A 68,608-nucleotide genomic window follows, 5' to 3' on the forward strand; every position below is an offset into this window, starting at 1 on the left:
ACAGAGCAGCCAGCTTGTTTATTCTAAGGCTTATAATACCCTCCTTGACACACATGGCCTCAGATCTCATGACCAGTGTTTTCCCTTCCTTGCTCCTCACTCTTCTCTGACTACACAGACTTCTGCACTCTTACTCAGACAAGAAAACTACAACCTCGGGCTTTGCACCTGATGATCCCTCGGTCTGGAATGTTTTCCCCCATGTGACACAAGGCCTGCTTCCTCACTTTTCACATGCCACTTCCTCAGAGAGGCGGTCCCTGACCACTTTACATGGAGTTTCAGGGGAGGTCTCTCTGAGGGTGGCAGAAGATAAATAGGAAGGAAAAGATCTGATTGAAGAGTGTTCTCGACTGTTGCAAGGGTAATCTCCTTCATATGTTTTTTTTTTAAGATTTTTATTTATTTATTCATGAGAGACACCAGAGAGAGAGAGCGCGCGCGCGCGAGAGAGCGCCACAGGCAGAGAGCCACAGGCAGAGGGAGAAGCAGGATCCATGCAGGGAGCCTGATGTGGGACTCGATCCCAGGACTCCAGGATCACGCCCTGGGCCTAAGGCAGGCACAAAACCACTGAGCCACCCAGGGATCCCCTCCTTCATGTTTTTTGCTACATTCCCAGTGTTCTGCACTTAGTAGGCATGCAAGAAATCTTTTTCAAATGAATAAATTTGGAGGTTATTGACAGGATATGAGATGCAGAATTTGGGATAGGATGATAAAGATATTTTCTGTTAAACACCTTTGCTCAAACATCACCTTCTCAGCAAGGCTTTCTTTGACCATACTAAAAATACAGACTTAACCCCCAGATTTCCCCTGATCTTGTTCTATTTCTCTCCATAGCACTTGGCAGTTGTCACATACATATATACAACACGTATTTACATGTGTACTTAATTATATCGCATATGAATATAGAATACACACAATGTATACAAGACATTTATCACATACAGAGGTAAATTATTTACATATTGACACTATCATGTTATGTCAATAAGTAGTATTTATATGCATATTTTATTACATATAATTTATACTATACAGTCACATATATCTATTATAATAAGTATTTATATGCGAAACTGCTAAGTTTTACTTATTTGCCATATTTCTGGTCTCTCTCGCTAGAACATCAGCTCCGTGAGGGCAGGGAAAGAATCCCTAGCACCTCGCCCACAGCTTGAACTCCATAAATGTCAAGTGAATGAACTCCTTGGCTACCTGAGCCTCAGTCTTCCCATCCATAGGATGGGTGTGCCTTTACATCTGGAGGTACCCCATGTTCCACATCCTTTTTCCATCCCCCAGAGCGCAGCTCCGGGAATCCCACAGTCAGGGTTTACATTCTCCCATACTCTGGGCGCTGTAGCCCACCACGTGCACGAGGCACGGGCCAGACAGGACTACCACCCCCAGCATGCCTCGCGCGTTAGGGACGTACCACAGCCCGTAGGGGTGTCTGGGTCTGACACGGGCGCCGACGGCACGGGAGCAGAGGCGGGCGCCCCTCTAGCTAAGCATCTGTGGTACGTCCCAAACTGGGGGCCCTTCAAGGCCCCGCGCTTCCGAGCTCCGCGCAAACTCTGGCTCTTGTACGACGGAGGTGGTTTGCTCTTCCGTTGCCCCGTGGCTTCGGTTCATCTCCAGCAGGAAGGCGAGGCTTCCGCCCGGCGCAGGGGGTGAGCTGGAGCACGGTGCCCCCAAATCCTAGACAGCATTTGGGGGAGGGGACTCAATTTGGGGGATCCCCTGATGGGCACATTTGGAGGCTCTGGGCCCGGGGTGGCGTTTAGGGGTGGTTGTGTTCGAGGGGTCCCTTAGGAAGTGGCATTTGGGGACCCCAGGATGGTACTTTGAGTCTGTTTTAAGGAGTATCACTGGGAGGGAGGCAGGATTTATATACCCCTCGGAGGCAGGCGTTAGGGGGATGTTTGAGGAGACCCTTAAGGTCCGTGTATGAGTTCTCTGTCCATGAGGCAGGATATGGAGGTGCTCTCCAAAGGGAGAAGCGAAGTTTGAGGTTCCCGAAGTCCAGGCGGAATTTTGGGAGAGCTTGTTTCAAGCAAGGTCCTATGACAGAGGAAACGTTCGGGACCGACGTGGCATTGTGGATGTATCTATGGCCTTTGTGACCTCTAGTTTTATGATGAGGTCCCCCCGCGCTTAGGTACTCGCGGCGAGGCGACCGGACACGTCGGGGCCCACACGTTTTTAGGGAGAGGGACCCACCCCCCCCAGCCCAGCCTGTGGAAGGGACGCTGGAACCCAGTGTGCTGGGCTCTTCCCGAGGGGACGGCGTGCTACCGGGCCTCCGTTGGTCGCGGCTTTTTTCATTATTCATGAGGAGGTGGGGCTGCTAAGGAAGCCCATTTTTGCCGCTTTCACACCTGGTCCGCTGGAAGTATCGGCTTGTGAATTATTCACGAGGGGGCGGATCAGCGTGCTGGAAGGATGTGCTGAACGGGCATTCTGCAGTCTCCCGGGCAAACTAGAACTCGTTGATTAATCGTAAAGGTGAGTAGCGCCCCGAGTTTTCTGTGGCTTTTGTAGGGGCATTGTGCATAATTCATGACGGGCGTAGCTTTTGCAGTTTCACCTGCATGACCCGCTGTTAGCTTTCCCTTACAGGTTCCAAGATTTAAGCCTTAAGTCAACCAAAGGGATGAGGCCTCCTACATTGTTCATTCCTTATGGCCCAGTAATTCCAGATTATCCACAAAGGCTCTAGATTCAAATCCCATCGATCCTTGCCAAACCCTGTGATCTTTGGCAGATCTTTCTGTGAGCCTGAAAATGTGTATGGGCACAATAATGATCAGATGAGTTTACACTCATTTCACACTTTATTAGTCCATTTAATCCCCACCACAATCCTAGGAGATAGGTTATTATTATCCCATTTTATAGATGAGGAAACTGGGACACTGGGAGGCTAAGTAATTTGCCTAAACTTACTTAGAGTCAGTGAGTGGCTGGGCCAGGATTCAAACCCCATCAGTCAATCTAGTTCCAGAGTCTGTAGTCTTAATCAAATGCCGTAATGTACCCTCCACCACCACTTTAAGGGCATACTACTGATGTTAGTCATATAGCACTTGTGCATGGCACTGTTCAAAGCCTTTTCTGCCTATTTACTCAAACTCCCATCACACAAGGTAGGTTACTATTGTTCTCATTTTATGACTGGAGAAACAGTGGCCCAGAAAAGCAAAATGTCTAGCCCCTGGTCACACAGCCAGTTGTAGGTGGGTGGAAATGACTTTTGTGAGGGTTCAAGAACTCTCTAAGGAGGTCACCTTTGAGCTAAGACCTGAAGGCCAGGAAGGAACCAATTTCCTGCTCTGCATTCCTGAGAACAGTGGCACAATGCATGGGAAGAACACATCACCATAATACGTGATCTGTTAAATATGATCTATTATTATTTGAGAGAAGTGTATTGGGTGTTTATTGTGTACCTGAGGCTTTGCTATAGAGTTGTATCTCTCGTGACCTGGTCCTCTATCCATCTTACCTATTCAGTAGACATTGGAGGCTTTAGCATTCTGTTTTCCATTGTCCTTCTGTGGTTGGTTGACTCAAGGCATTGTTTTCTTTTTCTTTTATTTTTTTAAAGACTTTATTTATTCATAGAGAGAGAGAGAGAGAGAGAGAGAGAGAGAGGCAGAGGGAGAAGCAGGCTCCACACAGGGAGCCTGATGTGGGACTCGATCCCGGGACTCCAGGATCACACCCTGGGCCGAAGGCAGGCACTAAACCACTGAGCCACCCAAGCATCCCTCTTTTTTTTTTTTTAAAAAAAAGATTTTATTTATTTATTCATGAGAGACACACACACAGAGAGAGAGAGAGAGAGAGAGAGAGAGAGACAGGCAGAGGGAGAAGCAGGCTCCATGCAGGGAGCCCGATGTGGGACTCAATCCTGGGACTCCAGGACCACGCCCTGGGCCAAAGGCAGGCGCTAAACCGCTGAGCCACTCAGGGATCCCCTCTCTTTTTCTTTTTAATGCTGAATGATATTTCATTGTCTGGTTAAGACATTGTTTTTTAAATAATGCTCCCAGTTGGGGGTTTCTCTGGTGGCTGAGTATACTCTCACCCCTAACCAGTTTTATATTAATATAAACATATATTTACATAGTTCTTTTATGTTAATATATAATACTTTAATTTAACAGCGCCCTGTGTCAGCATTGCCAGCTCACTCCCTAATCCACATTCTCTGATTTTCATAATAGCACATTTTGCCTTTATGAGGTAAATGGGTTCTATTTCCAGCCCCATTTTACAGTTTTGGAAACTGAAGCACCTGCCAAAGTCATATTAGTGAGTCTGGATTCCGTTGGACCAAGGCAGCCCTGGTTCCTGTGCAGTTAGTCAGGGGTGGGGAGAAGGCATCTACATTTCCCCTGGGTTTCCCCTGTGGCTCTGCAGCATCGGTTTTCATTATTCATGAATAGGAAGGCGTGGCTGTGTTGCCTTGGCTGGAGTACTATAATCTCCAGTAGCTAGGGCTGTCTTGAGTGTTTCTGTCCATCCAGCCTCGTACATAATTCATAAGTAACTAGGTGGGACCTTTCTTGACCTCTCTGAGTTTCCAGGTTGAGCCGCTACAGCAGCAGCATTATTCATTATTTATGAGCCAAGGGAGTGTGTTTTCCCTGTGGTAGCCCTTTTTCCCTGCTTACAGGGTATTAGATGCAGCAATAGGAGGACCTGAATCTTTTGTTCCAGCCCACCGGGCCTCATGCATTATTCATGAAAAGATGTGGCCTTAATCTCCTTGGCTTCCGGGCTGCTGTGAAGTTATTAATTATTCATGAGCAATGGGGCGTGGCTTCCGTGTTTTAACATTGGCTTTCAGGTTGCAGGGAGTTAGTCCAACCACCCGGCCTCGTGCATAATTCATGATCAGGAAGTGTGGCCTTGAGGTCCTTTCTTCGCTTCCTTGGCAGCCTGGATACAACAATGTATTCATTATTCACGTTCCATGTGGCGTGGCCTCTGCGTTTTTTGGTGGTTTTTTTTTTTTTACCTGTTTTCCTAGTTACTGCCACCTTTGCCACCAGGTGGAGCTCTTCCTCTTCGAATGAGTCACAGACGGGCAGGGACTTTTTACATGATTCATGAATAGGCGCGGCCTGCTTGCATCCGGGTTCCTGGGGGGTGGGGCTCAAGGTTTTGTTCCGGCCCCGGGCTCAGCGGCCGCCATCTTGTGTCGGCGGCGGAGGTGAAGGAGGTGGCAGGGACGAGCACAAGTACTACCGCCGGGGGAGGAGAAGGCGGCCCAGGCGGCGGCGATTCTACGCGGCCCAGGCGGCGGGGAGGAGGAGGAGGAGGAGAAGGAGGGTGGCGGCCGGGCTTGGCTTCGGCTCCTAGAGGAGTTGGCGGCGGCGCGACCCGGGGAACCGGCATTGGTAACAAACGGCCTTTCTCAGCGCCTTGGCCGGGGCAAGGGTTCCGGGAAGCATTGGAGGAGCCTGGGTCGGTGCTGGGCTAGGCTGATCCCGGGATGGGCGGGGGTGACTCGGATGCTAGGGATCCGTGGGTAGGGGGGTAGATTTTGGGGCGGGGTCGACATTTCCCATCCTGGACCAGCCCTCAACCTCCGAAATCTGACCTTGGGGTCAGACCCCCTGAGATCTGGGTTTAGAGACTCAGGCCTAGTATCCCTAGTCAGGGACCGGAACCCTATCCAGAACCTTGTATCGCAGGTCAGAACGCCCCTCAATCGCCTGTAGAGACTTAAGGGATTGGCATTTTTGTTAGAAGCCCCCAACCAATGTATGCTTAAAGCCCTACCCCAGAATCTTCTTTCAGGCCCTCCTAGTTCCTCAGTGATGCTCACTTCCAAGAGGGGTTAGACCCCGGGGAGGGCCTTCATTTCTGTAAGTCTTCTCTAGTATATTCCTTCAGACCGCTCCCCCAACTCACAGGCATTCTCTGCCCTCAGAACTTCCAAGGAAACTAGACTTTGAAAGACGATTTGGGCCTGGCTTCCGTGTCAGAGGTTCCTTCACATCTATAACCCCAACCTGGCCCTAGCATCTTCCATCACAAAGCCCTCTGGGTCTGGCCTTTCTAGTCAGAGGTTCTCCTTTGCAACTACCTTTAAGATTTTCTTTAATTCTTAGTATTTGCTTTTACAGACTTTCTACTCTAAGGGAATGCCTCGTTTCATGGTCTCCGTATTCTTTTCAGAGACTACCTTTTGTGGGCCTTGGCATCTTCCTGATTACACACTCCTCTAACTCCCGGGATGCTCCCTCAGAGCCTCCCAGAGGACTAGATACCAGGGCAGAACTGTTTGGATACATAATTCTCCCATTACCAATCAGTCTGCCAGCAGCTGCCCTTGCAGACCCTGTTGCCTTCTAGCTCTATCAAACTCACCTCAAACCCCACCCTTCACTCAGCCTCTGCCTTCAAAAGCCAACCAGGATTGCAGCTTCTCACACAGATCTATTAACCTCACATAAGGCCCCAGAATCTGCCCTCGGAGTCTTTCAAGGTCCCAGCATCAGTTAGAGGCTTTTAGGTTTGTAGGATCTCAGCATCATTGTCAGATGTAGATGTCCCTTCCCCCAACAGGCCCAGTTGTCCTCAGTCAGAGTAGACAATCCCCTTCTCAGCATCTACTCTCAGAGCCTCCATAGGATTCCACAGAATTGGTCAGAGAAACCCAACCCTACTTGGAGACCTAGCCTGTATCTGCTTACTGAACTTTTTAGGGCCAGAACCGTCTGGGCTCAGCCTTCCCATTCCACCTGTCAAGCAGCTGGTATACCTAGCATGTACCAGTCAGAGATATCAACACAAGGCCTTTGTGCTCCATTAGAAATCCCTCCCAAACTCTACCCTAGGACTCCACGTTTGCCTTCATAGCCTTCTGCGACTCTGACATTGATGTCATAGGCTCTTCTCTTCCTACGTGTCCCTGTTATTTTTGGTCAGAGGTTTTTCTGTGCCGACAGCATCCGTTTCCAGAGACCCCCTAGGGCCCTAGCATCCTCCTGATGGAGAGCACCTCTCCCTGCAGGCCCTAGCATTTTCCTGTGGCCTTCTTGGGCCCCAGAATCCCCCACCCATCCCCTGTGTAGCTTCCATGGGGCTCAGCTACTGCCCTCCTACCTCCCTGCAGCCTCAGGGGGCCTCTAGTGCAATTTCCTGGCCTTCCCCTAAAAGATTCTTTCCAAAGAGCCAGATAGGGGTCTTAACAACCTGGCCTGGCTCTGTCCTGCCTGCCCCCCATGACTTCTAACCCCCTTTTCCGTCTCCCTCTGAGCCTCCATGGGCTCAAACAACTACCTCCTGACTTCTTTCTTTTATGTTACCAGGGACTTCTCAGTTAATCCCTCCCAGGAGGCTTGACAGGCCCCAGCATCCTGTTCCCTAACTTCTCTATCCTGATAACCTGACCCTGTGCCCGCCCCCTCTCAAACCTGCTCCAGGACTCCTCCCTCAAACCTTCTCTGATTTGGGTGGTAGAGAATGTTCAGGCTTCAGAATCACCAGTTTGGAGACCTCAGGCAAGTTCTGAAACTCACTAAGCCCAGTTCAGCTTTGTTGAACAATGGATAGTACGTGCATCCTACTGGGGCCTGAGCATATGTTGAGGGAGAAATGGGGGATCTTTAGCTCCTTTCTGGGGTTTCTGTCCCAGAATCCTCTTGCTTGCCTTGAGACTGGGCTGTTCCGAATCTCTGCAATTGAAATCTCTGCAATTGAAATCTCTGCAACAGTCACCCAAATCCTGCTTAGACCCTTTGCTGGCAGCAACAAGAATCCTGAGGTAAAAAATGCAGATATTAAAGATCTCTCTGGCCCTGGATCATCTCTGACCTAGGAAGCAAGGGAGATGGTATGTCCTAGATGAGCAAACCAGTGACAAGACAAGGAGATAACTGAGTAACAGAGGCCACTGCAGGTATCCAGGGAGGATCTTACTTAGGTCTTCAAGTTGCTGAGTTTTGACCACAGAAGTAGACTTTTTTTTTTTTTTTTTTTTTTTTTTTTTTACCCTTCCCAGCAGCCCCTTGAGGATAGTTCTGTTCATTCCTGCTTTTGGAGAAAGTAGGGCTCCGAGTAAATGAGATCCCTTCCCCAGGTCAGGGAGTCAGTGAATGGAAAAATCATGATTTGTTTTTGTCTCCATACTAATTCACCAACTTTTTCTTGTCTAGGTTGGTGCTTTGCATTCCCAATAATTAGGTTGATTGGCTCCAGGGTCCTAGCCAGCCTCCTGCCTTTTGGGTCCCTCCTTCCTCACACCTCATCCCTTAGCTCTGTGGGCTGGGCCCTGAGCTTGGTCCTGACTCTCTTCTCCCCGGAGGCATTTGGCAAAAAGGCCCACACCAGCTGCATGACTGTGGGCAAGTGATTGAGTTCTCTGAGCCTTTGTTTTCTTACTTGTGATGTGGGCATGAGGTTATCTCGTTCGTGGGCATTGTTGGGATTAGACAAAGCCCTTTACCCTGTGATTGACGGGCAGTAAGCTCTTGGTAGATGATAGGGAGCTTCTGTTCTCCTGGTTAGTGTGAGAGTGTGACAGGTGCCAAGATGGAATCTTGGGTACCGTGGGGGTGTTCGGTACGTTTGGGGGTCAGGAAAGTCTCAGCGTAGGTGGCTTACAGTGGGGAGAGCATCGGTGGCGAGGGGAAATGATTGAGGGTCCTGTTGTCTCTGGCATGGGGATCTGGTCATACACAGATCTCACTCCCACAGCAGACTCCATTGTTCTGTCTCTGGGACCCAGTGTGTGATGCCTGGCAGGTTAGCTCAACCTCACGAGCTCAGGTTTTCTCATTTGTCTGGCAAAGGTGCTCAGCCCTGCCTTGCAGGGCCGGGACCATCGAGGGGATGAAATGTGATAACCTCAGGCAACAGCCTAGGCTTCAGGGTCAGCAGATCCTGTCTTGGGCTCTGCTTGGCCACTGTGTTTATGGGAACCTTGGTCGAGTCACCAAATGTCCCCGAGTGAATTTTTTTCCTCAACTGTGAGTTGGGGGATGTTATTGATGGTAGTCCAGATCTCACGGAGATGCCTTAAGGACAAAGTGAAGCAAGGCTTAGCGTGACATCTGGCACTGGGAGGATTCCTAATAAATATTCATCTGCCATTATTGTTAACCTGTTTAAGGGACTCCACAGGCAAAAGTGTGTATTTTTTCTTCCCGTGACCTTTTTTATTGGCTTGGGCCTTTCCCCTGGGGAGGGGGGCTTTGGAAAACCCTCTTCCCCAAGCCCCTCCGGGTACTGGGTCTCCGGCAAGGTGTCTCCTGCCATCTTGCTACCCTGATGGAAGTCTAAGCCACGTTTCCCTCCTGCACCCCTGTCACGGGGGTTAAGGGGGAGGAGAACGGCTGCTTGTTGTTGCCTGCCTGCTCTGTGCCAGGCTCTGTGGTCTGAGCTCTCTTTCATCACTTCGGCAACTCCGTGGGGTAGGTAAGTGGCACTGTTAGCCCTTTGCACAGGTGAGGCAATTGAGCCAATGGGGCTTGAATGAGGTCTGTCAAAGAGTGGCAGGGTCTGACCTGAGCTGACACCCTCCTCTGACTTTGCCACAAGGACATTCTTCTTGTCACTCCTCTCACCCCGCAGGACTGGAGTCTCTCCCTCATGCTGGGCTGGGGAGAAAGGCGAATGGCCTAGTGGTCAGCAGCATGGATTGCAAGCCAGACCACCTGGGTTCAGATCTTAGCTCTGACAGCTGTGTGACCCTGGGCAAGTCACCTCACCTCTCTGCACCTGCCTCCTCTTCTGTAAAATGGAGATACCAGCCCTTAAGTCTTCCCTTCCCCTACAGTCACCACTAACCAACTGTAACACCTACATGCCCTAGGCTCACCTCTGATACTCCTTTTCCCTTCCAGATGTCCAGCTCGCCGCTGTCCAAGAAACGTCGCGTGTCCGGGCCTGATCCAAAGCCGGGTTCTAACTGTTCCCCTGCCCACTCCGTGTTGTCTGAAGTGCCCTCGGTGCCAACCAACGTAAGTGTCTCCTTCCTGGACCCTGGCAGGTTAGGGTAGTGAGAGTGGTGGGTGGGAGAGCCTTCGGTATCACCATGCATCTGTCCACACCCTCCTCTGTTTCTAACCAAACCTGTTCTTCTCCTCTGTCTCTAGGGAATGGCGAAGAACGGCAGTGAAGCAGACATAGATGAGGGCCTTTACTCTCGGCAGCTGTAAGTGGGGCCTCAGTTGGGCTAAGCACGGGGAAGGGCACTGGGAGGATTGGGTCTGGAGGACCAGACCTTCACCTGGAACACCCCCCAACTCCTCAGGTATGTGTTGGGCCATGAGGCAATGAAGAGGCTCCAGACATCAAGTGTACTGGTGTCAGGCCTGCGGGGCCTGGGCGTGGAGATTGCCAAGAACATCATCCTTGGCGGGGTCAAGGCTGTCACCCTACATGACCAGGGCACTGCCCAGTGGGCTGACCTCTCCTCCCAGGTACCTCTTGCTAGCCCTTCTCCCTTGCTGAGGTGCTGGTCCCCCACCCCCGGACTCGACTGCCACTCCCTTCTTCCCTGGTTCCCCTTTGCAGTTCTACCTGCGGGAGGAGGACATCGGTAAAAATCGGGCTGAGGTCTCACAGCCCCGCCTCGCTGAGCTCAACAGCTATGTGCCTGTCAGTGCCTACACTGGGCCTCTGGTCGAGGACTTCCTTAGTGGCTTTCAGGTACCTTGGTGGGCGCAGTGGGGGGTTGCACACCACCCAGCCTCCTGCCCAGTTTTCTCCAAACCCACTTTTCTTTGATCATTAGTTCTCCATTAAATGGGCCAGCCTGTGTGCCAGGTTTCACACTGGAGATGCAGGTGGGTTTTAGACCCTGGACCTGCTTTTTCGGGGGGCAGGGGTGTGAATGGGCAGGCCATAGAGCGTAGTGATTAAGAGCGCAGGCCAGAGCCAGACTGCCCTTGAGTGGGTCTCCAGTTCTATTAGTATGATCTCAGGCAGGTCACTTGATCTCTTCTGCTTTGTTTTCTTTTCCTTGTTTGTGGACTTGGGACCGGTAGTAGTACCTACTTTGTAGAGTTTCTGTGACGGCTAAGTGCTTAGAATAGCAGCTGGTGCATGATAAGGGCCATCTGGTTATTTGTTAAATAAAAACTCTGAGCCTGAAAGAGGAGCTATGGGAGCTGAGCTTGTGCCCTGGGGCATCCCAGTGGCCGGACCCTGCTGCTGAACCTGAAGTAGTTAGTTGTAGGAGCTCACCCTGGTGGGCAAGGGTGAGCATTCGGGTAGAAAGAAAAATCCCAAGGTACCTGGTTCAGCAGGCATTGTCTGGAGAATTGGAAGCAAATGGGTGTGGTAGGAGTGAGCTCAGACTTTGGCTGTGAAGGGAGGTTTACTTCTGTGTCTCCCAGGGCAAGGCAGGCCTATAGGCGGGCAGCAGTGGGTGTTGATGCGTAAATGAGTCAGCTCCTCTCTACACTCTCCCCTCCTGGCTCATTACCTTGTCTGCTACCTTGCCCGCCCTGGTGTAGGGATTCGCATTTCTTTTTGCTGGGTTTCACCCTGGCTGAATGTGATACGTAGTAGATGCTTTGGGAGACAGTATCCACTGAACCGTAGTAGATAACTCTGTGAAAGCTTTAAGGACTCTTCTGAGTCCCCCCTGGTTTCGGCCTTCCTGCATTATTCTCTCCCTCTTGTCCCAGTGCTGGGCCCTTGTCCTGAGCCTCCACCTCTCCACAGGTGGTGGTCCTCACCAACACCCCCCTGGAGGACCAGCTGCGGGTCGGTGAGTTCTGTCACAGCCGTGGTATCAAGCTGGTGGTGGCAGACACACGGGGCCTGTTTGGGTGAGTGCCCCTATCCTCATCCCCGGACCCTTGCCAGGCCTGCGCCAAGACCCCTAAGCTCTCACCGCCTTGCCCCTTGGCCACCCGGGTTTCAGATTCTGTGTGTCCACCCCTCCCCACGTGACATGAGTGCTGTGTGATTCCCAGCAGTGATGGGCTGAATTTGCTCAGCAAGTATTCGTTCTATCTCAAGGGATATGTCCGGTCCCCATGAGCATGGGACTCTGGGGCTTCAGCCCTGTTGCCTCCCTTTACAGGCAGCTCTTCTGTGACTTTGGAGAGGAAATGATCCTCACAGATTCCAATGGGGAGCAGCCACTCAGTGCTATGGTTTCTATGGTCACCAAGGTAAGGAGATGAGCCTCAGGGGTCCTAGAATGCCGATGGGCAGCAGCAGGCCTTCTGTCTGCTCCTGGTACCCTGAGCCTGCCTCTGAGGCTCACTCCTCCTTTAATCAGGATAGCCCCGGTGTGGTCACCTGCCTGGATGAGGCCCGACATGGGTTTGAGAGTGGCGACTATGTCTCCTTTTCAGAAGTACAGGGCATGGTTGAACTCAACGGAAGTCAGCCCATGGAGATCAAAGTCTTGGGTGAGCTAAGGCCATGGAGGAATCAGGGGTGGTAGGAGGTATGTCCCTGGGCTCTGAGCGAGGGGAGAAAGACACATGCTGGGTGTCTGAGATGAACCAGGACAGAGTCCCCTGGGTCCAACCAGAGCTGGTGGGCATGGGGTAGAGGTACTGTCTGGTGTTTGAGCTATTCCTAGGATAATAGGTCCCTGGCATCTGTGCTAAGTGGGGGAAAGGTCTTTGGTGTTTAAACAGAGCAGATCAGAGACGATCTACTTCCTGTCTAAGCTGATGTAGACAGGGGCAGAGAATGTCTTCTAGTATAGACTTGGGTCCAAGGGCCCAGGGTCTTGTGGGTTGCAAGCCTGTGTCTTGGGCAGAGGGGACATGGTTTCTGATGTCCCAGCAGGACCTGGGGTGGAGAGTTGGCTCCTGATGACTGAGCTGGGTCACGGATGGAGTTTGCCTTATCTTGGGGGTATTGTGGGTTTTAGGGGAGGGCCGGTAGCCTGACAGTTTCCTCCTTTACCTAGGTCCTTACACCTTTAGCATCTGTGACACCTCCAACTTCTCCGATTATATCCGTGGAGGCATTGTCAGTCAGGTCAAAGTACCTAAGAAGATCAGCTTTGTGAGTGTGGTGGGTAGTGGGGGCGGGGAGGGGTTGGTCCTGGGCATTTCTAGGCTCTGATGTCCCATCCCCCACAGAAATCCTTGCTGGCCTCACTGGCAGAGCCTGACTTTGTGATGACAGACTTTGCCAAGTACTCCCGCCCTGCCCAGCTGCACCTTGGATTCCAGGCCTTACACCAGTTCTGTGCTCAGCATGGCCGGCCCCCTCGGCCCCGCAATGAGGTGGGTGAGTGGGTGGGCCAGCCAGGCCAGGTGACCTATGCCTCTACCTGTCTGCTCTCCCTTCCTTTTGCATCCCCCCCCCCCCCAATCCCTCTTCCCACAGTGGCCTGACTGAGGTCTTCTTGGTCTTTCCTGCCCCACCAGGAAGATGCAACAGAGCTGGTGACCTTGGCACGGGCCGTGAATGCTCGAGCCCTGCGAGCAGTGCAGCAGGACAGCCTGGATGAGGACCTCATCCGAAAGCTGTCCTATGTGGCTGCTGGTGATCTAGCCCCTATAAACGCTTTCATTGGGGGCCTGGCTGCCCAGGAGGTCATGAAGGTCAGCACAGTGGGGAAGGGCAGGACCAACAGTGGCCCAGGCCTGTCCCTGATTCCATCACTTACTGTCCATCTGCCTCAATTAACCACTGACCGCTTCCTCCTCCCCACCCCGCAGGCCTGCTCTGGGAAGTTTATGCCCATCATGCAGTGGCTGTACTTTGATGCCCTGGAGTGTCTCCCTGAGGACAAAGAGGCCCTCACAGAAGACAAGTGCCACCCGGTATGGGAGTGGGGCCCATGGGGAAGATGTCATTGGGGGCATTTCTGGCGAGGCTCCCCCCGCACTCTGACCCTCCTCCCTTTGCATTCCTCAGCGCCAGAACCGTTATGATGGGCAGGTGGCCGTGTTTGGCTCAGACCTGCAAGAGAAGTTGGGCAAACAGAAGTACTTCCTAGTGAGTGTGACCCCCTTAGACACCCACTGCCTTCATCTCCCTGGGCCTCTGGCCCCCTCTTCTGGAGTCTCCTGCGTCCCAAGGGAGGGTCTTTTGGTTCTCGTAACTCTGTTGCGTGCCTTTTGCCACTTATTTTTTTATCTCAAGAGAAAGCCTGGTTTGTCCTTCTGTTTCCTCCTCTGGCGCTGCCTTCCCTCAGATGGCTCTGGGTTATTTCTGATAGCCCTGGGACTTGAGGATGTGGCACTAGCCCCACTCCACCTCTCCTGTTGTCTTCTGTCATGGGTAGGGGGTGGGGAGTGTGGAGTGATGCATACTGTCACATTCCCCTGTGTTACCCCAACCAGCCTCTATCTGTCTTCTTGGCTGCCTTCTAGGTGGGTGCAGGTGCCATTGGCTGTGAGCTGCTCAAGAACTTCGCCATGATTGGGCTGGGCTGTGGGGAGGGTGGAGAAATTGTTGTCACAGACATGGACACTATTGAGAAGTCAAATCTGAACCGGCAGTTTCTTTTCCGGCCGTGGGATGTCACGGTGAGTGGAATGGGGAGAAGGGAGTGGGATTTTATCCTCTCCCTTTCCTCCTGTCTTTTGTTTCCATTCTTTCTGGAAAGGAGGGAGGCCTCTCCATCTTTTTCCTTCAGCTCTTTCAGTTTCTCTGTGACACTCCTTTAGCAAACGTTTCTTGAGCATCCTTGCATTGAATCTACCACTTTTTCATCTTTTTTTCTTTTTGACCTGTTATCAGTGCTGGTTGAGCCAGTGTGTTGGGGGGTCCCCCAAACCACCCCCAAGTCTGATGATTGACTAGGAGGACTCACAGGACCCAGCTTATAGCCCTATTCACAGTTATGATTTCTTCTAGCAAAATGATGCAGAGCAAAATCAAAGGAAAAAGGCATCTGGGGGAGACCAGACACAAGCTTCCGAGACTCCTCTCCCAGTGGAGTCGCACAGGACACACTTAACTCCCCCAGTAGCGAGTTGTGACAACACGTGTGAAATGTTGCCAACCAGGGAAGCTCGTTAGAGACTCAGTACTCAGGGTTTGTACTATGGGCTGGTCACGTAGGCACCCTCCACTGGGCACATACCCAAATTCCAGCCTCCCAGAAGGAAAGCAGGAGTTCAACAGAAACCACACTGCATAAGGAGTCTAGGTACAGTGAGCTGCCCTTAGCAGGTAAGGCCTGGTGAGAACCCTCTGGAAATCCAGGTTCCCAGATGCCGACCAAGGGCTGATCTTGCCAGTAGGCCTTCCCTAGGAGAATGTTTGTGTTAGGGTCACTCTTCTCTGCCAGATGGAGTCTAGGTCATTCAGGGGCTCGAGCTGGGAAGCCTTCCATGGGGGACAGTGCCCTGTTTGCCTGCCTGGGATCTGTTCCCCTTTCTTTTTTCTTTTTTCTTTTTTTTTTTTTTTTTAAGATTTTGTTTATTCATGAGAGACACACAGAGAGAGAGGCAGAGACACAGGCAGAGGGAGAAGCAGGCTCCATGCAGGGAACCTGACGTGGGACTCTATCCCGGGTCTCCAGGATCAGGCCCTGGGCCGAAGATGGCACTAAACTGCTGAGCCACCCGGGCTGCCTTTTTTTTTTTTTTTTTTTTTTTTTTTTTTAAATATGTTCTCCTTTCCATTCAGTGATGGCCTAGGCACCGCTTTCGGCACTTGGGATACAGCAAGGAAACACAGGTTTTAAGGAGGGAGGACAGACCATAAGCAAGCAATACAGTATAATAGATTTGTAGTTAATGTTGATGAGTGCTGTGCAAAGGAAACAACAAAAGCAAGGCAAGGGAAGTTGGGCCTGTCTGGAAGACAGGTTGGCAGTGGTTAGGAAAGGGCTCAGTCCTGCACACCTGGAGGGTAGAAGGGAGAAGAGACCCCTTTTCTGGGTTCAGAGCACCCTAGGCCAGGATCCTGTTGGCGGGGTGGGATGTAGGAGATGAGCTAGAGAAGTGGGGGCTAACTCATTTTCTCCTCTGTGGAGGGGGAAGCCAGAGGAGGGTTTTGAGCAGAGGAGGGACGTGACTGACCTAGGCTTTGGAAAGATCCTGTTTTGTTTGAGAGGATGGACCCCAGGCCTGGGTGCTGTTACTGGAAAGAACAATAGATGTTGGGTAGTCATAGAAACAGATGGTGGCCTCTTGCCTCTCGTCTACATTTGTTCATTGCTTCGCTTTCCACTGAGCCCCTGCCACTACTGTCACAGCCCTAGCCGTGTGGTACTGTCACAGACTGTCTCCTGCTAAATCAGGTAGCCTTCTGAACTCAGAGCCTGGTTCTTCCTAGGCATTAAGTAAACCCATTTTTAGGAGGATGGCCCTGTAGAGGTTTGTTGGGTGAATGCATGAATAACTGAGTTCTGTGTTTCCCTGTCCCACCCATATCCCCCTTAGAAGTTAAAGTCTGACACAGCCGCTGCAGCTGTGCGCCAGATGAATCCGCACATCCGGGTGACAAGCCACCAGAACCGTGTGGGCCCTGACACAGAACGCATCTATGATGATGATTTCTTCCAAAACCTGGATGGTGTGGCCAATGCCCTTGACAACGTGGATGCCCGTGAGTTTGGAGGAGGGTGAGGAGGTAGGCGGGGGAGGTGGTGTGCATGTGTGCCATCAGGGATGCCTGTCTTTCCATCCTCTGTTGACATTCCTGTCCTGACACATGTGCCCCCCCACACACACACCCTATCCCCCTTAGGCATGTACATGGACCGCCGTTGTGTGTACTACCGCAAGCCGCTACTGGAGTCTGGCACACTGGGTACCAAGGGCAACGTGCAGGTGGTGATCCCCTTCCTGACAGAGTCCTACAGCTCTAGCCAGGATCCGCCTGAGAAGTCCATCCCCATCTGCACCCTGAAGAACTTCCCCAACGCCATCGAGCACACTCTGCAGGTGATCCGCTTTGTGGGGGGGGGAAGGGGCAGGGAGGGGAGGGAGCAGGCACCTTCATGGCAACTAGGCCCCCTCCCCCTACGGTGTCACCAGCCAAAGCTCAAGATGTGCTTTCTCTCCAAACTTTCCTCCCTCACTTCCCATCCAACAGCCTGGGTTTCTAGAGCGATTTCATTCATCTTTCATTTTGAAAAGTTGTCAACACAGAAAGACAAAGAGCGGTATGGTGAACACTCAGCGTTCGTCACCTAGATGTAATAGTTAATGTTTTGACACATTTTCTTCTTAGATTGCCATATCTTTCCTTCTTTGTGCTGAAGTGTCTCATAGGTATCACAGCACTTAACTCCTTAACATTCTAACAGGCATCTGTGAGGGAAGTATGTTCTGCCTAACAGGGTCTCTTCGACCTCGGCATTGTTGACATTGGGGGCCAGGTATTTCCTTGCCAGTGCAGGGTGGATGGGTGGGTGGGTGGCATCTGCACTGTCCAGTGCTTAGTGGCATCCCTGGCTGCAGGAGGGTGCGGTTGCGACTACTCACAAGGTCTCCAGACATTGTCAGATATCCCCCCACTCCCCCACTCCTCCAGGGGGCAAAATTGCTCCCAGGTGAGGACCACTGCTATCTATCCCAAATCCTGCTTGCACGCTAAACAAAATTACTGGTGATTACCTCCTGCAGTTATTTAGGTCTTTAATGTTTTAGTTCTTCTTCACGTGTCACCAGGTGATGCTCAGAATGGCTTCAACAGCTAGTTTCTCAGGATGATCCTGTGCACCTCTCACCAGGCTGAGTCTTGATAAAGTGAACGCACCTATGTAACTGGTATACCAGGGCCATGAAGGAGAACCTAAGGGTGACCTGAGGATAATGATTGTGCTATCAGAATGACTGTAGTCTTCGAGAACAAACCATTCAGAGTGTTCAGTTAGGAGCAAGGGGCGGGGGGGTGGCGAGATCCAAACAGGGCAAAACTGGCTTCCTCGGCCACCTTCCCTTCTGCCTCTAGTTCCAGAGTGTGCACGTTCATATTTGTGCGCCCTCCATGGTCTCACTGAGCCATGTGTGACTTTGGATTCCACCTCATCGTGCCTGACTCCTCTGTGAAACGGGGCTGACAGCATTGTCAGTGTCATGGTTGCGAAGCACTTGGCATTTACTGTGTTATTTGGTGCTGTTTAAGCGAATTTTTGAGTGGATACATCCTTGCTCATTTCTTTGCAAGCCCACCTCATGATAGGTGTTACTGGTAACAATATCTATTTTAGGAAGGAAAGTGCAAAGGTAAGGGTTGCTGTGTGTTTCTAAAGTCCCAAAACTAGATACTAGGTAGGAGAGCTGGGGTTTGAACCTAGATGTCCTCTCCTCCCAGCCCTTCCACCAGTGAATGCGTTTACTGTCTTTAGGAATTTTCAGAGTACAGGAATTCCTTAGGAATTTATAGAGTGTCTGTCTGGTTTGCTGCTCAGCCCCAGGGCCTGTATGGCAATCATTTTTGATTTGCGTCTGATGGTTTTTTTCTTTTTTAAAACTGGTAAAATATACATAGCTAAAAGTTTGGGTTTTGTTGTTGTTTTTTTTTTAATCAAGACATAAGGATCTCTAGTGAGGTACACAGATCCTTAATAATTTTATTCCGTGGCCCAAATCAAGTTCATTCGTTTTTCAATTGAGGCACTGGGGGTGTGGGGAAGGTTGGGGAGCAGGGGCGGAAGGTTTCTCTTTGCTCAGAGCAGCGGTGTTCTTCTAACTGGGTTTATTTATGGACGGTCTTTGTAATGACAAATAGCCAGTTGTCAGCTGTCACTCCATGCAGTCCATCTGCTCTGTCTTGCAGTGGGCTCGGGATGAGTTTGAAGGCCTCTTCAAGCAGCCAGCAGAAAACGTCAACCAGTACCTCACGTAAGTAACCAAACGCCCCTTCAGCCCACCCCTGCCTGCTAGCCAAGGCATCCCGTCTACTTTTCTTGCCAGTAACCCCCAGCACCAGGCACACTTTGCAAATGAATCAGTGAAGGCTCGGGCCTCATACCACTGGGGGTCAGGATTAGCTTTCCCTGGAGAAAGTGGGGTTGCCCTGGAGCCCACTCCTGGGGCTGCTGTGTAATCCTGCCCCTTTGACCCCTCCAATTCCTGATAGAGACCCCAAGTTTGTGGAGCGGACCCTGCGGCTGGCGGGCACCCAACCCCTGGAGGTGCTGGAGGCTGTGCAGCGCAGCCTGGTGCTGCAGCGGCCACAGACCTGGGCTGACTGTGTGACCTGGGCCTGCCACCACTGGCACACCCAGTACTCTAACAACATCCGGCAGCTGCTGCATAACTTCCCTCCCGACCAGGTAATGCCCACTTGCCAGGTCCATTTGGTGCAATGCATTTTCCCTGAAATAGGGACCTGCTCTGGGCTCTCCACATGCTCTGTCAAGCCAACTGTGGCAGGTACCCCCAGGGCATGGGGAATCTCAGAAGAATGATTAAGTCTGACCTGTTTTTCCCATCGCCTTGCCTTTGAGCAAGAAACTTGCATTTCTATTTCCTTTGCCAGTGGCAGACTCTGAGCCCTACTCGACTCCCAGGCTGTATAGATTATGGGGAAGAAATTTTGTAGTCAAGAGAGTAGGAATCAGTATGGGTTCAAATCCCAGTAGCATTTACACTTTGGCAAAATCACATAACTTCCTCAGCACCTCAGTCTTGTCATGTGTGCAGGAGACCTAACAGTAATTTACCTCATGGGGGTTTTTGTCAGAATTTATTGGTACTTAACTAATAGTAAGTTGGTCTGGTGCGTGGTAGTCCATAAGAGTTTGTGAGATGGCTGTGTATCTTGCACAAAACAAAGTGCCCAGGAATTTGGCAGTTGTGTGCTCAGTGAGGTCCCTGATTAAGCCTGGCATCGGAACTTCCATCTATAGGACCCTACAGGTGAGGTCTTTCATGACTGACTCCAGCGCCCTGTGTGTGCCCAGCCAGGGGTAGTGAGGGCACATCTGGGGCCAAGGCAAGGAATTAGGCTTGTTAGAGAGGCCTCTGCTCTCAGGTCCTGCCCCTCAAAAATCTCTTTACTCCTTTAGCTCACGAGTTCAGGAGCTCCATTCTGGTCTGGGCCCAAACGCTGTCCACACCCGCTCACCTTTGATGTCAACAATGTAAGTCTCTTCCCTGTGAGTCTCTTAGGTCTGGTGGAGGGTTGGAAGGGGGAAGGAAGGGAGGGCAGGAGGGAGGGAAGGAGGCCTACTCTTCAGGCAAGAGCCCATATGCTTATTACCCTTCTGGGCCCTGCCTTCTCCCAGCCCCTGCATCTGGACTACGTGATGGCTGCCGCCAACTTGTTTGCCCAGACCTATGGGCTGATAGGCTCTCAGGACCGAGCTGCTGTGGCCACACTCCTACGGTCTGTGCAGGTCCCCGAGTTTACCCCCAAGTCTGGTGTCAAGATCCACGTCTCTGACCAGGAGCTGCAGAGCGCCAATGCCTCAGTTGGTGAGGGTGTTTGGCCAGTCGGCCAGGAGTCACCACTTCACTTGTACCCTGCCCGGGCCAGGCTTCCCACCAGTTCTCCACCTCTGGCTCAGCTCTTGCCACCCCAGGCCTGAGGCTTCCCCACACCTTCCTTTGAACCTCTCTCCTTCTGAAGTGTGAAGAAGGTGGTCAGTTGGGGCAAGTTGTCTGTCTCACTTCTTCCTTCTCCCTACTCTCTGGCCTTCTGTTTGTATTTCCCTTGGAAAGCACAACTTCTGTTTCTGTTTTATGTTTCTCTGGGGGTATGATCTCCACCAGTGGTCTCTCTCCCTTGACATCTGGCCCCCGAGTTCCTCTGTGTGTGTCTTCACCCTAATATCTTCCTCCATATCTTTTCTCAGCACTCCCTCCCCATCTCCCTCTCCACCATCTCCCTGCAACTCCCCATCTCTCCATCTCTTTCCTCTAGCTCATGCTGCGAATCAGGTAAGAGGCCAAATAGTAACTCTCAGGCTTTGCGGGCTATAGATTGTATGCAGCTAATCACCTGTCATGATTGAAGCACAAAAGCAGCCATGAACAACGTGTAAATGAATATGTGTGGCTGTTTTCCAGTAAAATTTTATTGATACAACATAGGGCGGGTGGGCTGACCTTGGCTCGGGGCCTTCGTTCATTGCTGCCGCCCTGCCCTCCCCCACCCAGCCCTGTAGATTTATCTTCTCTTCCGTACCTTTTCTTATCCATAGACTAGATACTGCACTTGCAGCTTGGGGATCCCCCTGCATTTACCTTTTATGCCCCCCATCTTCCTCTCCATAGATCTTCTCGCTTCTCCTGCTGTCTCCCCTATCATCTCTCCATCTCCCTTCCCAAATCTCTGCCCTTTCATGTTCCTCTCTGTATGTTTCTTCCCATCTTTCCTTCCACATCTCCCTTCACTTCACTCCTGTATTTTCTCCACTTTTCTCCTCATAGACATGTGCATATGTGCATGAAGCTGTGTAGCTGTACACGAGATTTATATAACGTATGTAACATATATGTAAAATGTATATAAATGATACATGTAAAGCGTGTATGAAAAGTAGAACACCTACATGTCTCATGTCCCCATTATCCCCTTTTTGATCTTCTTTCTCCCACACCATATCTTTCCTCTATCTCCATGTCTGCGTGTTCCCCCCAGTATCCTCTCTGTATATTTTTTTCATCCCGTTCCTTCCCCCTCACTCATATTCTCCATGTCTCCTCATCTCTTTTTATATAACATTCTCCCTAAGATCTGCAGCTCTCCCATTCGGATTCATCCGTGTCCACTTCATCCTGATGTCTTCCTTAGTGTCTCTGGAGAGCTCTCTTTTGATATACCCAACCCCCTTTCTGTCTCCTTCAGGTTTGTTCTCTCTTGTCCTGCTCTGCCTCTCCCTCTGGACCTCCTTTCTCTCCCAGGATAGGTTCCTTTTCAAGTCTTCTCTATGTGAACATCTTTTGCCCTTCCTGATCCCCCCACCCCAGGGCCCCTGTTTCCACCTCAGACACTGGCCTGGATCTAAAGGGGCTGATGGTGTCCCTTTCTTCCTGCAGATGACAGCCGTCTAGAGGAGCTCAAGGCCACACTGCCCAGTCCAGAAAAGCTCCCTGGATTCAAGATGTATCCCATCGACTTTGAGAAGGTGCTGGGTGGGGGCCCTGGGCAGGCAGGGGGATGGGCTAGACAGAACTGACCTTTGGGAATCTGATGGCAGCCCCAGGCCCTTATGGGAATTGGATCATGGGCCTGCTATATGGCCCTGAATGTATAGATGTTCCCAGCCATGCCTTTGTGATCTGAGAGCCTGGCAGGTAATTGCAGTGGAGGATACTTGTCCACAGAGGCCAGGAATCCTCTTCCTCCTCTGACACTGATCCTCTCTCATCCTCTCCCCACCCTTCCCCTTCTCCCTCCCTCATTCATAAAAGGATGATGACAGTAATTTCCATATGGATTTCATCGTGGCTGCTTCCAACCTCCGGGCAGAGAACTATGACATTCCCCCTGCGGACCGGCATAAGGTGAGGGGAGTCTGGACCTGATTTCCCCCCTCACCCCTGGCTTGAGTTCTCTACATTCCATTCATTCAATGTAGGCTCTGAGCCGCTTCCACCTTAACTACCGTGTTTCTTAATCCTTCCTGCCTCACAGAGCAAGCTGATTGCAGGGAAGATCATCCCAGCCATTGCCACAACCACAGCAGCTGTGGTTGGCCTGGTATGTTTGGAGTTGTATAAAGTGGTGCATGGGCACCGACAGCTTGACTCTTACAAGAATGGTTTCCTCAACTTGGCCCTGCCCTTCTTTGGCTTCTCTGAACCCCTTGCTGCACCCCGTCACCAGGTAAGGGCCTGTATCAGGACAGGTAGGTTTGTGAGCGGGGGGTTTCTTCTGTGGAGCTGGCTTTAGTTTGCTTGCATAGCCTGTCACCAGGTGAGGGTTTCTGTTAGCATGCACCTACTCCTTTTGTGCACACCTTATTCATTTATTTCCTTGCCCTGTTTTGCACTAAGCACTGGTGTGAATCTGCCTGTAGAAGCCCTCAAAAAAGATGGAATATTTTAATTGTACCCTAAGAGGTTATTAATAACATAATAATAGCTATCAACATTTACTGGGTGCTTATGGCAAGTACCTTTACTCACTTTATTCATTAACTTCAAATGTTTGCTGAGCACCTGTGTGCCAGATACTCTTGTAGGTAGTAGGATTGTATTTGTGCAACAGATTATATAACATGATAAATGATTTTAGAACCTCCCAAGAAACAGCAGGGCAAGGAGAACTTGAGACTACCAGGTGGCAGGGGGATGGGATGGGACCTTCAAATGTGGGATGGTCAGGAAAGGCCCTGCTGAAAAGATGACCTGTAAGCCCAGACTTGGGCTCCCTCCCTCCGGAGGGAGACAGACCATGCAGGCTCCTGGGAGGAGAACATTCCCAGGCCACAGGGACCATTCTCTTCACGGGTCCCAAGGTAGGAGGATGCCTGGTGTGTTTGAGGAAGAGTAAGTTGGTAGAGCTGGGGTTGGATGAGGGGGTAGGACGTTAGGCCAGAACAGGCTCCCAATGCCTAGGCTTGTCAGTCATTGGTCACTGAAAGGTTTCGGTTGCTAGCTCAAGTTGTGACAGAAGCCACGTTTTTGATGGAAGAGGCTTGCAGTCTGAGCACATTAGCCTGAGTGGGGGTGGGCAGTAGGGGTGAGGACAGGACTGACGGGGCTAGGCCCTGTGCTGGCCCCTATCCCATCAGCCCACTTCTTGCCCCACAGTACTATAACCAGGAGTGGACGTTGTGGGATCGCTTTGAGGTCCAGGGTCTGCAGCCTAACGGCGAGGAGATGACACTCAAACAGTTCCTTGACTACTTTAAGGTGAGGCCCCTTTCTCACTCTCACCCCTACCCATAGGCAGAGTGTGCTGGTGAGATTCACTAGGCTGCCCACCCCCGTGACACTGCTGTCCCCCTTCCCCCTCCTCCAGACAGAGCATAAATTGGAGATCACCATGCTGTCCCAGGGTGTGTCCATGCTCTACTCCTTCTTCATGCCAGCCGCCAAGCTCAAGGAACGGTTGGATCAGCCGTGAGTTGGGGGGCTTCTGCTCACAGCTGTTCCAGCCCAGTTGGCTGCCCTTTGCTTCTGTCCCTGCCACCCAGCCCTCCCTCACTTTTTGCCTCCCTGACCCTTTGTTCCCCCCACCCCTCAGGATGACAGAGATCGTAAGCCGTGTGTCGAAGCGAAAGCTGGGCCGCCATGTGCGGGCGCTGGTGCTTGAGCTGTGCTGCAACGACGAGAGCGGCGAAGACGTCGAGGTTCCCTATGTACGATACACCATCCGCTGACCCCTGTCCACGCCCGTAGGCTGGCCCCAGCCCTGGCTCCTACCCCACCCCACCCCCCAGCCCAGGGCTCCCATCAAGCCTCTGGCAGTGGTCCAGCTAGCCACGCCTGGTGTCCCCTCCTCATCTCCCTCCCTGCACCCCTCTTGCCGCTGCTTTCTACCTTATTTGGAACCTGAATCCTAATAAAGAATTATTAACCCAGACCTGGCATTCCCTGCTGGTTCCAGGGAAGGAAGAGACTTCCCAGAGCTGCCCAGTTCAGGTGGTAGCCCAGAGGGCTCAACCCCACCCCAGCAGCCAGTTGCCTGGGCAAAGAAAATGGGAATTGCCGCTTCTTCCTCCCACCCTCCGTGTTTGAGAAGAGTTGGATGGAGGCATAGGGTGGAGGTAGCTGGGTCCATGTGACTATATTGGAGCTGGGTTCAAATTCCATCTTGTCCAGCTCTAGCTCCCAACTCCCCACCACCATGTTGATTTTGAGGGGTAGTGAAGAGTCATGTTTGAGCAAGCCCCGCAGCTTCTCTAACCTTGTCTTTAGTGAAGAAGAACATTACTGCAACCTGTCGACCAGGGCTTGGTTAGTATGGCTTATGTCCTTGGGGGGCAGATCCCTTCCCATGTGGCTTAAAGCACTGAGACTCCAGACAAGTCTTAAAATCATGGTTCCCAGGACCAAGTGCCCAAGGTCAACTTCCCAGCTACAGGGGGCTCTAAACAACTGTTGGACTGAGGAAGATCATGACTGTTCAGACTTTGCAGTTTTTATGAAAATATTTGGCTGAGAACATCTGTAGAGGAAAAGCCCCTTTCCCACTCCACCCTGCTCCCCCTCGTGCCTGGTATGCTTGTCCCAAGGCTGCCTACCTTTAAGAAGAGAGTAGGCTCTGGGTTGTTGGTTAGTTAGAGCAGGCTCACCACAGGCCCTACCAGGACTGCAGAGCTGCCCAAGCTCATTCTTGGTCTTGACTGAGTACTCCAGACAGCTGAAAGCGCCAATCAGACTGGCTACCTGGTGTTTGAGGATGCCAATCCTACCTCTCCCTCAGCCAGCCAGAAGCCCAACTTTTCTCCCACTTGGAAATAGACCCCTCGTTCCTTCATTCAAACCTGGGTACTGGGAATAGTATAACCTATCCTGGAACTTGGCCTGACACTCATCACAGCCTGCCCCACATCTGCTGCCTCCTGGGCCAGCTCCAGACCCCAGGCACAGTGTATGCCCTTGTCCACCTCCATCCTGTGATTATTTTTTTTTCCTTGGCCTCCTCTGCTTGGGTGACTTCATCCTTCCATACTTCCTTTTTATTCCCCTCCAGGACACTGGGGACTGAAGTGCTTTACCTCTGGCATCTATTTAGTGGTGATGCTAACTGTTTAAGTGGAGAGGTTTTCCCACCAGAGATACTTTTTCCATTACTGCTGCTCAAGAGTACCCCACACCTCTGTCCACCATTGCTACCATCTGAGACTTGAACAAAAACTTCCTCTGCTCCCTTTCTCTACTATCCCAGCTCTTTGTCCATGATCTCCCCTATTACAGCTCTTGATTCTCCAGACACTTCTGTCCCTTTGTTCAGCACCCCAGCTCCTGGATCCCCTTTACTACCTTACTCATACCTGAAACACCAAGAACAGCTTCATCAAGAACCCCTCAATCCTGGTTGCATTTTAGCTCCCCAATGTGTGCCATTTTCTGTCATGTTTGGCTACCATTGTAACACCAACAAGATGGAAGACGAGGGTTAGTGGGCAGGATTTGGGTCACTTCACTGAGCCCCCTGCCCCCTTCACCCAGCAGGCATGAAGGAAAGGATGGTACGTGGTTTTCTCTTGGCCTAGAGCTGTTTGCCACCAAATACTTGCCACAGCAATCCTTGAGTGCTTACTATGTGCCAGGCACTATTCTAGGCATTGGAGACAGCAATGGATCAAAAAAATCCCTGCCTTGGGTGTGTGTTGGGGAAGGGGGGGTGCTGCTTATGTTCTGCTAGGGTGAGACCCAGAATAGACAAACACAAGTAAATTACAATAATTACAAGTAAATTGTAAGAAGTTAACTGGTATCATTCGAAAGGACCAGGCCTGGGGGGGTCTAGAATGTTGGGGGTGCAGGTAGGCATTTTTAATGCAGGTAGGGAATTCAGGGTAGGCTTCATGAAGGTGACATTGAAGTGAAGACTTAGAAGAAGTGAAGGTATTAAGCATGTGGGTATCTAGAATATACTAGGCAAGGGGAACAGCAAGTGCAAAGTCCCTAGGGCTGGATTGTGCCTGCTTTATTCAGAAACAGAACGAAACGAATATGTTTGGAGTGAGACAAAGAAGGGTAGGAAATGAGAATGAAGTCAGAGAAATGATGGACCTGATGGTCTAGCCCACGGTGGACTTTAGTCCTTGTCAAGTATTTCCGCTCCCATCGTGCTCTGGTAAATCCTCCCTAGTATGAATCTACCAGTGTGATCAAGGCTGCCATAAAACGAAGCCCAGAAGTGGCGGGGAAGCTGGTTTTGGACTGGGGTACAGTGTAAAGATTAAAGATGTCCCAGAAGGCCTGCCAAAAGCTGCCGCCATTTGAGCAGGGCTTGTTGATAAGAGTTTTCCAGGCATAGAGCAGTGAGGGATTTAGGTATGCTGTCAGTGCTTTACACATAACAGGCATGCAATAAATAAAACAGAAAACCGCAGACCTGGGAAGAGCCACGGGGGCGGGGGGACGACTCTGGCAGGCAAGTGTTAGCTGAGAAGTGGCAGGAAAGAAAACCCAAAACCGGGTGCATACGCAAACGCTCCTGTGAGGCGGTAAAAAGGTCTCCCGACCTAAAGCCTCAAGCATGCGCACTAACGCACCTTCCCCTCTAAAGGTCCGCCTTTCCTCTTTTCTCAGCCTAAGCTCCACCTCGAGAGTCTTGTAAAGGGAAAATAGGAGGGGCCAGGGGCGGGACTAAAGGCGATTGAACGCTCTTTTGGCCAATCATCTTGTGAAATATTCGGCCTATAGTGAGACGCGTTCAGAACAAAAAGAAATGCCCGCCTCCGGCGCTGAAAACCAATGAAAACCGGGCAGAGGCGGGAGTGTGGGGGGGGGCAATGAATCACGCCTCTCCAGTTTAGCCACGCCCTTCATTCTTGCGCGGCCTCACCCCAGGGGGCAAATCCGATTGGCTGGACGACAACCTCAAAGGGCGGGGCCGCACACGTTCACAGTGGGAATGAGCTAGCGGAGGGGGGGGGGAAGCTGGGCGGGGTTAGACTCTGTCCTATTTAAGGTGGTAAAGGCAAATGATTCTCCAGGTTGCTTCTCCTAGAAAAGTCATCTTCTCGCGAACCGTTGAAATTCCTGCTTTCTGAGGCAGCTCAAGGGACTCAAACTGACAGCCTCATCTATCTTTTTCTTCCTTGCAAAAGTCCCGTTTGCCACCATGGGGATGTACCAAGTGAGACCAAGTAGGGGGACCGAGTGGTGACCGGCACTCTGATTACTGGCTGCTGCCCACTTCGGTGGGCTAGCAAACTTCTAGCGAAATCGGAACTGAGTATAAACAACCTCTACACTTCCCCCTGGCGCCGTTCCAGGGCTGGCGCCACATTCCCCGGTGGGCGCGCAATGGCCGGGCCCCCTCCCGGTGCGGACGGGTCTTTTGGTACATGCAGTCCGAGGTGAGTCCCCCTCCTTCCCACTTCAGCCAGTTCGGCGCGTGCGTGCGCATGCGCGGAGCGCGGCGCGCGCGGCGGTTGGGCCGTTGGGTGTTCGGCCCTGGGATCCGCCGCGTCTCCGCAAGCAGTCGGCTCTGAGCCGCGAGCCGCCGTGAGCTCTCGGATTCGAGCCGGCGCCAGCGAGCCCGGGGGCATCGCCCGCAGCGGCCAAGCTCATGGCCGGCTGAGCGGGACGCCGCCTCCGCCTCAGCCACCGCCGCCGCCGCCGCCTCCTCCTCCTCAGCCGGCGGCGGCCCGGGCCCAGCAGCCATGGCCGAAGACTACTGGGACGGGCGCCTGCGGCGAACAGGAGGAGAAGGAGGTCGCGCGGCCTCAGCCCGGGCCGCCGCCCCAGGCGCCGCCGCGCCGGCCCCGCGGCGCTGAGGTTGCTCGCGCGCCCCCGCCGGTGAGCGCGTCCGCGAGACGTGGGGTGGGGGCTGCCCTTCCTCTTCCAGAACCAACCCAGACCCCGGGCGGTGCCCAGGGGTGTGGGCTGCACGGCTGGCATGTGCCCCCTCCCCCAGCGAATTTCCCAGAGTGCACCGGGGCAAGGGTCATTCGGGGCCTCCCTGACCTTGGCCCCGCCCTGGGCCCGGTCTGGGAGCTGGGGATGGGCAGTCCTGTGGGTGCTAATGGGGAGCAGGGTGATCAAAAGACCAAAAGATGTGGAAGTGGGTGGTGGAAGGCTCGAGGTTTGCTAATGGCTTGAGCTTTGGAGGGGTCGGAGCCGGTGATAAGTCTTACCGCTGTGTAGGGCTTGACGCCCAGCGTATGCTAACCGGGGGGTGGACAGTGGGTGGCCCCGACGGTGTGTGATAGGGGAGAGCATGTCAGAGGAATGCTGAGGTATGCAAACGGAGTTAGAGGTGCGGAGAGACCCCGTGTGTGTTAATGGGGGATAAGGTGGTAGAGATAGCAGGAGGTATGCTAATAGCATCAGAGCTCTGAAGCCCTATGTGTGGTAATGAGCGTTCAGGATGGTGTTAATACTATGTATTTGTCCATGAGGGACTGCAGCGTGTGGGTCTGGAGAGTGCTCCTGGAGGTCAGGATAGTGGAAGAACTCCGAGCGTTGAGAGTGTGCTAATGGGGGTCATCACTGTAGAGGGTACGTTCCTGTGTTTATAATAAAGGTCTGGGTAGTAGTATCAGGCCCAGTATATTGCTAATGGGGACAGAGTGGTGGAAGACCTGAGCTGTGTTACTGGGTATCAGAAGTTATGGGTCCATGTGGAGTGGGAGGGCTCAGTGGTGAGGGAAATGTCTTAGCACTGTAAGAGGTTCAGTCTATTAAGGGTTAAGATGGTGTGAAGTTAGTGTGTATCCATGAGGACAAGGGTTATGAGATTCTGGGATGCGATAAGGGGCAGTTATGTATGAAATTCTAATGACAGTTGATATGGGTTTAGAGCCTTAGAGGTGCTTAAATGTGTGCCATCAGGGGAAGAGTCAGCAGTATGAGGTCTGGAAAATGCTAGTGTCAGAACATTGCGAAGACAGTATGTGTTTGTGTCCACGGGGAACTGGGGTGTGTTGAGGTTCCAAAGGGTGCAGTAAGGAGGATCGGGGTCATGAAGGGAACAGGCATAACTGCGGAGGAGTTGAAGCAAAGAGAAATTAAGGACAGGAATATGTGAAGGTCTAGGTGTGGTAAAGTGGATTTAGAACGATGGAGGGCTGAAGTGTGCTAATGGGGCTCCAGGCTGAATGAAGACCTGTGTGCGCTAATGAGGGTCAGGCCATTATAGAACAGTGTTTGTGTGTCCGTGGGGAATGGGGCTGAGTAAGGGTTCAGGGTGTGCTAATAGGGAGTACTGTGTGTGTTAATAGAGGTCAGGGTGAAGTGAAGGTCCAGCTTGCGCTGACAGGAAGTGGTGGGGACAGGGTAGTGTAGAAGAATCAGAATATGTGTTTAATGATGGTTATAGCCGTGGAGGGGTCTGAGTGTGGGCAAAAACAGGTCAGGGATTGGCAAGTTTCACTTTGTGTTAATGAGATTCAGGGGAGTGTGAAGGTCCAGTGAGTGCTAATGTGGGTCAGCTGTAGAGGGTCTCAAGTGCGTGTTAATAGGGGTCAGAATCATGCACGGGGAACAGTGTGTTAATGGGGGTAAGTGCTTTGGAGAAGCTAAGAGGCGGCTGGGCCTGGGAGGCACCCAAGAATGTGGGGTGGTAAGAGTTAAACTAGAGGGGTCTGAGCATATTCAAACAGAATTCTCTGCTCTTTGGGGGCTCTGTGTGCTGATGGGGGTTGGAAATAAATGGAGAAATTGCAGGTGCTGAAAGTTAGAATGCAGGGAGGCCTTCTTGAGGGTCCAATGTGTGCTTATGGGAGTCTGGACAGGCTGAGGGTGATGTGTTCTTGGTGGGAGTGAATAAATGTAATGGCTATGTCCTCAGTGGTCAGTGTGGTGTGAAGTGATGAGTGCCCTTAGGTGTGAGAGTATTCTGAGGATGGGTGTATGTCCTCAGGAGTCAGGAAGGACATATGCCCTTTTTTGGTGGAGTTGTGTATCCAATTTCTTGTTCCCTCCCTCACTATTCTAAAATCTAAAAAGCTCAGAAGATGGAAATAATAACATTTAAAAGTTTTATTGTATATTAATGTTCAAGTGTCTCTGTTCACAAAGGTCTGCCCAGGGCACCCCTGCTGGGAATGTTGTGTGATACGCAGGTTTTGTATCCTGTCTTCCTAAAATCCCCAAAAAACAACTCTGGAACATGTCCAGCCCTTGGAGTTTCCAGTTAGAGGTCATGGACCCTGGCTCCTTCTGGCTCCCTCCTCATCTTCCATCCAGCCCTACTTACTATCCCCCCAGATGTCCCATTCCCTGCCACAACAGGCAAAGCGACTGGGTATTTGTACCATGGATGCAAGACTGCCTTTGGGGGCCATGCTTCTTCAGCTTCAGGTCCAGTGTTTGGCCTACTGGGTCAGGATTTTTGTTGTTATTCTGGGTTCTCTGAATGGACCTCATCTTCTTTACTGGGGTCTTTCTGCTAGGCTGGCCCCTCCTGGGGGTGGTGAGGTCAGGTAGGTGGAAGCAGGGTTTAGGGACCAGTGAGGTAAGCACCTGATTTCAAGGTAACAGGTGACCCACTTCTCTCCTCGAATCCAGCCTCAGCCCCAGCCCCACCTTCCTACCTTCCCACCTTCCCACCTCCTATCTAGCTCTACTTCCCTTGGGCCCAGGGCCATTGTAGGCCCTGCTGTGAGTCCAGATGGTTCCTAGGCCAGGTCTTTCCCCCTCCTTGTTGGCCTAGAGCCCAGGAGGAAGCAGAAGAAGGCCAGCCTAAGCCTTTTGGTGGCCCTGTTCCCTCCAGCAGCCCCATCTAGGTCATCTTCCTGCCGATGCCAGTGTCCCTGGGCCACCTTTTCTGGAGTTGTTCACGAAGAGCCAACTTTACCCTGCCCATCCTGGTAGAGATTGGTCTTAGGCCCTCAGTACCCTGATTCATTAATTTCTGCCATAAGCACTTTTTGAGCATCTACTCTGTGTCAGTCACTGTTCCAGGTCCTCAGGATATAGCCGTGACCTAAACAGAAATCTACCCTGGCGGAGCTGATCGTTATGGCGGTGAGGAGACAGACAGTTAAGAATACAGAAACTAATAAATAGATGGTGTTATTTCTGAGGAGGTGATAAGTGCTGGGGGGGTAATTTGGCAAAGAGAGGGAGCTCAGTGTAGTTGAGATTTTAAATAGGGTTATTTGTGCAGGGTTATCCATTAAAAAGGTGATATTTGAACAATGGTCCGAAGAGGGCGAGGGAGTGAACTATTTTGAAATCTGGGGGAAGGGTATTCCACATACCAGGAATAGCCAGTGCAAAGGCCCTGAGGTAGGACTGCTGGGTGTGGTTGCAGACCAGCAACTAGCAATGATTGAGGGGGAGGTGAGGCCAAAGAGATAATAGGGGTTAATAGGGTAAGACCTAGTGGGCCACCCTTGAGGACTGGGACATTTATTTGGGGTGATAAGGGAGATGTATACTCTCAAGTAGAGGAGAAATGAGACCTGGCTTATAAAAATCTGGATGGGACCCATAGGGTCCTAACCTGATTGAAACTTTCCAGCAGCCCTCAGGACAGCTGGTATGCTTTGAGATCCATGCCCCCCCGCCACAACCCTACCCAGTGGTTGGGTCTGGGCAAGACTCCCCTCTCCATGCACCCCTCACTCAGGTAGACCAGTGGGGTAGTCCACTTAGTCACCATGACGATGGTTGTTAGGGAAGGTAGGAGCGTCCTTGTGGTTGTGGGGAGCATTCTGCCCTGGCAGTTGGGGGTGATGTGGGGCTGGTGCCGGCGAAACATGCCATTCTATGGGCGTGCCCGGGGCCGTATTGGTGGCCCTTCGGTCCTGGGCGAGCCTCTCACCCCATCCACAGCTGGGTCCATCATTGCTGCTGCACCTGAGAAGGCCTGCTGTGGAGGCCTCTGCTCCCACAGTGAGGCTGCCCCCATAGAGGCCAACATTTCACCTGTTGGGCCCTTACCCTCAGCCAGCCACCCAAGCCTCAATACCCAGGTGTGCAACTTAGGAGCAGGGTCCCCAGGGGCTGGTGGGAGGTACTGACAAGGGTCCCCATCTATGGCAGGTTTCTAGGATTCCCGAGCAGTTCTAGGGCTCAACAGTGGTTGGGTGGGCACTGATACAAATCCATGTCAGTGTGCCTCACTAAGTTGTCTTGGGTTTTAGGGGTACCCTTTAGTAATGGGTACTAATGTGGGACCCATTCCCATCTCTATTCCCTGCTCAGGTCGCCATGGATCGGATGAAGAAGATCAAGCGGCAGCTGTCGATGACACTCCGAGGGGGCCGAAGTACGGACAAGACCAATGGTGCCCCTGAACAGATAGGCCTGGATGAGAGTGGGGGTGGCGGTGGCACTGACCTTGGAGAGGTACCCACTCGTTCCGCTCCTGGGGAACCTCGCTCTGGACGGGGCCCACTCAGCTCTGCACCAGGTAGGTCCACTGACCACTCCTGCCCCCGAGTCTGGCCCCCAGGTGCTGCCTCCCAGCCGAGCTCCCCCTTAGACTTGTGCTATTTCCGTTTTCCTTTCTCCATTTTCTCTCCTTTCCCTGCCATCTTCTCCACACTCTCTCTCTGTCCATCTGTGTCCCTTTCCTTGGCTTTGTGCCTAGGCCTCAGGGGGAGAAAGAGTGCCCTGCCTGCTGCAGCTGCCCCAACCTTCCCTTTGCCCTTCTCCTGCACTCTGCACCCCCTTAGGCCTATTGGTGCCTGCCTTCCCAGGGCCTTTGGCTACTCTGCCACTGCCTGCCTCCTGGCCCTGGGCCAGCACCAGTCTCAGCTCACCCCTGGAATGGGGTGCTCCACTAGGTGACTATTGTCCCTCCACCCCTATCCAACCAGTCTCGACCTGTCTGAATTTCCCTGGGCCTTGCCTCCCTCTCCCTGAGGGACTCCAGGCTGCTCTGGGGGCTTGTGTGTACATGTGTGATGAGGGAATGTGTTCTGGGGAGGGGGGTTCCTGGGGCTCCAGACCTCAACTGGTCTGCCCTCCTCCCCCTGTCCTCACTACCAGAGATTGTACATGAGGACTTGAAGATGGGGTCTGATGGGGAAAGTGACCAGGCTTCAGCCACGTCCTCGGATGAGGTGCAGTCGCCAGTGAGGGTGCGCATGCGCAACCATCCCCCACGCAAGATCTCCACTGAGGTGCTTAACCCCCTATCTGGCTGGTGGTGGGGCTAGAAAAGAGGGTTCAACCTGGGGAGGTGGAGCTCATGGCCCTGTTTCTCACCTGTCTTGCCTGCTAGGACATCAACAAGCGCCTGTCACTACCAGCCGACATCCGGCTGCCTGAGGGCTACCTTGAGAAGCTGACCCTCAATAGCCCCATCTTCGACAAGCCCCTCAGCCGCCGCCTCCGCCGCGTCAGCCTAGTGAGCATCTCCTGTTCTGGTCCTCTTCCCCCCCACCACAGCTTCTCCCACACCTCCACCCCACTTCTCTCCCTAGCCAGTCCCCTCCTGTGAGCCTGCTTCAGCCTACCCCTTTACCCCACAGTCTGAGATTGGCTTTGGGAAACTGGAGACCTACATCAAGCTGGACAAGCTGGGCGAGGTGAGAGACAGTCACAGGGCCTGTGGTGGGGATAGGGGTCTGTGAGAACTTCCTGCAGCCTCAAGCTCCTCTCCTATCACTCTTCCCCACACCCTAGGGTACCTATGCCACCGTCTACAAAGGCAAAAGCAAGCTCACAGACAACCTTGTAGCACTCAAGGAGATCAGACTGGAACACGAAGAGGGGGCACCCTGCACCGCCATCCGGGAAGGTACAGACACCCAGGAAGGCTGTCCCAGGCTTCCCGGGCTCTCCCCATGGCACATTAACATGCGCGTGTGTGCGCACACATACACACATGCCCCATAGTGAGAACAGAGACTGGGGCTTTGGGGACTTCCCTCCTGACACTCCAGGCTTCAGGAGAAAGTGCCCATCATGCAAATATTTAGATAATAATCAAGATAACCAGGAATCTGTTCCTGTTTGGAGAAGAGGCCAAGGAATTAGAGAGCAGGGTACTTGCCTTGGTTCTGAGAGCACCCGTGAAGATGCTCACCAATTTCCTTGACACAACGATTTCCAGTCATAATATCACATGGAATGAACCTGAATTGCATAGGTATTATGTGTGCAAACTCAGTTTCACACAAAGCTGCAGGCCTCTGTACTGAGGGAAATCAGTACAGAAATAAAAAACAAGTTGTGAAAATCTAATGTCACATAAAACTGGGGCTGCAGTCCCAGGTTCTTGCTCCACGCTCTTCTCTGAGCCTTAGTTTCCACATCTGGAACATAAGGAAACACCTTCTTGGTATTAGGTGGGAAAGAGCCAATGGCTCTCCATCAGCCCAGAGTGCTCAGGGAAACAAGGAAACCCTGGGCTCATCCCTGTCTGGTCCTTGCTCTCACTTCTATCCTGAGGGTGAGGTCCTGACTCTTCCCCATCTCACCCTCATGCTTCCTGCAGTGTCCCTGCTCAAGGACCTCAAACACGCCAACATCGTCACACTACATGACATCATCCACACGGAGAAGTCCCTCACCCTTGTCTTTGAGTACCTGGTAAGGTTGGGTGGCAGTGGGTCCTGGGGGGAAGATGAAATGGCCACTATCTCCTCTTCTTTCCACTATCTCCTCTTCTCTCAGGACAAGGACCTGAAGCAGTACCTGGATGACTGTGGGAACGTCATCAACATGCACAACGTGAAAGTGGGTGTGGGGCAGGAAGCAGGGGCACATGGGGGCCCCCACTCACCCACTCCACCCCACAAAATCCCAGAAACAGACTTTTCCCGTTTGGCTTTTTTTTTTGCTGGGAGCCCTTGGAGGGCATTGGGACCCTGTCCTCTTTTGTGAGATAAGGCTCTGAGCTCAGTGTCTGTGTTTGGGAGGGGGAACAGTATCTGCTGGGGGTCAGGCTACTGGATACCCTTTGACCTCTCCCTGCCCTTCCTGGGTCCTAGCTGTTCCTGTTCCAGCTGCTCCGTGGCCTGGCCTACTGCCACCGGCAGAAGGTGCTACACCGAGACCTCAAGCCCCAAAACCTGCTTATCAATGAGAGAGGAGAGCTGAAGCTGGCGGATTTCGGTACCCTGGCCTCCCCCTTCCTCCCAGTGATCCCCCAGCCTTACCCTCTTGTTTTCCCCCTTCCTCATGACCACCTCATCTCAGTTCCTTTCAGCTTTTCTGAACTTTGCTTCAGACGCCCTTAGTCCCCAGCTCTACTGTCCCCCAGACTGCCTGGGACCTCCTCAATTCCAGCTGCCCCTTCTCTCAACCCTTCAGGCCTGGCCCGAGCTAAGTCAATTCCAACGAAGACCTACTCCAACGAGGTGGTGACACTGTGGTACCGGCCCCCCGACATCCTGCTTGGCTCCACAGACTACTCTACCCAGATTGACATGTGGTAAGGACATGTGGAAGTGTGGCAGGAGCCAGTGTGCTGAAGGGGGTGGCTCGTCACGGCAGCCAACCAGCTGACTGCCTCCCCTGTTCACTGTGTTCTCCCTGCTTAGGGGTGTGGGCTGCATCTTCTATGAGATGGCCACAGGCCGGCCCCTCTTCCCAGGCTCCACAGTGGAGGAACAGCTGCACTTCATCTTCCGCATCTTGGGTGAGGATGGTTGAGCCCACTAGGAGACATGGAGACATTTAGAGGTGCCCTGTGAACACTTAGAGTAATTTTTCTTCCCTGCCAGGAACCCCAACTGAAGAGACGTGGCCAGGCATTCTGTCCAACGAAGAGTTCAAGACATACAACTACCCCAAGTATCGAGCCGAGGCCCTTTTGAGCCATGCACCCCGGTGAGGCTCATGGCAGGGGGTGGGGGTGGGGTTAAGGGCCAGAATGCCCAAACTCAATTTAAAGCAGGTCCTCTTGTCCTTGCGGTAGACTTGACAGTGATGGGGCTGACCTCCTTACCAAGCTGCTGCAGGTAAGCCCACCCTCCTGGGCCAGCCTTGGGGGGTTAGGGGATCCTAGGTGTGGGGAGACAGGGAGCTCCAGGGGGAAGGTCTGGGGTGGGGAGGAAGAGAGGCCTACTTGTTGAAGGTGTCAGTACACCACCAGTGCTGCCACTGCCCCTGCTCCTATCCCTCTTTCCCCTACTCAGTTTGAAGGTCGCAATCGGATCTCCGCGGAGGATGCCATGAAACATCCATTCTTCCTCAGTCTGGGGGAGCGGATCCACAAACTTCCTGACAGTGAGTGGAACTGGTAGGGGGGTGTGGGGAACAAGACATGGGGCAGATTGTGCAGGGCTCTGGCTAGGTCATCTCTGTGGAGGCACACCCTTGTTCACAAGTGTGATGTGTTTATTACAAAAACTATTTAGCTTTCAGTTACTTTTTACCTTTCATGGAAATTTTTAAACCTACATGAAAATAGATGCAACATCACTTTCCCTTTTTTTGTAAATATTTTTTTTTTTATATAAAATACATATTGAGGGATCCCTGGGTGGCTCAGCAGTTTAGCGCCTGCCTTTGGCCCAGGGCGTGATCTTGGAGTCCCGGGATCGAGTCCCACATCGGGCTCCCTGCGTGGAGCCTGCTTCTCCCTCTGCCTGTGTCTCTGCCTCTCTTTCTGTCTCTCATGAATTTATTTCTCTAAATAAAATCTTTAAAAAAAATACATATTGAGAAATGCACAGGTCATAAGTATACACAGCACAATGAATTTTCACAAACTAAACACACCCATGTAACTGGCATACAGATCAAGAAATAGGATGTGAGGGCTCCAACTGAGTGGCTCAGTTGGTTAAGATCTGCCTTCAGCTCAGGTCATGATCCCAGGGTCCTGGGATCAAGTCCCATATTGAGCTCCCTGCTCAATGGGGAGTCTGCTCCTCCCTCTCCCTCTGCCCCTCCTTCAGCTTGTGCTCTCTCCTCATTCCTCTCTTGCTCATTCTCATACATGAATTTATTAAATCTTTAAAAAAGGAGAGAGAGAAAGAATATGAAAGGATATGAGAAGTTCCCCTGAAGTGCCCTCTTGTTTGCTTTAGGTATTCCTAGCCCCTTCTTAAGGGTTACCCCTATTTGGACTTTTTTTTTAAGATTTTATTTATTTATTCATGAGAAGCTGAGAGAGGCTTCTCCCTCTGCCTGTGTCTCTGCCCCCCCCCCTCTCTCTCTCTCTCTCTCTCTGTCTCTCTGACTATCATAAATAAATAAAAGTTAAAAAATTAAAAAAAAAAGAAAATAAATGATACTTATTTATATATTAGATGAAATACTGTGAGTCCCCAAGTACTCTAACATCTCATCAACTTGTGGCCAATCTAGTTTTATCTATATTCCCTCTGATTATTTTGAATCAGATCCCAGATATATCATTCATCTATAAATTTAGCATGTATCTCAAACATTTAATAACTATCGTTATTATAGCTTTAAAAAATTGGCCCACTTCCTGTATCTCCCCAGTGGTTTAATCTAAATCAAATCCCAGTGTTCATCACCTGGACTCAACAGATGGTAATTGCAACACTATTATCACACTTGACAAAATTACTGATTTCCTAGTGTCCTGTAATAATCCATATTCCATATTCCCTAGTTGTAGCTGGTTTGTGTGTAAGGATTATTTGACAGGTGAAAGCCATGCCTCTCAAAGAAAAGGCAATTTTTGGTAATTCCAATTGGGCCATGTGGGCAGTGATCCTGGATGGGCCTATGGGTCATTTTCCACTGTCTGTCTTCCACCCACAGCTACTTCCATATTTGCACTAAAGGAGATCCAGCTACAAAAGGAGGCCAGCCTTCGGTCTTCGTCAATGCCTGACTCGGGTAGGTGTGGCCCTCGCCCTCTTTCCCTGCCCCAGCCACCTACTTGCTTACCTACCAACAGCCATCCGCTCTGCTTTCCCCTGCAGGCAGGCCAGCTTTCCGCGTGGTGGACACCGAGTTCTAAGCTGAGTTCTAAGCCACAAACCGAGGCCCCAGCAGGCAGCAGCAGCTGGAGGGATGCCACTCCCCTCACAGGGCAGCCCCCAACTGCATCCTTCTTGCTTGCTGCCTGCCTACCTGCCTGACTCATGCTCGCCTGCCCACATGTTCCCTGCTGCCTGTCCGAACACCCGACCATTGGCCTGTCAGCCCACCCATTGGCCTGTCTGCTGGGTGCTAACAAAGCTCTCATCGCTCCTTCGCCTGGTTTGTCTGTCTGTCTGTCTGTCTCTGTCTCTGTCTCAGTAGTTGCCGGCGGACAGCATGGATGTGCCAGCCTCCCACACTGAGGCCAGGCCTACCCCTCTTCCCCATGATATCCTCCCCCAGGACCACTGACCGCTACCCGACGGCCAGCCAGGGGTCCGGAGCTAGTCCAGGCTGGGGATCTCGGCTCAGACAGGATCTGGCAATGCCTTGGGTCTGAGGCTTCCCTTGCCTGCTTTCCTGCCTGCCCCACTTGCCTCATGTTGTGTGGGCTTTTTTTTTGTTTGTTTGTTTGTTTGTTTCACTCATTGTCGTTTTTTAATTATTTTAAATGAGGTTTTCATTTTTTAAATGCAATATCTCTGTATACAGACTGGCTGGGCCCCACCCCCTGCGTGTGGCCCTCCCACAGTATTTTGTGCAATGAAGCCCTGCTCTCAGCCTTTCCAAGGCAGGGACACAGCCCCTATTTGGAACCCTGACCATCACTAGACCCTGGGGTTGGCTAAGGGAAAGCATGCCTCGACCATTCGCCTTCCTACCCCATCCCACCCCCACCCGCCATCCCCAGCAGCAGGGGGACCTGGGGACTACGGGAGACTCTGGGAGGTGGATGAGGTGGGGGGACCCCCACTCTTTCCCTCCTGCAGTCCCACAGCTGGGGCCTCCTTCCTTCTCAGGGTCTCCTTAGCCCAACCCTCCTGCCCCTGTCCCACTCGGTGCTGTTGAGTAGGGGCCCTGCCAGGAACTGACCAACTCTTCAAGGAGCCATAGTGTGTATATGTGCACAAGCACATATACAGGGGCAGAGGGGTGCATGGGGGTCTGTGCCCAGGCATTATCCCCTAACCCCTGGGGAGGGTGAGGCAGGGCAGGGACAGTCTCTGGGGTCAGTCCCAGATGGGTGGTTACCTCCCCGTCCTCCACTCTAAACCTGGGGCCCTCAAATGGGGTGGGAGGGCTGGGGTGGGGGCCCTCCTAGTGGGGTTTGGGGGGTTGGGTTCCTGAATGCACCATAATCGCTGTATGAAATATTAAAAAGTCTAAAGTGAAAAACCTGATTGCAAGTCCCTGCAGGGGTGGGGGTGGGCTCAGTCCAAGGTGAGTTCTGGGGCCTTGGAGAATTCATACCTGGCCCCCGACATCTAGGAGAGCACTGAGATGGGCCAGGGACATGGCATGACTGAAAGCCATCTGAGGGGTTGCACACACAATAGTGGAACATTTTTGTTGAAGCAGGTAGGGCAGGCTGAAAAGAGGATGAGCTAAGAATCAAGGAGAAGAGTGAGATTTACCCAAGAATATGAGAATGCCAGATAGGGTGGGGACAGGTGTATGTAGAGGGACTGTGAGAGACACTTGGAAGACTCCGTTAAACCAAGAGGTGAGGCAGGGAGGACCAGTATGACCACACATCAGAACTGGACACCATGAGGCAGGCCAGGTGGAGAGAGAGTATGGGAGGAGGGATAGATTTTTGGATCACTGAGTAGGTAGGGGAATCATAATGGATCAAATTCAGGAATGGAGCCACCGATGGATGGAACTGGAAGTTTGGATTATTGGTGTCCAGGGAGTAACAAATCCTGAGAAGGATGCAGCGGTTTGTGAGAGGCCAAATAGCACAGCCTAGAACTTGGACTCAAGTGTGAGGATAATGGGGGCTTTGATGACCTTTGTCCTGGGAGTGGTAGGGTCATTGCTGTGTGCAGAGGTTGGCCTTTGGAAGGTGAGGAAACCAAACAGTCTAGGCCTGGGAAGGGAGGCCTCTTGAATTGTAGGAAGGACAGGCTATCCAATAAATGGGGAGGGAGAGTCTGCAGAGGGGCAATGAGGAAAGGCAATTCAGAGGACCTGACCAGATTAAGCTGGGCTTCAAAAGCAGCTACTTGCCATGTGCCAGACCAAATTCAATGCCATTATAGAGAACCCTGGATGAAAGGGCTGTTCTCTTTCCATCCCCAGAATTTACACAACTGAGTTGTAACCCCTCAACTGTTCAGGTCTGGGCCAGGGGCTGGAATCACAGTAATAAAGACAATCCCTGCCCTGTAGAGGTTAACTGAAAAGAGTAAATCATGATATCTGGTGGATGAGTGGGATTTGAAATTGTTCAGGGAGAGGTGAGGGTATTCTGGACACTCCAGGCCCAGGGAGCTGTGTGCACCAGCCTAGAGGTATAGGAAGGCAAGCTGTGTGGTCTTGCTTGTGGGAATGGGTGGTGATAAGTCACTGAACCAGAGCCAGAATCATGAGCCCATCTTGGGGGAGTATGTGGGACGGTCAGGTGGGGCAGCCAACGCAGGTAGATAAAGAGAGCCAGAGAGTGAAATGCTAAAGTTATCAACAAGAGGTAGGGCTAGAAGCCTCAGCAGAAAAGGATGGCAGAGCCTAGTGCAGTGGTTCTCAACCAGAGATCTCCACCCCCAGGGAACACTGGCAACGTCTAGAGACACTTTTGGTGATGAGACAATTAGGGGATGATACTGCTATCCAGTGGGTAAAGGGCAGGGGGGCAATGGTTCTAAACTTTTTGGTCATGATCCCTTTAATAGTCTTAAAAATTGAGGACATCTAAAGAGCTTTTGCTTATGTAGCCTCTCAGAATATTCCATCACACACGCAAGACAGCTTGACAATGAAAAAGTATTGTGAAAATAGTTTTGACTTTGTGAACCCTCCTGAGAAGGTCTCCTGAACCAGTAGGAAGCCTAAAACCACAGTTTGGCCTTGTGCTTAAGGTCACAGCTCTGAGTTCGAACCACAGCTCGGTGTTTTTTACTAGCTGGGGCAAAATGAATGAGTGTTTCTGGTCCTCACTTTGCCCCTTTGATGTTCGTAGGGGACATAGGGGACGGTGATGTTTATCTGTTGCCTAAGGCTACCTTTTACGTGCAATAAAGCATTTAAACAGGGCCAACTATTATTAGTTATCATTGCTATAACACCAACAAATACACTGGGCCTGAGGCTGACTTGCCTTCAACACGTTTGTCAGGAAAATAAATCTAGTTCAGGCAGGGAAGCAGCCCGTAGGCTTGGGTGGTGACCTTTTTTGTATTAGGTTCTGATGGACAAGAGCAGCGCAGTGAATAGGTAGGGCATTCTGGTCAGGCTAACAAAAACTCTCAGGGTAGGGGCCGTGGTCCCCAGCAAAGCATGGGACCGAGAAAGCGCGGAACCTTCGTGTCCCTGAGCACTCCCCAAAATGTCCTCGTCCATAACAGGACCTCAGCCTCCACCTTTCCACACCACCTTTTGCCCTGACTCAACATGGCTTTAAAATCCTACAAGGCACCTTTGTCTTCCTTAGTCCCTAACTGGAGGTTTTGCCCCGCCCATTGGCCGCAGAGATCACCGCCCACAGTCCCACGCCCGCCTAGCCGGTCCACTCGTGCGAGCGTGGGGTCCCTTTCCAAGATGGCAGTAGCCCCTTGGCTGTTTGGGGGGCTCTGTTTCCGTTTCCGGGACCAGAATCCGGAAGTGGCCGTTGAGGGGCCTCTTCCTATCTCCAGCTGCGGTGGCTGTGAGAGGAGGGCGAACGGTGATGGCGGCGGTCGCAGCGAATGTGGCGGCTGCGGCTGAAGACCGAGAGCCGCAGCGCGAAGCGGTGCCGGGCCTGGAGAGCCAGTGGCGCCAAATCGAGAACAGCGAGAGTGGGCGAGAGCGTCCACTGCGTGCGGGCGAAAGCTGGTGAGACGGGGCTGCGAACGGAGCCTCGGCTGGGGGAACGTGGAGGCTGAGGTCCGAAGAATTGCTGTGGGGGCGGGGGAGTGGCCTGTGAGACTGAGGACGGGAGGGGCGGGGAAGTGCTTGTGAGTGGATCGCCTTGTCTGGGGGAAAAAGGCGGGGCCTGTATGGTGGCGCCCCAGGCCTGAGAACTGGAGGTTTGTTTTGGAAAGGCGAGGGGGTGGGGCCGGCAGTGCGTGATGGAACTGGGAAGGGGCGGTGGCCGAGGCCGAGGGGCGTGGTCTGCGTGGCGTTAAGTAGCATCTGGCGGCGGGGAGGCCTGCGGTTTCTCCGCGCCTGAGAGCTAGGCGGGGATGACGTCAGGCAGAAGAACGGAATCCGAGCCGTAGGGCTGTGGGCGGAGGGAAGGAGTCGGAGCCTGCGTGGTGGAGGGAGCTGGCGCCTGGGAACGAGGCTTGTGACGGACGCTGAGGGGCGTGTCCTGAGGCCAAGGAAAGACTGCAGAGGGGAGGTAGTGCCTGTGAAGCAGAAAATGGCGCCTGCGAATGAGCAAAGTTTGTGACGCGGCGAGGTTTTTGCCTCTGGCCGAGGCCTTCTTCCCAGGACGGGAGAAAGTGCAGGTGATTGGCACGGGAGGGGCCTTCGCTATTACATTTGTTTTGTGTTTTAGTACTGCTTCGTTTTTGTAATCAGGAGAAATAGTTATTTTTTAAAATGTCAATGCGTGTCTTGATAAATCGGATTGTTTTACTGATTTCTTGGCTAACCAGTGCTTGAAATACACTGTTTCTGGGTTTATTTTATTTCTCGCCAAGTTGCATCTCATTTTTTAAATTGTGATATACGTAAGACCTAAAAAGATTGCATAAAACGTTTACGTAGCCCAGATTGATGGACATTCTGTAAAAATAAACGGCCTGTGCTTTTCAAAAATTTCAAGGTCGTGAAAGACAAAGGATGAAGAACTGTTCCAGATTGAAGGAATTAATGGAATTTAAAGAATCATAACTAAATGCAATGTGTGATCCTGCATTGGATCCCGGAGCAGAAAAATAAATTATTTAAAAATCAGGATTTTTCTCATAAGATTTATTTCTCTTTTTTTATTGTAAAAGATGTTAATGGGAAAATTGATGGAATTTGAGGCTTGTAGATTAGATATTAGTAGTGATAATTTCTTGCTTTGGATAATTGTGGTTATGAAAGAGAATTTTTTTAAGGGAATACATGCTGAAATTTTTCGGATAAAGAACCATCGTGTAAGCCGCTTACTCGCAAATGGTTGGAAAAAAATAGCGTATGTAAAGATGTATTTAAAGAAACGATGAGGCAAATGGCTAAAATGTTAAATTTGGGAAATGTGGATGAAGGGTATACGGGAATTCTTTATATTATCTTTGCAATTTTTTCTGAGTCTATTTCAAAGTAAAAAAAAGAATAATAAAAATTTGTGAATTCACCATTCAGGTTAAGATTTCAGACCGTTAGCTTAAGAAATCTCCAGGATGGAAATCCCTCTCCCTGCACCACTATTATTCTGAATTTTTCAATTTGTTAACGTTTTTCCGCTTCTGTATGCATCCCTAAATAGTATTTGTGGTCTAAGCTTTCTTTTCATGGAGGATATATGTGAAATCCTACTAGAGGCGTACCGTGTGCCCTTTGCATCATATCAGATGGTATACGGTATCCATATTACCTCATTGGTGACGTTAACCTTGATCATTTGGTGAGGATGGTATCTGCCCTGTTTCTCCACTATAAAGGTAGTATTTTTCTCTTTCCGTATGCGGTAATTCTTTTAAAAACATATTATAGCCATCCATTCTTCAAAACGTTTTAACAGCATCCCATCGTGCAGTGTAAATGCTAAAATTCTTACAACGACTAGCAAGTCTGGTCCCCCTGCTCTGATTACCACTGCCCACCCCCCCAACTCTCTCCATCCAGCCATATTGGACTCCTGTTCCTCAGACACCGCAGGCATGCTCTCACCTGAGGGCTGTTCTGAGTGAGGTTTGCTTATTTTAGAGTTCTCTAATCACAATGTGTGTATCCCTGTTACTGGAGAGTTCAGAGACAAATTGAAATTCCCCAAATAGAGAATACGGAATCTTTTTTTTTTCTTTTTTAACTGTTGTGCTGTAGCTCTCGGGCAAGGAAAAGCCTCATTCCACCCTGTTGAGAATAAGCAATAACTGGATCATCTTTTATAGTTCATTTGGATGTGTTCAAACAGGGTTGGGGGCTTTGGTTCCTGATGCATCATGCCTTTACAGCCTCCTTGTGACAGTACCCTTTAGTTACCCCACCGGTGTGGATTTCCTTTTTTGGGTGTTGAAAATGTTTTGGAACTAGATAGAGGTCACGGTTGCACGACATTGTGAATGTACTAAATGCTACCAAACTGTTCACTTGAAAATGGCTAATTTTATGTGAAATTTTTTAAATTATGTTCTGTCAAATGAGTGAAAATATCAGTGAGGATGACAAAACATGAGAGACACCTAACTCTGGGAAATGAACAAGGGGTAGTGGAAGGGGAAGTGGGCGGGGGGTTGGGGTGACTGGGTGATGGGCACTGAGGGGGACACTTGGCGGGATGAGCACTGGGTGTTATGCTATATGTTGGCAAATTGAACTCCAGTTAAATAAATAAATAAATAAATAATAAATAATAAATAAAATTATGTTCTGTCAATAAAAATAATTACCCCACCAATGTTGGTTCAGTATTGACGCCAGTTTATCTCTGCTATTGTAGCTGATACCATGAAGCATTTTTCCATAGCTCCATTTTTTAAATGCTTATCTACTTAGGTGAGAGCAAAGCATCTCAAGGTTCTTTAATTTGCTGTTCATTTGATAGAGGTTTGCTGCAGTGGTCAGGAAATGTGTGTTTACAAAGTCACAGACTAATAATCCTCAAATCATATCTAATACCAATATTAATATTTTACACCTTCTTTTCATCAGCTGGCAGATCTGGGCAAGGGGAAGTAATTTGGCTATCTGAACTGATTTAAATCTCTAGGAGAAGCTTATATTTTAAGAGTAAATTAATATCTGTGATAGTATAGCTTCCTTGGCAAATTCCAGTTTTTCTTTTTGAGGATGAACCATCTACAAACATAATTAAATCAGGGAGAGGAAAGGGAGTCTCTAGATGGTTTGTGCAGGGTGTGGGTAGTTTTCTAACAGGTAACCAGCAGGCAAGAGATTCTTTGTTCAGGTCAAAGAAGGAGTGTGGCTGGGTTCAGTGTTGCAGAGTGGATAGTGATGTGTGAAGGGAAAGTGACAGTGTTCCATTAGAGGTGAAGGACTAGCCTTAGAAATGTTGAGGCTTTTCTGTCAGTGGAGAAGTCTGTACAACATGGAGGACCTTTTTTTTTTTTTCATGGAGGACCATTTTAAGTGTAACGAAGATGCTAGAACTAAATCAACAGTTTTCGCTTCTTTGGTAATTGCTGCGTAGCTCTTAAACAAGGTGGCTATGCCTTGATTTCTGGATATGATGAAAGACTGAAATAAACAAAGACTGGCAATTCCCTTGTCATTGAGTTGGTCCCCCTAGTGCTTGTTCAGACTTTTCATGAACTGGGGGGAGAGAATTTATGAGTTTAGAGTCCTGGAGTGGGAAATCTTTTGGTAGACAGTAAATGTACCACTCTTTGTTGCTTGAACAGGAGTATGCTTTTTAGCTTGAAAAATAGGCAATTATTGAAAGATATTTGTGTATCTAATTATAATTAATATAATTAAGCTAGGAAGATAAATTTGCTTTTTGATTTGTCATTTTTAAAAAACATTAAGTTTGTTAAAGAGTACATTATGAACACTGAGTAACATATATAGAATTATTGAATCACTATATTGTGCACCTGAAACTGAGTTAACTATACTAGAATTAAAATTAAAAACTTAATAAAATTGAAAGAAAATACTAAGTTTGGAAAATGAAAGAGCTTTTATAAAAGTTTTAAGTTCATTGAAATTTGGAGAATTTTAATTAAACTTAATTATGCCTATTGCCATTCCTTTTATAGGTCAAAGGAGCAAATCTTTGTATTATCTCTCAGACATAGTTTAGCCATAAAAGAACATTTTTTAAAAGATTTTATTTACTTATTCATGATAGAGAGAGAGAGAGAGGCAGAGACACAGGCAGAGGGAGAAGCAGGCTCCATGCCGGGAGCCCGACGCAGGACTCGATCCTGGGACTCCAGGATCGCGCTCTGGGCCAAAGGCAGGTGCTAAACCGCTGAGCCACCCAAGGATCCCCATAAAAGAACATTTTAACAGTACTATTATTCTGAATTTGGTAAAGATAAATCAAGAATAGTCGTTAGAAAAAAAAGATAGGGGATCCCTGAGTGGCTCAGCAGTTTGGCGCCTGCCTTTGGCCCAGAGCGCGATCCTGGAGTCCCAGGATCGAGTCCTGCGTCAGGCTCCCGGCATGGAGCCTGCTTCTCCCTCTGCCCGTGTCTCTGCCTCTCTCTCTCTCTCTAAAATAAATAAATAAATAAATAAATAAATAAATAAATAAATAAATAAATATTTTTTTTTAAAAAAGAAAAAAGATAAATTGAAGTAAGGACAGAAAATACTTACAGTCAACTTTGTAAAAACACAGTGATAAATAACAAAAATGATTAGAAGCCTAGCTTTTTTTTTAAAACAAGGATTCTCTTCTAAAAACGAGCTCAGGTATTTTTTTAAATGAGTTAGGAGGATGTCAGAAAACACCAAGAGTTAACAATAATTTGATGATAAAGAAGGAACTTCTAATCTGGGCATAAAATTATGACATTTTACAGGAAGGGCCCAAATTTTAATTTTTCTCCTTTGGTACATTATTCATGTAATATTTTATAGTAAATAATTCATTTATATGCCTCTGTACCTCTATTTAGGCTTATACGGATACGTAAATGGTAAGCTTGGAGCAACATACTATTAGATTTACCATCTGAATAAGCTAAGCTAAGAAAGCTTTTGATAAACAAGTCAGAAATCCTATCTCTTCATTTAGGTCTATATTTCTTTTTTTTTAAGATTTATTTATTTATTTATTTATGATAGACATAGAGAGAGAGAGGCAGAGACACAGGAGGAGAGAGAAGCAGGCTCCATGCTGGGAGCCCAATGTGGGACTCGATCCCAGGACTCCAGGATCGCACCCTGGGCCAAAGGCAGGCGCTAAACCGCTGAGCCACCCAGAGATCCCTATGTCTATATTTCTATTTCTGATCGTTGTATCTAGTAAATTAATTGATGTATATTGTTATCATAACCAGTTTTCTTCACACATGAGAGAAACTAGAGGACAAAAAACATTGTTAGTAATTTTTTCCATAAGCACATATTTCATAAGCATTTCAGCAAATTTGAGGAAATACACATAAGTGGCTTTAGCAAGATCTGTTGTATTTCTATATACTAGCAGGAAGAAGTAGGAAAATTTAAATTTGAAAGGTATACCATTTATGATCACATCTTTTCAAATCAAATACCTAGAGATAAATCTAACAGTGTGGGTGCTTCCCTCTCAGACAATGACAACTATGTCATGACTGCCATCTGGTCTGACAGATGATGAGACATCCCAATTTCAGAGGCATTTTTAAAGTGTTCTTGAAGCAAAGAAATCTGGTAGTCCTGTTCTGTGAAAATTGGTATAAAACTTGAGTCTCCTGTGAAGACTCTAGAAATTCAGGTTGTAGCCAGGTATGGGGGTTTTGCTAAGGGCTGCAGAGTGATTTTTTTTAAATTGCAGTATAGTTGATGTACAGTGTTATATTAGTTTCAGATGTATGCTACAGAGTGATTTTAATGTTGGTTTTCCTTAAAAATCTGGCTTAAAAAAAAAAAAAAGTTGAGCAATGATGCCCTTTGCATTGAAAGTCCCGGTAACCATAATGGAGCTTTACTGAAGAAATTAACCTCATAGACTGTCAGTGGAGGCAGTGAAAGCCACGAGGGTGAGGGATGGGTTTACGGGTATGAGTGGTGGAGCGGTAGGGTCAGTGATGGGGTATTCCAGAAGAGTGATGGGAGATTGGGGCATGTGCCACTGGGATAAGGAGGATGTGTGTTCCTGGCATGAGTCATGTGCGGGGTCTGTGGGGCTCAGTGCAGTAAAAACAACAAAACCCCACCAAAATGTGTGCATGCGTGCCTGTCCAGGTTACTCGTGACTATTGCAAGGTTTTCTAGCCCTCCATCTCCCCCATCTCTCCCTCAGCCTTTTATGAATACAGGAAAGTTGTCATTTTAAAGAATCCCATTTAAGGGTTAAATTGCTAGCACACTAATCACTACAGTGTGAGAGTAGTATTTTAAAAAGTGTTTATTTGAGGTGGTTAACTATTTGGGACAGCCTCTTATGTATCAAAAATCCCATAGCAGAGCAGATTTCTAAGTGTGGGACCGGGTTTGTGTGTCTGTGTATGTGAGCTTTGAGTTCCAAACCCTGGGATTGAAACAGTAACTTGCTAAAATTTATTTAGCATTTTTACTCTGTCAAGTCTTTTCCAGACTTAAGAATTGCTCATGACATTTTATAGAGCCAGGCTTTAGCAGTCCTAAATGTTTATCCTAGGTATAGTGCATATAAAAGTTACTCTTTTGGGTGCCTGGGTGGCTGGCTTAGCGGTTGAGCATCTGCCTTCGGCTCAGGGCGTGATCCTGGAGTTCCGTGATGGAATCTCGGGATCAAGTCCCGCATCGGGCTCCCTGCATGGATCCTCTTCTCCCTCTGCCTGTGTCTCTGCCTGTCTGTCTGTCTCTCTCTCTCATGAATAAATAAATAAAACATTTAAAATTTTTTTCTCTTTTAAAAGAGAACTGTCCAAGCTATACACTTAAAAATAGTTCAGATGCTAAAGTTTATGGCATGTGCTGCTTTTTGCCATAATAATAATAATAATAAAAATAAGAAGAAGAAGAAGAAGAAGAAGAAGAAGAAGAAGAAGAAGAATGAGCTAGTTACCATAAGCTCAGAGACCTATTATAAAGCCAAAATAAATTTTTCTTTTTTTAAAAGATTTTATTTATTTATTCATGAGAGATACACACAGAGAGGCAGAGACACAAGCAGGAGAAGCAGGCTCCATGCAGGGAGCCCCATGTGGGACTCGATCCCGGGACCCCAGGATCATGCCCTGAGCCGAAGGCAGGTGCTAAACCACTGAGCTACCCAGGGATCCCCCAAAATAAACTTTTCAACACAAAAATGATGAAACATGGTGAGATGCGGTCTTTGAAGGAAAACCTTACAATTCTTTTAGCATTTTAAATTCCTCTCAGTGTCTGAGCAGGTTTCCAGAATTTAAATAATTAATTTCTTATTCTCCATTTATATATTCTTTACAAAGACTGCACACTTAATGAATGGCTAAAGCTTTATAACATTGGGTGTAAATAACAGGCAATTTTCAGCCTAATTCTTTGTTCTATAATAAAACCTCATATTTCCTGGCACCATGAGTGTGAGTTGGTGGTTTGTTTTGTTTTGTTTGGAGTTTTGCCATTTTTTGTTCTTAATCCAGTCTCTTAGTATCCTAAGAAATTTGGTAATCTATCCAAACCTGAATTGCACTGAATATATTTTGCTTTCGATTATTTTCATACGATGGTGAAACAATTTTTTTTCTTGTTGAATTCTGGGAGAGATTTCCCTTTTTTATTGAGTTATAATTGACATATGCCACAGTGTTAGTTTTAGATGTACGTGAAATTTGACATCTTGACTTGCAGCATGTTGATTCTTTTAGTCTAATAACCATGGGAAGTGGTGCCACTAACTCCAGGTAACCATGCGATACCCTTGTTACCTGTCTGGTCCAGGTTCCTCGTGGAACAGCACTGGTACAAACAGTGGGAAGTGTACGTGCAGGGAGGAGACCAGGACTCCGGCACCTTCCCTGGCTGCATCAATAATGCTGACCTCTTTGAAGGTACCTGGCCTCTCCCTACCTAGCCCAGCCCCAGAGTTCTTGTCCCCTCTGTCCCTACAACAAATGATCATAAGCCTCTTCACTGAGCTAGATCATTGATGAGATGGCCAGAGTGACTTACCACTTTCTTACCCTGATTCTTCCTCTGCCCCCGACAGACCAGGTAAACTGGCACCTCAGGAAGGGTCTAGTGGAAGGTGAGGACTATGTGCTGCTCCCAGCGGCTGCTTGGCATTACCTGGTCAACTGGTATGGTCTAGAGCATGGCCAGCCACCCATTGAACGCAAGGTATAGCAAATGAGGGAGGGTGCTCGGGTTAGATTCTTGAGGAATGGAGTAGGAGAAAGGCCCTGTAGGCCCAGGGTGGGTCTAGACCTGTGTGTACACGGGGCTCCATTATGCTGTGTAGATATACCTTTGTCTGCACTCCTCTCCCCTCAAGTATCTCAGTGTTTCTCAAGTGTGTGTTTGTCTATATGCGTGCTCCTCTGATCTCAGAGGTTGTCGTGCTTGTGCCTGTGTATATGTGCCATGTGGGTACACCTGTGTATGCACCTCCCACCTTCCAGGTTGTGGAGCTGCCCAGCGTCCAGAAGGTGGAAGTGTACCCAGTAGAACTGCTGCTTGTCCGGCACAGTGATATGGACACACCTCACACTGCTCAATTCAGCCATACAGATTCTGTTGGTGAGTCTGAGGTTCACAGAGTGAGTTGGCGTTCCCATAGCTCAATGATCTAGGAATGCCTGGGTTTTGGCTATGGCCAACTGAGAAGGCATTGGTCAGACTTTGGAGGACCAAGAAGGTATTGGTTAAGTTGGGCAGAGGCCCTGGTTGGAGGGGGTGCCTTATGGTCCTGAGGGTATGTGAGTTGCAGCCTGGTGGCTTAGATGGTGTGGCAGAGAATATTTACTGGGGGTCTCAAGTCCTGAGCATGCATCGGTCATTTTGCTCAAGGACACAGGTATTGACTCAAGTGTGCAAGGTATATGAGGATGCATCAGGGTCTGATGCTGAGATGGGTCGATCATTCAGGGTCCCAGGAAGACCTTGAATGTGCTCTGCCACCTTCCACAGACCTCATTTTGCGCACCGCCCGAGAGCACTTCCTGGTGAGCCCTCAGGAAGAGACACGGCTGTGGATCAAGAACGCAGAGGGCTCTTTCGAGAGGTTGTGCAACACACGTGTCACAGTGCTTGACGCTGCCCTCAAGACAGGGCAGGTGAGGGTGGGGAGGGCTCTCCTGCTCCCCGGCAGTGCTCAGGTTGGTGGAAGTGAGGGTAAGGTTCCCATAGGCCCTCCCTGAGTGCCTTCCTGCTTTTCTTTCTCTTCCTCAACTCAGGTGGTCATTATGGAGACCCGAAACAAGGATGGCACTTGGCCCAGTGCCCAGCCACAGGCTGTGTAAGCACATGCAGTATCCGGCCCAGAGTGGGGTCCCCCAGTAGGCAGGATGACAGTGCTCATGAGCCCATCACACCTGCATGTAATTGGCCTTCAGCTGATGAGAGTTCCCCTCCACCCTAGGAACACTGCATTGGAGGAGGAGGAGGAATTCCAGGGCCAGCCAGGCATCTGCGGTCTCACCAACCTGGGCAACACGTGCTTCATGAACTCAGCCCTGCAGGTTGGGCGAGTAGAGCTGTGTCTGGCACAGCCACAGGGGTGGGCTCCGAGTGATGAGGATTGCGGGGGGCAGGGGATTGCAGGGCAAGGGGTCAGGTTGGAAGCTGGGGCCCCACAGGTCAGACTTGACTTAGCCATAGTCCTCCCAGAAACACCAGTACCTTCTCCCTCTGCTTGCCCCTTCTTTCCTGGTTTCTTCTCTCCTTTGTCACCACATTCTTCCTTCTCTCCCCCACCTCCCTGCCCCCCCCTTCCTCTTTGCTTCCTTATTTCGGTCTCTCTGCCTCATTTTTCTGGGCCCTGCCTCCTGCAGTGCCTCAGCAATGTGCCACAGCTCACCGAGTACTTCCTCAAAAACCGCTACCTAGAAGAGCTCAACTTCTGCAACCCACTGGGCATGAAGGGTGAGATCGCAGAGGCCTACGCAGACCTGGTGAAACAGGCCTGGTCCGGCCACCACCGGTCCATTGTGCCCCATGTGTTCAAGGTGTGACTCAGCCCTGGGCTGCCCCTGCCCCTCCTCCACCCTCCACCACCCACCTCCACCTTGCCCCAGCTGGCGCTCTCTCGCTCTGACCACCCTACCTATCTTCTCAGACCAAGGTTGGCCACTTTGCATCCCAGTTTCTGGGCTACCAGCAGCATGACTCACAGGAGCTGCTGTCGTTCCTCCTGGATGGGCTACATGAGGACCTCAATCGTGTCAAGAAGAAGGAATATGTGGAGTTGTGTGATGCTGCTGGACGGCCAGATCAGGTAGGCACTCCTCAGAGGCGCCATCCTGAGAGCTCCATTAAAACTACCCGGGATTTTCTGGCCTCCCCGGGGTATCCCACACCCCGCCTGACATCATCTCCAACCCTAGTTCCAGCCTGGTCTCCAGCCCAGAGTTGACCCTCACTCAGTCTCCTGCCCAAATAAAACCCAATCTGATACTTCAGATATCCCTAGCTGTAATTCTGTCTCTGGACTTTGCCATGGCCTAACCTTGACTTCAACCCCATGCATATCCACCCCAAACTATGGTTTCCCCTGCCCTGGGCAAACCTTGACACCCACACTGTCAATAGGAGGTCGCTCAGGAGGCCTGGCAGAACCACAAACGGCGGAATGATTCTGTGATTGTGGACACTTTCCATGGTCTCTTCAAGTCCACGCTGGTGTGCCCTGATTGTGGCAACGTATCTGTGACCTTCGACCCTTTCTGCTACCTCAGTGTCCCACTGCCTGTCAGCCACAAGAGGGTCATGGAGGTCTTCTTTGTCTCCATGGATCCTCGCCGCAAGCCGGAGCAGGTATGAGGTGATGGTGATACGAGAATAGAATAAGGAGTATAGTCAGTTTGATTACTCTGCCATACCTTAATGTTGCCCACACTAACTCATCACATACCCTTCTGCTCTTTTGTGGATACTGTTCCTCACTCAGCACCGGCTCGTGGTCCCCAAGAAGGGCAAGATCTCGGATCTGTGTGTGGCTCTGGCCAAACACACTGGCATGTCGCCAGAAAGGGTGAGGCTCTGCAGGCACAGAGAGAGTGGGATTTAGGGGCAGGGAGGCAGAGGGCCTGGGGAGACCTTGCAGACTGACCAGCCTCCTCTCTGCATTCCATTCCCAGATGATGGTGGCTGACGTCTTTAGCCACCGCTTCTATAAGATCTACCAGCTGGAGGAGTCTCTGAGCAGCATCTTGGACCGCGATGATATTTTCATGTGAGTGAGGGGACCAGGGGATTTAGGGGCTACTCAGGAATCTCCTCATAACCAACTTCCCTGTCCCCTTTGGCCTGACTTCCACGGCACCTCCCTTGTTCAGGGCTTTAGCCATGTGCCTTAGTAGGGCAGGAGGCTTGGGGCTGTCAGTGGGGTGGGCAAGACATCGTTTTATAGGGTGTTCTCTGGTGTTCTCTTTCTTCTTACATGGTGGAGGCTCATGTTTCTTTATCTTATTCAGTCACTAAGTACCTCCTGTGTGTATCAGAAGCTCGATCTTCATTCCTTAACTCCTGTTGCAGTCCTCAAAAATCAAAAGTGATTTGTGAAATAGGGAACACTAAGATATTTTTTGAACATAAGAGCTTTCTCTCATTCTCTCTCTCTCACTCAAATAAATCAAAAAAAAAAAGCTAAAAAGAATAAAATAGAAAGTGCATCTTGAGTGGAGAAGATATATTTTTTTAAGATTTTATTTATTTATTTATTCATAAGAGACACAGAGGCAGAGAGATAGGCAGAGGGAGAAGCAGGCTCCCCGCACGGAGTCTGATGCAGAACTCAATCCTTGGACCAGGATCACACCCTGAGCTGAAGGCAGATGCTCAACTGCTGAGCCACCCAGGCATCCCCGAGATCTTTTTAAACCAAGGAGTGTTTTCCAAAAACAAAATGGTTTTAGATCCCTTTGTCACTAAAAATTGGTGTTAATCTTCTCAGTGTTTTCCTAACACCAGAGTGCTTTGTAAACATCACAGAAACCAAGTGTTGTACCGTCTACCAGTTTGTAAAGCACATAACACTGGGTGGCTCTTCAGACCCTTTAAAACACAGTTCTAGGCTGGGCTGTGTGGGGTGAGTTCGTGGGGCAACTGGGGCAGCGTCCACAAGTCCCTCTTGAGTGTCCTGATCAGGTGTGACCTGATGTCTCCCCTCCCCCACCCCACCACAGATATGAGGTGTCGGGCAGGTCTGCTATTGGTGAAAACTCCAGGGAAGACGTTGTACTTCCTATCTACCTGCGGGAGCGCACCCCAGCCCGGGACTACAACAACTCCTACTATGGCCTGATGCTCTTTGGGCACCCTCTCCTGGTGTCGGTGCCCCGTGACCGGCTCTCCTGGGATGCCCTCTATCACATCCTGCTGTACCGCCTCTCGTGAGTCTGCCTTCTGAAGGGCAAGGGAAGGATGGGGTTTGAACTCAGACCTGGGTGTTGAGTTGCTTGTTGCCAACCCCCATCCACTTCCAAAAGACAGCTAAGCTTAACGTGGCCAGAGGGGAGCTTGTAGGGTTTTTTCCTTTGTCTAAACCTCTGGCTTTTCCTCCCTCTCTCCTGGGTGTTGGGGATAACAGGGGTCAACAAAAAGGACAAAGTATACACAACTTTGTCTTATACGTGATCACTCTCTCCTTAAGGGGCATGGCTATTTGGATTTTTACTAAGAGATTTCCATTGTACCTAAAATCCGGAGCCGTGCGTTCTCTGGCTTAATCTCTCCCCATGTTTCTCTGGCTTAATCTCTTCCTAACGACTCTGTTGCTCAGAGGCCTTCCCTGATCAAAGTTTACAGCAGATCGTGTGTTTGTTTAAAGTGGCTTATCGTACTTAAGGTCCATATTCCTTAGTCATGGCTCACGAGATCCTACCTTGTCGAGCCACCTCTTCATGCGTTTTTATGTCATCTCCTCAGCTGCTCATGTGGGGGTGTGCCAGTGGTTTCCCATCATAAGCAAAGTAGAATCCTGGGCCCTGGCCTCCCTGCCCTTGCATCCCTCCTCAAGAGGCTCCTGTGTTCTCTTGGCAGGCGCTATGTGACCAGACCCAGCTCGGATGACGAAGATGACGGGGATGAGAAAGGTAAGGAAGAGGAAGGGGAGAGGATCGACAAGGATGAGGGTCTATACAAGCCATGCCAGGGCCCAAGGGAGGGTCATGGGGGTGCGGGTCTGGGATAGGTCCACCTGGATGCGTACTGCTGTCTCAGCCGCCTGGGGCTCACACAGACCTGTGCCTGCCACCCTCCCCTAATCCTAGCAGACATAGAGGATAAGGACAACATCCCCAAACCAGGACACGTGGCTGGGGCCAGCTCCCAGGATTCTGGGCCGGAGCAGGCGGGGCCCAGCTCTGGAGTCGCAGGCGGAAGCCGTGCCCCCGTGGACAACTCCCCTGGACCATCTCACTGGCCCCAGAGGGCACGGCGCAAGCACCTGTTCACCCTGCAGACAGTGAACTCTAATGGGACCAGCGACCGCTCAACCTTCAACGAGGATACCCATGGTGTCTCCTTCAGCTGTGAGCCAGGGTTGGGAGGCGGGAGGGGGGTTTCCTTGGCAGCAGGGCCCATGACCACCTCCCTCGCCCCCAGCCCAGCCGTACATTGCCATCGATTGGGAGCCAGAGATGAAGAAGCGTTACTATGACGAGGTGGAGGCTGAGGTAAATGAGATCCCAGTTGTTTCCACCCCCGAAACCCTTCATACCCGCCACTCCCATCCCCTCCAAGCCATGACCATGGAGCTCCCAGGGTCTTGGATTCCTAGCTTCAGAGTCCATGCCCTTCACCACGGGGCATGTGTCTTCTGCCTCCACTCCCTTTCATCTACTGTCCTCACTCCCGGCCATCGACTCCCCCTGGCCTAGGGCTACGTGAAACATGACTGTGTTGGGTACGTGCTGAAGAAGGCTCCTGTGCGGCTGCAGGAGTGCATTGAGCTCTTCACCACTGTCGAGACTCTGGAGAAGGAAAATCCCTGGTGAGGGACCAGTATGGGGGTCTGTGGTGGGTGTAGTTGGGTAGGATGGCCTGCCCAGATCCCTCTTACCTGCACATTTCCCTCCTTTGCCCCACATTCGGACCCTTCCTGCCACTCTGGCCACTAACACCCAGGCTTAGTGTCCCACCTGAGAGCACTTGTCTGTTTCTTCTTCCAGTTCTCCAGCTGTGTGCAGGACTGGACTCCTTTGGCTCATATCAGCTTATCAGAGCTCTTCTCTTACTACCCTGTTAGAAGCCACTCCCCCTGACCTATCCCCTCCCTGTGCCCTTTCCATCTAGCCAAGCATTACTTTGTTCCAAGCTCTGTAATACTATTTGGTGTCCTGTCCTAGATCCCCTTTTGTATCTTTCTTTGTTTTTTGTTTTTTGGGTTTTTTTTTTTTTTTTTTTGCGGAAGAGTAAACCCTTGAGGGTGAAGACTTTTAATTTAAGTTTTTACCATGTGTCTCTTCTCACTGATCATAATGGTGGGTGGGGGGAGAGGTCCGGGACATGCTCAGTAGATCTTTGCAGAATAAACAAAATATAAAGGGCAACCGAGAAGGTAAAACTAGTTTCAAAAGTTAGAGCAGCATCTCCGTGGAGCAGGAGGGGAACAGAAATACAAAATAGTGGTCAAAGGAGTCAGCCATAGGTGGTCAGCTGGTAAGTCCCCAGCAAGTGAGCGAATGGAGAAAACAGAGAAGTGGAGGGACAGAGGCATGCTCTAAAATAAGATGAACAGGGGATCCCTGAGTGGCTTGGTGGTTTAGTGCCTGCCTTCTGCCCAGGGCGTGATCCTGGAGTCCTGGGATCAAGTCCCACATAGGGCTCCCTGTGTGGAGCCTGCTTCTCCCTCTGCCTGTGTCTCTGCCTCTCTCTCTCTCTCTCTCTCTCTCTCTGTCTCATGAATAAATAAAATCTTAAAAAAAAAAAAAAAAGAATGGCTCGTGGAGCAGAAACCAAGCAAAACACACACTAGTATAAAAGCAATGTAGGGATCCCTGGGTGGCTCAGCGGTTTAACGCCTGCCTTCAGCCCAGGGTGTGATCCTGGAGACCCAGGATCGAGTCCCACATCGGGCTCCCTGCGTGGAGCCTGCTTCTCCCTCTGCCTGTGTCTCTGCCTCTCTCTCTCTCTCTCATGAATAAATAAATAAAATCTTTAAAAAAAAAAAGGCAATGTAGTACCTGATGAATGACAGGATTTGAATGTGTCAGGAGAGCAGATGAGAGGAAGGGGCAGGTAGGAAGAAAGAGCAGCATCTCTGTGGACTGCTCGGGGCCCATGGGACCCACACAGAATGGACAGCATGCGGTAGATGCCCAGCCAGTGTGTGTGCTGACTTGGGCTCTGGTTTGTAGGTACTGCCCCACCTGCAAGCAGCACCAGCTGGCCACCAAGAAGCTGGACCTGTGGATGCTGCCCGAGACACTCATCATCCACCTGAAGCGCTTCTCCTATACCAAGTTCTCCCGCGAGAAGCTGGACACCCTTGTGGAGTTTCCTATCCGGTCTGGGCTAGGGCTGGAGAAGGATGGTTGGGGTGGGGGGAGGCAGGGAGTACGGAAGGGGCGCACTGGAAGTAACTGTCCTCTCCCACAGGGACCTGGACTTCTCCGAGTTTGTCATCAAGCCGCAGAATGAGTCAGCTCCAGAGCTGTACAAATATGATCTCATCGCAGTTTCCAATCATTACGGGGGCCTGCGTGACGGACACTGTATGTGCCGGGCTGTGGCAGGGCTTGCCCGGGGTCGGGGGGCAGGATGTCCCATGTGTGACTAAGATAAGTGAGCCGGTGGCAAGGTCATCATAGTGGGTGGAGTGAGGAGTGACCGGGGGGACCCTCTCTGGGGCAGGAGAGTAGGTGTGGACAGCACCCCTCTCTTGCAGACACAACATTTGCCTGCAACAAGGACAGCGGCCAGTGGCATTACTTTGATGACAACAGTGTCTCACCTGTAACTGAGAATCAGATCGAGGTGTGATCTCCACCCTTCCTTCTCCCCCTCTCCTGACCCCTGGCCCGCAGCCAGCCCACGCTGACTCCTGTCCTTTCCTTGCAGTCCAAGGCAGCCTATGTCCTCTTCTACCAACGCCAGGATGTGGCGCGTCGCCTGCAACCCCAGCCCAGTTCATCTGACCCCCCGGCATCCCCTGCCTGCGGTTCCCCACCCAACTCTGAGTTCATGGATGTAAACTGAGGGGCTCTGGCCCTGCCACAGGGAAGGAAGCCATCTCTGCTCTCTTCCTTCCCACATCCATCCACCCCCACCCTCGCCCTCCTACCCGCATTAGGTGCCCCTTGCCAGGCATTGCAGGCCTGATTGTGGCTACTGTTCTGTGCTGCTTATATTGCTCTCTCCCGGGGAAGAGGAGGTTGTGTCTCCTCCCGGCAGTGTGTTCCCCGCCTGTGTTTGCCCCTTAGAGCATTAATCTTCCCTTCTCTTCTCTATTTATGGTTGTCCCCTTCCCTCTGTCCTCAACCTGGGGTGTTCTGAGGGGGTGGTGGTGGGGTGCACCTGAACACAGAGTGTATTTTCTTATTGAGACCCTGTACCTTCTGCTGTGTATATATAAAGTGCCAGTGTGTTCCTTGGCAGTGTGGTTTTTTCCCCCCACATGGTTACTAAGCGCCAGTTGGATGCCTGTGTGCTTATGTGTGCTCATTGAATGCCAGGTGTGTGATGAGTGCTTCTCCAAGTGCTCGTTGAGCACCATTTTGGGAATTCTTTAGCACCATCTGCATGGCAGACATGCTTCTCAGCACCAACTGCGTACCCAGGGTTTTCCAGAGCATCTTACACACTGACTCATAATCCTCACAACTGTCTCATGTGGGAGTTCTCTCCAGTTTCAGTTGGGGAAACTGAGGTACAGAGATCAAGTAATCGCTCAGGTTCTGTCAGGAGATCCTGCCTTGTTAGTTACACCAGTGTTGGTTCCTGGAGGGGGCATTTGACCTCTCTGGACCCAAGTCAGAAATCTTTCTATGGACATGGCCTGCCCTACAGCTGATCTGAAAAAGGTGCCCTGGAGCAGACAGGCATCCATGTGGGCAAATGTGTGGTTTCTGGACACAGAGTAATCATACCACCTCACAGACTCCCAGTAGTGTACTCTGAGAACTGCAGAGGTGGTACACCTGACCCAAGCCAGCCAGCCTGATGGACAAATGTGCTATCTGTGTTGTCCCTGTACTTAGCCTTCCTGCTCACCGACCAGGCACAGTCCTTCCAGCCCCATCCCAGGGAAGAGGGAAATGGAACACCTACCACAGAATGGGAAAAGCATAGTGTGTATGGGTATAAGACCGTTTAAACATACCTCCCACCTGACCCATTCTGTAGGCACCAGCCACCTCCTCTGAAAAACGGCTCCTGTGAGAGCCACTGGGGAGTGGAGCAGTGTAGACAAGCCCCCAGCCCTTCACACTGAGGAAGGGAATCTTGCACAGTGGTGGTTGGTTGAAGGACTGTTGGCACAGGAGGGCCTCCACATCCCTCTAGTGAGTCCCACACTGAGGGTCACTCAGCCCAGCATTACCACTGGCAAACCTCCCATCCCAGTCACGCCATTGACCCCCGGCAAGAATGGAGGTAGTTGCTGTGAGGAACCCAACTCAATAGACACTAATTCCCGGTAGGACCAGATCCAGGAACTCAAAAAAGTCGTCATTTAATCTTCACAAAGACCATTATGATTTGAACACTATTACCTGATTTTTGTTTTTTGTTTGTATTTTAAGATTCCATTTATTTATTCATGAGAGACACACAGAGAGAGCGAGGCAGAGACCTAGGCAGAGGGAGAAGCAAGCTCCTTGCCGGGAGCTGGATTCAGGACTCAATCCAGGACTCCGGGATCAAGCCCTGAGTGGAAGGCAGACGGTCAACTGCTGAGCCACCCAGTTGTCCCTCTTACCCCATTTTGCAAATGAGGAAACAAGTATAAAGAGCTAGTTCAGAATGCTCCTTAAGTACAGGAAGACCTCATTACCTATGCATAATCAGTCCTGGACAAAAGCCTAAAGGGAACCCATTTAAAATTACTTGCCTGGGATCCCTGGGTGGCGCAGTGGTTTGGCGCCTGCCTTTGGCCCAGGGCACGATCCTGGAGACCCGGGATCAAATCCCATGTCGGGCTCCTGGTGCATGGAACCTGCTTCTCCCTCTGCCTATGTCTCTGCCTCTCTCTCTCTGTGACTATATCATAAATAAATAAAAATTGAAAAAAAAATTTAAAAAAAATTACTTGCCTGATGTAACCAAAAATCTCTTGAAATGACAACACGTTCGGGGCCTGGGTGGCTCAGTCGGTTAAGCAACTGTGTTTGGCTTGGGCCATAACTCTGAGTTCTGGCATCGAGCCCCCAGTTGGGCTCCCTACTCAGTGGGGAGCCTGCTTCTCCCTCTCCCTCTGCCCCCCCCACCTCTCCTCTCTCTCTCTCAAATAAGATCTCTTTAAAAAAAAAAAAAAAAAGGAATGACAACACGCATAAGAATCAGAAGTGTGAGGGGCAATCCTGGTGGCTCAGCGTTTAGCCACCTTTGGCCCAGGGCGTGATCTTGGAGACCCGGGTCGAGTATCCATGTCAGGCTCCCTGCATGGGGCCTGCTTCTCCCTCTGCCTGTGTCTCTGCCTCTGTCTCTCATGAATTTTAAAAAAGAAATCTTAAAAAAAAAAAAAGAATCAGAAGCGTGAGGCAATGGACACAGCTACACAGAGATGTCTACATTAGAATTCTCAGAAATCAATGTAAAAAAGTTGTGCTGACTCTGGTCATGGAAATAAAGTTGATAGTTTAAGTGAACAAGAAATGTAAAACTTAAAAATGAAAATAAGTTGAAAAAGAACCAAGAAGTGATAGTCCTGAGATAGGTAATAACAAAATTTAAGAAACCAATAGGTTTGTTGAACAACACACTACATGCAGCCAAGGAAGAAATTGGTGAATTGGGTAGATGTTAAAGCAGGGGCACCTGGCTGGCTGAGTTAGTAGAGCCTGTGACTTGATCTCAGGGTTGTGAGTTCAAGCCCCACATTGGGCATAGAGCTTATGTAAAATGAGTAAATAAAATATATAACAGAGGTTAAGTGTACCAAGGAAAGTATCTTGCAGATTTTAAGTTGGACTAAAAACTGTATTTTGATAAACCAAGGGTAACCAATTAAAGAATAGGAAAGATACACATTTCAAACAAATAGAAATAGAATGATGAATTATCAATCCAGAAGGGAACATAGAGTAAGGTGGATGGATAGAGAGCACATAAATGATCATTTACAAATAAAGTCATCTCTGTCCCCTCAGTTCAAGGAAGGGGACTGGGAACTGGGCTGCCACTTCGAGAGCATGGCTGTCACCGTGCCAGGGAGAGGGTTGGATGAGGGTGGGTAAGAATGCCCAAAACTTTCCCACAGCTTTGAAGGTGGCTTTCTCTTAATTGGATGCTTTGCTCCATTGCTGTAAAACTCCATTCTCTAGGGCTCTGACATGGTTTGTTCTGATGTTTCTTCTTGGTGTTTGGTTTTTGGTGTTTCTGTTGAAGAACGAGAGCTTGAAGGTTCCCAGTCTGCCATTTTGCTGATGCCAAAGTGTATTTAAGTGTATTTCTTTTTTTTAAGATTTTATTTATTTATTCATGAGAGACACAGAGAGAAGGGCAGAGGGAGAAGCAGGCTCCATGCAGGGAGCCCCACGTGGGACTCGATCCCGGGTCTCCAGGATCAGGCCCTGGGCTGAACTCAGGCGCTAAACCATTGAGCCACCCAGGGATCCCCTTAAGTGTATTTCTTAACACACTTAGGTAGCATTTAGATGGATCTTTAATCTGATCTGACAATATCTGTGTTTAATTGGGGTGATCATTCAGTTAATGTGATTATTGACATTTAAGCAAGTTGAGTCTTTCATCTGGCTGTTGGTTTTCTATTTATCCAATTCCCTCTTTTCCTTTTCCCTCTTTTTCTGCTTTATTTTGGATTAGGTATGTTTTTTTAATGATTCCACTTTAGCTCTTTTGTTGGCTTATTAACTGTAATTCTTGATTTTATTTACTGATTGCTTTGAGGTTTATAGTATACATCTTTAACTTCAAGTGATAGATACCACTTTGCATATAGTATAAGAACTTCCCTGGGGTACCTGGGTGGTTAAGTGGTTGAGCATCTGCCTTTGGCTCCAGATCCCAGAGTCCTGGGATCGAGTCCCACATCAGGCTCCCTACAGGGAGCCTGCTTCTCCCTCTGCCTATGTCTCTGCCTTTCTCTGTGTCTCTCATGAATAAATAAAATCTTAAAAAACAAAACAAAAAAAAAAGAACTTCCCCATAGTGTGCTTCCATTTCCTCCTGCTTGGACTTTTACTTTTACATGTATAAACCCCAAGATACATTGGGTATTTTTTCTTTAAACAGTTAATCGCTTTAAAGAGATTTAAATATGGCAGCCCGGTGGCTCAGCGGTTTAGCGGTGCCTTCAGCCCAGGACCTGGTCCTGGAGACCCAGGATCGAGTCCCACATCGGGCTCCCTACATGGAGCCTGTTTCTCCCTCTGCCTGTGTCTCTGCCTCTCCCTCTCTCTCTCTTTCTGTGTGTCTCATGAATAAATAAAATCTCTATTTTTAATTTTTTTTTGAATAAATAAAATCTTTAAAAAAATAAAGAGATTTAAATAATAAGAAAAGGAATTGTGTATATTTATCATGCCATACCATGGTTACCATTTCCAGCGCTTTTTATTCCTTTGTGTAGCTCCTGATTTCCATCTGGTATCCCTTGCCCTCTGCCTGAAGGGCATCCTTTATTTTTATTTTTTTAAGGGCATCCTTTAATATCTCTTAGAGTGTAGGCCGGCTAGTGATGAATTCTCTGTTTTTGAATGTCTGAAAATGTCTTTGTTTCACCTTATTTTTTTAAGATTTTATTTATTTATTCATGAGAGACACAGAGAGAGAGAGGGAGATAGGCAGAGGGAGAAGCAGGCTCCCTGTGGGGAGACCGATGTGGGACTTTATTCCGGACCCTGGGATCATGCCCTGAGCTGAAGGCAGATGCTCAACTGCTGAGCCACCCAGGTGTCCCTCACCTTATTTTTTGAAAGATATTTTCATGGGTATAGAATTCTAGGTACACAGTTTCTAGTTCCTTCAGTACTTTAAAGATGTTACTCCAGTGATGTTTGGGTGGCTCAGTCAGTTATGTGTCTGCCTTTGGCTCAGGTCATAGTCTTGGGGTCCTGGGATTGAGCCCTGTATTGGGCATCCTGCTTGGTGGGGAATCAGCTTCTCCCTCACCTTCTGCCTCCTCCCCCTCTGCTCATGGTCTCTCTCTCTCTCTCTCAAATAAATACAAATCTTTAAAAAAAATTTTTTTTAATTAAGATGTTATTCCACTGTCTTCTTGCTTACCTTGTTTCCAGTGGGAAATCTGTCATTTGTGCTTGTGTACCTAGTATGTCCTTCTTGGCACTTGGCTGCTCTGAATACTTTTCTTTTTAGCACTGGTATTGAGCAATTGGATTATGATATGCCTTGGTGTAGTTTCTTCAAATTTATTGTGTCTGGGTTTCTTTGAGATTCTTGGGTCTCTGGATTTCTAGTATTAATCAGATTTGGAAACATTTTGGCCAGTATTTCTTCAAATGTTTTTTTCTGAGGTTCCCCTCTCTCTTCTCTTTCATGGACTTCAGTTACTCATGTATTAGGCTGCTTGAAGTTGTCTCATAGCTCACTGATGCACTTTTAATTTTTTAAAATTCTTTTTACTCAATGTGTTTCATTTTCTTTTCCTTTATATAGAATATCTTTATCTATCTATCTATCTATCTATCTATCTATCTATGTAATCTCTTACCGATTTTGGGACTTGAACTCATGACCCCGGGATCAAGAGTTGCATGCTCCATCCACTGAGGCAGTCAGGAGCCCAATATGTTTCATTTTCAGTAGGTTTTTTTGGGGGGGGGTCCTTTTTATATTCTCAGTGTCTCTATTTTACTTTTTGAACAGATGGCATATAGTCCTGCTAATAACCACTAGTGACTTTCTCTGCTAATTTATCAAAGTCAGTTCTAAGTTAGTTTTCATTAATTGCTGATTCTCTGCAAAGGCATTTATGGTCATCTTTGGCTGGATTCTAAATATTGTGGATTTTATCTTACTAGTTGTTGGATATTTTTTTTTTTTTTTGTCTTCCTATAAATCTCCTGGATCTTTGTTCTGTTAGGCACCTAATTTTCTTAGAAACAGTTTGATCCTTTAAGGTATTGCTTTTATGACTTGTTAGGCAGTTCCAAAGAAATGTTGGTTCTAGGGCTAATTATTCCCCGCTACTGAGTTCTCTAGCCCAGGACTTGTAAATTAAGAGGATTTCCAGTCTTGCTAGTGGGATTAGCCTCTGTTCCTCACCCTGAATGAATGCTAGGCATGGTTCCCATAACCCATTCAGATGGCTCTTTCCCCAGGCTCAAGTAGTATCCTCACACACAGGCTCTGATTCATACTCTGAAGACTGTTCAAGGAGGACTCTCTGCAAATCTCCACGGTCTTCTGTACATCAATCTCCTCTGTGACTCTGTCCTATGGACTCTAGCCATGCTGGTCTCCATGGACTCTCTGCTCTGTCTCCTTGAGTTGAAGGGTCTGCTGGGCTCTGCCTGGGTTCCTCTCCCTAAGTTGTGGCCTGGACAATCCCTCCAGGCAGTAAACTGAGGAATTCATAGGGCTCACCTCAATTGTTTCCCATCTCTCTGGGATCACTGTCCTTCATTTCCCTGATGTCCCTTATTTGGAAAACTATTGTTTCATGTGTTGTGTCTCGTTCTCTTGTTTCAGGCAGAAAGAGAAGTCTTGTCCCTGCTGCTCCACTGCTACTGGAAGCAGGATTACTTTTCCTCAACTTTGTTAAATTTAGCTTCCTTTTTCTCACTTCTTGAGATGGAGGCCTAACCCATTAATTTTTCCAACTTTTTGTCTTGATATATTTGTACTCTTAGGTACTAAAAGACAGGAATATGGATTGTAAAAACCTCATATACATTGAATTATTACTTTTTTTCAAAAGATTTTATTTATTCATGAGAGACACAGAGAGAGAGAGAGAGAGACGCAGCAACACAGCAGAGGGAGAAGCAGGCTCCCTGCGGAGACCCCAATGCTGGGACTCAATCCCAAGACCCCAGCATCACGCTCTGAGCCAAAGGCAGACACTTAACCACTGAGCCACCCAGGTGCCCCTGATTTATTACGTTTAACACTGTTGGATTATTTAAATTCTTTGAATAAAAAGTGATACATTTGTGAAATGCTTACAGGTTTTTTGTGCTATCCTTATCTTGAAAAAAAGCTTCTTTACAACTGCACAAAAATGGATATAAACATGAGTATCTATATTTTATTCTATTCTGTAACAGTTGTTTTTAAAAAGATTTTATTAAAAAATAATAATAATAAATAAAAAATGAAAAAGCTATTTATTTATTTGAGAAAAAGAGAGCAAGAGAGAGAACGTGAGCAGGGGGAGGAGCAGAGGGAGAAGCAGACTTCCTACTGAGAAGAGAGGCCAATGCAGGGCTCCATTCGAGGACCTCAGGATCATGACCTGAGCCAAAGGCAGACGCTTAACCCACTGAGCCACCCAGGTGCCCCAAGTATCTATATTTTAAAAACATTTTCTTGGGGTGCCTGGGTGGCTCAGAGGTTGAGCATCTGCCTTTGGTCCGGGGCATGATCCTGGAGTCCTGGGATCGAGTCCCACATAGGGCTCCCTGCATGGAGCCTGCTTCTCCCTCTGCCTGTGTCTCTGCCTCTCTCTTTCTCTCTCTCTCTCTCTCTCTCTCTCTCTCTCTGTGCCTCTCATGAATAAATAAATAAAATCTTAAAAAAAAAGAAGCAGATTGATTGCTTAATTGATTATAGAAGGAAACCTGGAATATTTGTGCAATTGAAAAAACACAATTAAAACTCCATTGTTTATAAATAAATAAAAACATTTTTTTATATCACCTTCTAAAAATTGTACATTCTTCCAGTGCAGTAAGGAGATAGGAGAGAAAGCAATCTGGAAGTTAAAAAGAAGTATGGAAAGAAGAAAGCAAGAAAGAGGAACAGAAAAGTAGGAAAAAATGAATAGCACATGGATAAGGTTTACAATTATAGTTTCCTCAGAACGTGGTGTACCGCTGGTCACGGTCCACATGCATTTGCCAGCCACCCCACCGAGTGAGTTGCTGCCTACATTAACTACTCTATGAAATGGTAAAAGCACCATAGAAGAAAACTTAACTGTGAATATAGGTTTTTGGTGTTAAGAATGAACAATGTCTGAAAACAGGGTTTTAAGGGACCATCCTTCCCCCTACCCCCCATTGCCATAGAAGATCCATGTCCCAATCTCTGAGCAGCTCTAGAAACTTGATTCTTTCCATTCTAGATCCTAACAAAATTTCGGTTTGGGTTTGCTACTAGCAGTTATACTCACCAAGGGGCTTCTCCTCCCCCTACCTCGGTCAATAGGCTCTACTGTGCCCAGTTGGAAGTGGGGGAGGGATCAAGAGGATTTTTTCCTTCCAAAAGGAGACTGCTTTGAAAGCAGCAGATTTTGTATCCATTTGGAAACACTCCTGCCTTTTCCCAAGCTCCTGCCCTTGGCTTTCAGCCAGCCCTTTCTTTTTGTGTGGTTTGAATAGAGCTTGAGTTTCAGTGAAGGTAAAATATGTGTTTCAAAATAAAATGTTTTTGAATCTGCCCTGGAAACAAAAATACTTTAACAATTATTAAAAACTGTACAGCTCTGTCATAAATACAATTAGGTAGATGGGACTTCAGGAATTCCAGATATAGGGGATGCCTGGGTTGCTCAGTGGTTGAGCATCTGCCTTCAACTCAGGTTGTGATCCAGGTGTCCTGGGATGGAGTCCCACATCGGGCTCCCCACAGGGAGCCTGCTTCTTCCTCGGCCTATGTCTCTGCCTCTCTCTGTGTCTCTCATGAATAAATAAATAAAAATCTTTAAAAATAAAAAAAAAATTTAAAAGGAATTCCAAAAAACAAAATAAAAACAAAAGGAATTCCAGATATATTCTCATTGGCCCTCGTGATAACACTATGGGATGTGTTGTTGTTGCCATGTTAACAGATGATGGAGCGGCTGCTGAGGCTAGGCAAGTCTGCCCTTGCCCACGGTCATGTAGCAAGCAAGTGGTATTTTTTAGCCAAGTCTTCTGCCCAAAGCCCTACTTTTCCTACTACTCTATTCCTTGTAGCATGTGCTAAAAAGCAATCTTATTTGTTTAAAGAAAAAGAAAGCACTTTCCATCCTTCTACTGCTTTTTGTTTTGTTGTTGTTTTTAAAGATTTTATTTATTTATTCATGAGAGACACACAGAGAGAGGCAGAGACACACAGAGAGAGGCAAAGACATAAGCAGAGGGAGAAGCAGGCTCTCCACTGGAAGCCTGATGCAGGACTCAATCCCAGGACCCCAGGATCAGGCCCTGAGCTAAAGGCAGATGCCCAACCACTGAGTCACCCAGGTGCCCCCTCCTACTGCTTTTGATCTTGTGTAAGCTTTAAAAAAGGAAATGTAGTCCTATAATTTGAAGGAGTGAGCCATGTTGGTTAGGGCTGAATGTTTAGAGATCAGTTCATTATTTTAGATCATTTCATTGCTTAGCTTTACTACTTTGCACCCTGCCAGGTGAGATTAATGCCATTCTAGTTTCTGAAAGGCTCTTTGTCATAAGATGGTCAAGGGAGGGATGTCTCTGGGATTGCTACTCTCTTGGTGGTTCTGGCATGAGGTTTGAAAATAAGCAGATTAGCAAAACCTGCCTTCTCTAGAAATATTTCCCCCAAAATTTCAGCTATTTGTGTAGCTTTTTGTTTTAACCCAGAATCAAAAGAGGAGGTGGTTATTTTGTTGCCCACACAGAGAGAATATCAACCACTGACCACTACAATGTAAGGCCTCCATGTCTTCATCCCTATCTTTGGCTTTTGTGAATTCCCATGATGGAACAGCACAGGGCTGCTTCTCTGTTTTAACAGGACACAGAAATACTGGAAGCTTCAGATTGTGCTGTTGTATTCGGCTGAAGTAACTTCTTTTAAAAAAATTATATATTATATATTTAAGTAATTTCTACACCCAACGTGGGGTTTGAGCTCATGACCCTGAGATCCAGAGTCAACGTGTGCTTCAGACTGAGCCAGCCAGCCACCCCCTTAGCTGCAATAATCTTATTTACAAGACAAGTTAAAAGAAA

General features: G+C 49.4%; 3 protein-coding genes across 22 annotated transcripts; all 3 read left to right on the top strand.

Annotated features, from left to right (window-relative positions):
* Window positions 1–1,432: 1,432 nt before the first annotated feature.
* Window positions 1,433–24,402, top strand: UBA1 (ubiquitin like modifier activating enzyme 1). 4 transcript variants are annotated; one of them, XM_072743223.1, is made up of 27 exons: window positions 5,128–5,423; window positions 9,607–9,729; window positions 9,879–9,995; window positions 10,131–10,189; window positions 10,289–10,457; window positions 10,552–10,686; window positions 11,707–11,813; window positions 12,071–12,161; window positions 12,272–12,404; window positions 12,917–13,014; window positions 13,092–13,238; window positions 13,383–13,559; window positions 13,677–13,781; window positions 13,876–13,956; window positions 14,334–14,489; window positions 16,356–16,521; window positions 16,663–16,859; window positions 18,700–18,764; window positions 19,003–19,198; window positions 19,934–20,008; window positions 20,153–20,342; window positions 21,909–21,997; window positions 22,284–22,376; window positions 22,507–22,698; window positions 23,628–23,729; window positions 23,839–23,939; window positions 24,064–24,402. In XM_072743223.1, the coding sequence occupies exons 3-27, from the start codon at window positions 9,879–9,881 to the stop codon at window positions 24,197–24,199; spliced, it is 3,177 nt and encodes a 1,058-aa protein (XP_072599324.1). In that variant the 5' UTR covers window positions 5,128–5,423; window positions 9,607–9,729; the 3' UTR covers window positions 24,200–24,402. The 4 variants fall into 4 exon arrangements, with proteins under 4 accessions (XP_025838247.1, XP_072599325.1, XP_072599324.1 ...); XM_025982462.2 differs by lacking the exons at window positions 5,128–5,423; window positions 9,607–9,729 and adding an exon at window positions 1,433–1,685; XM_072743224.1 differs by lacking the exons at window positions 5,128–5,423; window positions 9,607–9,729 and adding an exon at window positions 1,581–2,520.
* A 2,961-nt stretch (window positions 24,403–27,363) lies between these two features.
* Window positions 27,364–39,644, top strand: CDK16 (cyclin dependent kinase 16). Of its 6 annotated transcripts, none has more exons than XM_025982483.2 (16): window positions 27,364–27,856; window positions 32,655–32,862; window positions 33,444–33,577; window positions 33,679–33,804; window positions 33,929–33,985; window positions 34,083–34,197; window positions 34,897–34,991; window positions 35,076–35,138; window positions 35,393–35,516; window positions 35,715–35,835; window positions 35,945–36,042; window positions 36,128–36,233; window positions 36,301–36,364; window positions 36,542–36,632; window positions 38,145–38,222; window positions 38,309–39,644. In XM_025982483.2, the coding sequence occupies exons 1-16, from the start codon at window positions 27,845–27,847 to the stop codon at window positions 38,344–38,346; spliced, it is 1,530 nt and encodes a 509-aa protein (XP_025838268.1). In that variant the 5' UTR covers window positions 27,364–27,844; the 3' UTR covers window positions 38,347–39,644. The 6 variants fall into 6 exon arrangements, with proteins under 6 accessions (XP_025838268.1, XP_025838270.1, XP_025838269.1 ...); XM_025982485.2 differs by having other exon boundaries at window positions 36,322–36,364; XM_025982484.2 differs by lacking the exon at window positions 27,364–27,856 and adding an exon at window positions 27,886–28,298.
* A 2,093-nt stretch (window positions 39,645–41,737) lies between these two features.
* USP11 (ubiquitin specific peptidase 11) lies at window positions 41,738–58,935 on the top strand. 12 transcript variants are annotated; one of them, XM_025982463.2, is made up of 21 exons: window positions 41,738–42,281; window positions 50,127–50,236; window positions 50,395–50,525; window positions 50,807–50,924; window positions 51,315–51,460; window positions 51,581–51,642; window positions 51,766–51,865; window positions 52,178–52,351; window positions 52,462–52,620; window positions 52,935–53,159; window positions 53,293–53,376; window positions 53,483–53,577; window positions 54,530–54,736; window positions 55,386–55,438; window positions 55,616–55,861; window positions 55,950–56,020; window positions 56,225–56,337; window positions 57,704–57,853; window positions 57,945–58,060; window positions 58,234–58,322; window positions 58,407–58,935. In XM_025982463.2, exons 1-21 carry the CDS (start codon window positions 42,136–42,138, stop codon window positions 58,542–58,544), a joined length of 2,733 nt encoding a protein of 910 aa, XP_025838248.2. In that variant the 5' UTR covers window positions 41,738–42,135; the 3' UTR covers window positions 58,545–58,935. The 12 variants fall into 12 exon arrangements, with proteins under 12 accessions (XP_025838248.2, XP_072599326.1, XP_072599327.1 ...); XM_072743225.1 differs by having other exon boundaries at window positions 41,929–42,281; window positions 55,616–55,876; XM_072743226.1 differs by having other exon boundaries at window positions 41,929–42,281; window positions 55,619–55,876.
* Window positions 58,936–68,608: the final 9,673 nt, after the last annotated feature.

This window comes from Vulpes vulpes, chromosome X, assembly GCF_048418805.1.
Source record: "Vulpes vulpes isolate BD-2025 chromosome X, VulVul3, whole genome shotgun sequence".
In the NCBI taxonomy this organism is placed as follows: Eukaryota; Metazoa; Chordata; class Mammalia; order Carnivora; family Canidae; genus Vulpes; species Vulpes vulpes.

Coding starts and splice junctions, on each gene's coding strand:
- USP11 (XM_072743225.1), top strand. CDS start 42,136: ATGGCGGCGGTCGCAGCGAATGTGGCGGCTGCGGCTGAAGACCGAGAG. Junction 51,643..51,765: donor AGTGCCCAGCCACAGGCTGT/GTAAGCACATGC, acceptor CCTCCACCCTAG/GAACACTGCATTGGAGGAGG. Junction 58,061..58,233: donor GGGCCTGCGTGACGGACACT/GTATGTGCCGGG, acceptor CCTCTCTTGCAG/ACACAACATTTGCCTGCAAC.
- UBA1 (XM_025982462.2), top strand. CDS start 9,879: ATGTCCAGCTCGCCGCTGTCCAAGAAACGTCGCGTGTCCGGGCCTGAT. Junction 13,560..13,676: donor CTGCCCAGGAGGTCATGAAG/GTCAGCACAGTG, acceptor CCCACCCCGCAG/GCCTGCTCTGGGAAGTTTAT. Junction 22,377..22,506: donor CCCCTGCGGACCGGCATAAG/GTGAGGGGAGTC, acceptor CCTGCCTCACAG/AGCAAGCTGATTGCAGGGAA.
- CDK16 (XM_025982483.2), top strand. Junction 32,863..33,443: donor CCCACTCAGCTCTGCACCAG/GTAGGTCCACTG, acceptor CCTCACTACCAG/AGATTGTACATGAGGACTTG. Junction 35,517..35,714: donor GCTGAAGCTGGCGGATTTCG/GTACCCTGGCCT, acceptor TCAACCCTTCAG/GCCTGGCCCGAGCTAAGTCA.